Source organism: Ochotona princeps, chromosome 24, assembly GCF_030435755.1.
Source record: "Ochotona princeps isolate mOchPri1 chromosome 24, mOchPri1.hap1, whole genome shotgun sequence".
Classification (NCBI taxonomy): domain Eukaryota; kingdom Metazoa; phylum Chordata; class Mammalia; order Lagomorpha; family Ochotonidae; genus Ochotona; species Ochotona princeps.
In genome coordinates this window covers 35,033,675-35,105,763 of record NC_080855.1, presented here as the reverse complement: position 1 = coordinate 35,105,763, position 72,089 = coordinate 35,033,675, and the positions used below count along the sequence as shown (strand labels likewise).

The 72,089-nt window shown below is 43.6% G+C and overlaps 1 pseudogene; it reads right to left on the bottom strand.

Annotated features, from left to right (window-relative positions):
- Nucleotides 1-35,310: 35,310 nt before the first annotated feature.
- On the bottom strand, nucleotides 35,311-70,653 carry LOC131483169 (S-adenosyl-L-methionine-dependent tRNA 4-demethylwyosine synthase TYW1-like; annotated as a pseudogene).
- Between the last annotated feature and the right edge of the window lie 1,436 nt (nucleotides 70,654-72,089).

Sequence of the window (72,089 nt, the reverse complement as noted above, 5' to 3'; positions counted from 1 at the left end):
CTGAATGGAGAAAAACTAGAACCCTTCCCACTGAAATCTGGAACAAGACAGGGATGTCCGCTTTCTCCACTGCTATTCAACATAGTTCTAGAGGTACTCGCTGAGGCCATAAGACAAGACAAAGAAATCAAAGTAACTCAAATGGGAAATGAAGAAGTCAAGCTTTCACTATCTGCAGATGACATGATTCTTTACATAGAAGAGATAAGAGGCTCAACACAGAGACTACTAGAACTTATACGAGAGTTTCGTAGAGTGGCAGGGTACAAAATTAATGAACAAAAATAAACAGCCATAGTGTATGCTAATAGCCCAAAGTTGCAAAAAGATCTAACCAGCAAGATACCATTCAAAATAACAGGGAAAAGTATGAAGTATCTGGGAATAAACCTAACCAAAAATGTAGGAGACCTATTTGAGGAAAACTACAAACTACTGAAAAAAGAAATTGAACAAGATCTCGAAAGATGGAGTAACATCCCATGCTCCTGGATAGGTAAAATCAATATCATTAAAATGTCTATATTGCCAAAAGCAATATATACATGCAACGCAATTCCATTCAAATTGACAAAAACATTCTTCACGGAACTGGAAACAATGATTCAAAGGTTCATCTGGAAACACAAAAAACCATGAATAGCTAGAACCATCCTGAAGAACAGGACGTTAGCAGGGGTAATCACAGTCCCGGACCTCTGGACATACTATAGGGCAGTGGTTATCAAAACAGCCTCGTACTGGCACAAAGATAGAGAGGAAGATCAATGGAGCAGAATAGAAACACCGGAAGGGAACCCACACATATACAGCCAAATAATCTTTGATAAAAAGCAAGTGATAATCCAGGCAAATGGGAAGGTCTGTTCAATAAATGCTGTTGGGACAACTGGTTGATAGCCTGTAGAAAGAAAAAGATAGACCCACATCTCTCACCATATACTAAGATCAAATCTAAATGGATAAAAGATCTAAACCTGCATCCAGAAACCTTCAAACTTTTGGAACAAAATGTTGGAAACACACTGCAACACTTAGGGGTAGGTCCCTACTTTCTAAGAAGGACACCAAAAGCAGTAGAAATTGACACCAAAATAAAAAATTGGGCCTCGTCAAACTAAGAAGCTTCTGCACAGCAAAGGAAACAATCAACAAAGTAAAAAAGCAACCCACAGAATGGGAGAAGATCTTCACGCACAACATAGGTGATAGAGGACTAATCTCCAGAGTATACAAAGAATTACAAAATAGCCAAAACACCAAAATAAACAAGCCACTCAAGAAATGAGCATGGGAAATGGGCAGACATTTCACAAAGGAACAATCCCAAATGGCAAATAATCATATGAAAAAATGCTCAAGCTCCCTGGCAATAAGGGAAATTCAAATTAAAACATCAATGAGATACCACCTAATGCCAGTAAAGGTGGCCCACATGAAAAACACCAACAACACTTGCTGATGAGGTTGCCGGGAAAAAGGAACCCTACTCCACTGCTGGTGGGGCTGCAGATTGGCACAGCCTCTATGAAAATCAGTATGGAGAATATTCAAACATCTCAAAATCGACATACCATATAACCCAGCTATAGCACTCCTAGGAATATATCCAGAACACTTGTTTTATGAGAAACCAACATGCACCCATATGTTCATAGCAGCACAATCAGTAATTGCAAAAACATGGAAACAGCCAAAATGCCCATCAGCAGAGGATTGGATAAGAAAGCTATGGTTCATCTACTCCATGGAATACTACTCAGCTATTAAAAAAAACACAATGCAGTTCTTTGTGGCCAAATGGGCCAAACTGGAAACCATAATGCTAAGGGAAATGAACCAATCCCAAAAGGTTAGATACCACATGTTTGCATTAATTTAAGATGATATGATGTTAAGCATATCATGTTATGTTATGGATATTATGTCATTTGTAGTATATAAACTAAAATTGAACTGTGAATGGGGGGTCACAGAAAGTGGTTAAGAAATCGCATTTATTGTTAACATGTTGACTGCTCAATATCATGTCAATTAACTCCATAATGATATCAATTGTTGCAGATGGTATATTAGTGCTTTTATTTGACCGGGAAGATACTCTGCTGACTCTGCCCTCAGACCAGAGAGGGTCTTCCCAAGAAGTAGTTGGACTTGTCTGGACTATAAGATGTTGGGCTCTATGCTTGACAAATACTTGCAAAGAGAGAATTTCAACTGAACTTGAACTATGGTTATGCAGCGGGGTGGAGGAATCCACCATGGGGGTAGGGTGGGGGCGAGAATCCCAGATTCTATGTAATTACAACACAATGTAATTAATGAATAAATTTAATTAAAAAAAGACATACTATAGAGCAATGGTTATCAAAACAGTCTGGTACTGGTACAGAAACAGAGAAGAAGATCAATGGAACAGAATAGAAACACCAGAAGGGAATTCACACATGTATAGTCAACTAATCTTTGACAAGAAAATAGAAAACAGTCCAGGTAAAGAACCTGGTCTATTCAATAAAAGCTGTTGGGACAACTGGATAGCAGCTTGCAGAATAAAGAAGCAGGACCCGTACCTGTCGCACTATACAAAAATCAGCTCTAATTGGCTCAAGGATTTAAACCTACACCCAGAAACCATTAAGCTACTAAAGGAAAACATAGGAAGCACACTCCAAGATATAGGAACAGGGAATGACTTTTTTGAAAAGACGCCTAAAGTAACGGCGATCAAATCCAAAATGAACAATTGGGACTATATCAAACTAAAAAGTTTCTGTACAGCAATGGAAACAATTTAAAAAGTGGAGAAAAAACCAACAGAATGGAAAAAATTTTTGCATTCTACACAAGTGACAGGGGACTAATATCAAAGTTTCATTTTGATTCAGCTTCTTCACTGCTCACGTCAGGTGTTCAGGTACCCACACTGGTCCATCCAAATCCTGCAGAAAAACACAAATTGCACCTCACGTCCGCCGAAGAACTGAATGCGGGCCCAGCCACTGCTTTGTTATTACATCTTTCCACATAACCTAATCTTTATAGGGGCCTGTGCTGGTAGCATGACATTCAGCAGTAGAATGGCCATCCAAATCCAAAATCAAAAAATTAAAAATATATAGGACAAGAGCCAATTGATACTTAGGACTATTGGGATATAGGGAGGCCCCTGTTCCCCCCCTTTTTTTAATAACAAGGCTTTAAGAGTCGCATGCATGCGCTCTACAATAGCCTGGCCCATAGGATTATATAGAATACCTGTGGAATGAATAATGCCAAATTCTGAACAGAACTTGGAGAAGGCCTTAGCTGTGTAGGCAGGCCCATTGTCTGTTTTACAGCAGCAGGGAACACCCCAGGCTGCAAAGGCTTGCAGACAATGAGAGATCACGTCCTGGACATTTTCTCCTGTATGAGCTGAGGCAAAAATTACACCTGAATAGGTCAACTGAAACATGTACATACAAAAAGCGACCCAAAGCTGGAAACATGGGTGACATCCATTTGCCAAATGTTATTAGGGGAAAGACCTCTGGGGTTAACTCCTAGGGAAGGTTGGGATAAAAAGGGAACACACGGCTACCCTTCGAGAAATGGAGAAACACTTTAACAAGGTCTGTGCGCCAACATGCCACCAAGCATGGAAGCGTTGTGCTTCTTCCTCAGCTGTACAGGCCAAGAGAAACCTAGATGCGGAATCTGCTGGAGCATTGCCACTGGCCAGAAGTCCAGGCAGATTGGAGTGTGCCCGGATATGGCTGATATAGAGGGGATGATTCGGGACAATATTAGCTGTCAAACCTGAGACAGGGCATGATGTACGGTGGAATGGGTAGGATATACTTAAACGCCTTATAGCATTCACTACATACAGGCTATCAGAAAGAATATTTAAAGGTCCAGATTCTAGCCGAAGGGCAAGAGTGACAGTTGCCAATTCTGCGGCTTGAGGGGAGGATGAGGCAGTGATAACTGGAAAGACAGCTGTATCAAGAGCTACCACGCCAGTGCCTCCTTTGGCTCCATCTGTAAATGCTAACTGCGCTGAGGGAATGGGATAAGCCCTCACTATTTTAAGAAAACACAATGGGACCGCTCTGCAAAATTGTAACCATGGGTGAGCAGGATAATGGGTATCAAATTGTAAAGGAAAGCATGCTACCAGGACAGCCCAAATATCTAACGTCTGGCAGAGTGTGGCTATTATTTCTTTAGGATAAGGGGTGACACACAGGCTAGGATAAACACCAAAGGCCTCATGGGCTCGTTCTACAGCTTTGAGAATGACCTGGCCCATTAATTCAGGGAAAGAGGCAAGAACCTTGGGTGGTTGCATTGATAAGTACACCCACACCAATGGTCTGCCCTGCCACAAAACAGCAGCAGGAATACTCTCGGGGATGACAAAAATGCACATAGACTGAAAAGGGTCACAGCACTCGACTTGGGCTTCTTGAAGTCTCTGCTGCACTAGATCGAGGGTTTTCCATCCTGTTGGGGTAAGAACCCGGGAGGAATCCAGGGCAGGATTTCCCTGAAGAATTTGGAACAGCGGCTCTAGCTCCATGGTGGTAAGGCGGAGATAGGGTCGGATCCAGTTAATACTGCCCAATACCTGTTGAAAATCATTAAGTGTCTTTAAACTATCCACTCGAATATTAACCTACAAAGAAGCGACCTGCTGCACAGTCATCTGTAGGCCTAGGTATTTAACACTGGTGCCTTCCTGGATTTTATCAGGGGCGATATTTAAATCCCACTGTAGCAGTGATTCTTTCAAATAAACCAAAGCAGCCTGCACTTCCTGTCTCTCTTTTCCTGCTATGAGAATATCATCCATATAATGGTAAATGCAAAAATTTTTAAAACGTCTTCTGACTGGAAGCAAGGCTTGTGCTACATATAGCTGATACATGGTAGGATTATTCATCATGCCTTGTGGGAGCACGACCCATTGATATCTCTTATCTGGGCCTTGGTGGATAACAGAAGGCAAAACGCTCTGAATCTTGTGGATGTAAAGGTATGGAGAAGAAACAATCTTTGATATCAATCACAATGAGATACCACTCTCTTGGCACTGCTGTAACTGGTGGCACACAGGGCTGCACAGTGCCCATAGGCTGCATAATTGCATTAATGGCGTGGAGATCATGCAAAAGGCGCCATTTCCCTGATTTCCTTTTAATGACAAAAATAGGTGTATTCCATGGAGAAATAGAGAGCACTATATGTCCCAATGATAATTGTTCTGATACTAACTCTTAGGCAGCCATTAACTTTTCAGAGGTAAGGGGCCACTGCGATACCCAAACTGGGGCATCTGATTTCCAATTAATCTTTGATGGCTGTTGCTTTTTAGTGGCCCCGCCTGAAAACCCAAACCTGCTCTCCCTGGCTGTTGTTTAATGGGGATGGGTTCTAACCGGCCCTGTTCGGACTTGCCTAGGCCCTTTCCAGCATGATGCTCCAGGCTTGAGTACTGCTTTTTTGATAGGATTCATTGCTTAGACAAAGCCCCATAGTGTTTAAGACCTCACGTCCCCATAAAGTCACAGGGATAACACAAACATAGGGCTGAAAAGAACATTTACGACCCTCACTATCCACCCAGGGTATGATACTCGCACTCTGTTGTGGCTGATTGGCTGTCCCCAATCCTCGTAAGGTCTGGCATGCGTATGTCCCTCCAAGAGCAAGTCTCTTTAGGAGGGGGGGCATGCGGCTGGGCTCCTGATGCCTCCCAACCACTGGCCTCCCAAGGTGGTTCGGTTGGCGCCAAGGGAGGGTCCCGTGGGGAAGGTGCAGGTAGCCAGGAGGATTTCTTTGACTGATGCACTGACGTGGTCTCCAATTTATCCACCAATTCATCTAGATCACTTCCAGAGGCCTCTTCCTCTGAGTCTGACTCTCCTGACTTACTATCCGTTCCTTTCGAAGATGCCTCTTCCTACATCTCACACAGCACTGCTTTTAACAATTTCTGCAGCAGGTGCTGTGTACTCTCCATGGAGGACAAATTCCCCATTGCTCTAACCTTTTTCTAGTCACTTTTTCTAGTGAACCTTTTAGTCTCATTGCAAACCGCGAATGTTGATGTACGTCCCCGCTTTTGCGGATTCCTCAGCAAAAATCTCAGTTGAAGATTAATTCCCGCTGCTGAGCGGTTCCCTGAGCAAAGTGTTCAGCTGCTTACCTTTTTCCCGCTTTTGCGGCTTCCTGACTGAATTGGATCCAAGTCACGGCACCAGTTATTGGGGTCTTCCATCCTGCAGAAGAATTCACCCGATACTCCAGGCTCTGTTTCTTGAGCAACTTTATTTTTCCAACCTGTCTGTTTCCCAGCCGGTCAACTCGACTCCTACTACCTCCCATTTTTCTTCGGCTTCTCTCTGCTTCATTCCCCAGTCTCCTCATCACCCCTAGTCTTCTTCTGTCCATCCGTCCGTCCATCCCAGTCATACCCTGTCCTTTGTCTCAGTCTATCCATCCGTCCGTCTGTCTCCATCTCCGTCTTCTTCTTCCTGTCCTGTTTCTTCCTGGAACCCCCCACTGCTAAATACAATCCTAGTCCAATCAGCTTAAAGGTCACTGATGCATGCAGCAGGCATGCCAGTCATAGCTCTGATCATGCTTTGCACAAGCGCCAAGCATGCAGCTACGGGCCAGTCAGAAGGCACTTCCTGAAACTTGTGTACTGCCAAGCTCCATGGGGAGGAGAGGTCTCAGCGCCATCTTAGGGCACACGTGCAGTGCTCCCGACATTGGCCCAAACTAGGATTTATAATTGAAACAAAATCACTGATTCCTAGACTTGAATTGGAAAGTCTTTTGTGCACACCAAGATAGAAAATATTAAACACTGTGGTCTGAAGAAATTTTGGGAGATCACAGAAATAAGATGGTGCTACTAGAAGCAAGTACATCTGCCAGGGTGTTTTATAGTTCAGGTGACTGATGTGATTCAAATTTCTCGTCTCCTTCTTCCATGTCGTTCAGAATGAGCACCTCCAAAGAACCTCTACCTCTGCCTTTGGTTTCCTTCTTAATGAGCTCATTGGTTTCTCGGAAGCAGCCCGGGTCAATGTGGCACACCTGAAACATGGAGCATCATTTTCGGCACCAGAAGATGAGCAACATAACACAGCAAACTTCGCCTTCCAAAGTCTTGCTTTCCCACCACACAGCACACATTCCAGCTGACAGGGCAGCAGCTTGAGCTCTGGCACCTCAGTGAAGACTCCTCTGGGTTCCTCACTTTAAAAGGAGGAGCTGGGCTATGGTCCTGTGTATACTAGAGTGGGCCTGTGACATGACATAGTAAGTTAAGCCTCTGCGCAACCAGTATGCCATGTGGGCGCCAGTAAAATTTTGCAAAGACGTGCTAAAAATATGTCATCTAAAATTAACAATAAGCAACTTAATCTTATCATGAGTAACTAAGCAAACCCCAAAAAACAAAACCTCCAAGTGTTCCTAACTGTAAATGTTGTCTTTATTTATTTATTTTACTTTTTCAAAATTTATTCATTAGTTACATTGTGTTATGTGACACACTTTCATAGGTACTGGGATTCTCCCCACCCCTCCTTAAACCCTCCGTCCATGGTAGATTCCTCCACCTTGTTGCATAACCACAGTTGAACTTCAGTTGAGATTCCCTCTTTGAAAGCATATACCAGAGATAGAGTCCAGCATCTTATTGTCCAGTCAAGTTCAATGGCTTCTTAGGCAGACCCTCTCTGGTCTGAAGGCAGAGCCAGCAAAGTATCATCCTGATCAATTAAAAGCTCCAACATACCATCAGCAACAATTTACATCGTTATGGAATTAATTGACATAGTATTGAGTCACCAAATGTTAAAAATAAATGTGAGTTCTTAACCACATCCTGTGACCACCTCATTGACATTACAATTTTAGTTTATACACAACATATAACATACATAAAATAACATGTTATACATGACATCATATCCTCTTAAATTAACACAAACATGTGGTATCTAACCTTTTGGGATTGGCTCATTTCCCTTAGCATTATGGTTTCCAGTTTGGCCCATTTGGCCACAAAGAACTGCATTTTTAAAATTTTTTTTCCTTTTTAAATGATTTATTTGTATTTATTAGAGTATGATATACAGAGAGGAGGAGAGACAGAGAGGGAGATCTTCCGTCCGATGATTCACTCCCCAAGCAGCCCTAATGCAGGACCTGAGCCAATCCGAAGCCAGGAACCAGGAGCTAGGAGCCTCTTCTGGGTCTTCCACATGGGTGCGGGGTCCCAAGGCTGTTCTCAACTGCTTTGCCAGGCCACAAGCAGAGAGCTGGATGGAAAGCAGGGTGACTGCGACAAGAACAAGTGCCTGTATGGGATCCCGGGCATGCAAGGCGAGGACTTGAGCCACTAGGCTCGTGCTGGGCCAAGCAGTCTTTTGATGGCTGAGTAGCATTCCGTAGTGTATGTGTACTACATATTCCTTACACAGTCATTAGTTGATGGACATCTGGCTGAATTCCGTATCTTAGCTATTGTGAAATGAACACGGTGTGCAGACAATTCTCTTGCATGCTGTTTTCATCCCCTTTAGGTAAACTTGCAGGACTGGGATGGGCTGGGTCAAACAGCAGATTTTATTTTTCAGTTCTCAGAGGATTCTCCATACTGGCCTTCATAACGTTTGTACTAGTTTGCATTCCCATTCACAGTGTATTCATAAGGGTACCTTTTTTATTCAGATTCTTACCAGCATTTCTTTACACTTTTATTTTAGGTACTACCCATTCTAACTGGTGTGAGATGATACCTTATTGTGGATTCTATTAACATTTTCCAGATTTTTAGTGATTGAGCACATGTTCATGTACATGGTGGCGATTTCCATTTTGTTCTTAGAAAAATGCCTATTCATAGTTTTAAGCCATTTTTCTTTTAACTAAGTAATTTGTTTTCATTTTTTTATTCATTGATTACACTGTATTATGTGATACAGTTTCGTTGGAACTGGGAATCACCCCACCCCTCCCCCCCCGCCCTACCCCCATGTAGAATGTTCCACCTTGTCGCATATCCACTGATCAAGTACAGTTGAGAGTCCCTCTTTGCAAGCATAAACTAAACATAGACTCCATCATCTTATAGTCCAATCCAGTTCCTCAGCTTCCTGGAGAGACTCTGTCCAGTCCGAGGGCAGAACCATCAGATTATGAACCCGATCAATTAAAGGCTCCAACATACCCTCAGCAATAATTAACTTCATTATGTAACTAATAGTTATAGTATTGATTAACCAGTATATTAAAAAAACAATTGCAATTTCTTTTTTTTATTAAATTTAATCATTAATTACATTGTGTTGTAATTACATAGAATCTGGGATTCTCCCCCCCTCCTTCCCCCCATGGTGGGTTCCTCCACCCCGCTGCATAACCATAGTTCAAGTTTAGTTGAAATTCGTTCTTTGCAAGCATTTGTCAAGCATAGAGTCCAACATCTTATAGTCCAGACAAGTCCAACTACTTATTGGGAAGACCCTCTCTGGTCTGAGGGCAGAGTCAGCAGAGTATCTTCCCGGTCAAATAAAAGCACTAATATACCATCTGCAACAATTAACATCATTATGGAATTAATTGACATGATATTGAGCAGTCAACATGTTAACAATAAATGCGATTTCTTAACCACTTTCTGTGACCCCCCATTCACAGTTCAATTTTAGTTTATATACTACAAATGACATAATATCCATAACATAACATGATATGCTTAACATCATATCATCTTAAATTAATGCAAACATGTGGTATCTAACCTTTTGGGATTGGTTCATTTCCCTTAGCATTATGGTTTCCAGTTTGGCCCATTTGGCCACAAAGAACTGCATTGTGTTTTTTTTAATAGCTGAGTAGTATTCCATGGAGTAGATGAACCATAGCTTTCTTATCCAATCCTCTGCTGATGGGCATTTTGGCTGTTTCCATGTTTTTGCAATTACTGATTGTGCTGCTATGAACATAGGAGTGCATGTTGGTTTCTCATAAAACAGGTGTTTTGGACATATTCCTAGGAGTGCTATAGCTGGGTCATACGGTATGTTGATTTTGAGTTGTTTGAATATTCTCCATACTGATTTTCATAGAGGCTGTGCCAATCTGCAGCCCCACCAGCAGTGGAGTAGGGTTCCTTTTTCCCTGCAACCTCGCCAGCAAGTGTTGTTGGTGTTTTTCATGTGGGCCACCCTTACTGGCATTAGGTGGTACCACATTGATGTTTAATTTGAATTTCCCTTATTGCCAGGGAGCTTGAGCATTTTTTCATATGCTTGTTTGCCATTTGGGATTGTTCCTTTGTGAAATGCCAGCCCATTTCCCATGCCCATTTCTTGAGTGGCTTGTTTGTTTTGGTGTTTTGGCTGTTTTGTAATTCTTTGTATACTCTGGAGATTAGTCCTCTATCACCTATGTTGTGCGTGAAGATCTTCTCCCATTCTGTGGGTTGCTTTTTTACTTTGTTGATTGTTTCCTTTGCTGTGCAGAAGCTTCTTAGTTTGATGAGGTCGCATTTGTTTATTTGGGTGTCGATTTTTACTGCTTTTGGAGTCTTTTTTAGGAAGTGAGGGCCTACCCCTAAGTGTTGCAGTGTGTTTCCAACATTTTCTTCCAAAACTTTGAAGGTTTCTGGATGTAGGTTTAGATCTGTTATCCATTTAGATCTGATCTTAGTGTATGGTGCGAGATGTGGGTCTATCTTTTTGTTTCTACAGGCTACCAACCAGTTGTCCCAACAGCATTTATTGAACAGACCTTCCCATTTGCCTGGATTATCACTTGTCTTTTTATCAAAGATTATTTGGCTGTATCTGTGTGGGTTCCCTTCTGGTTTTTTTATTCTGCTCCATTGATCTTCCTCTCTATCTTTGTGCCACTACCAGGCTGTTTTGATAACCACTGCCCTATAGTATGTCCAGAGGTCCGGGACTGTGATTACCCCTGCTAACTTCCTATTCTTCAGGATGGTTCTAGCTATTCATGGTTTTTTGTGTTTCCAGATGAACCTTTGGATCATTGTTTCCAGTTCCGTGAAGAAAGTTTTTGTCAATTTGAATGGAATTGCATTGAATGTATATATTGCTTTTGGCAATATAGACATTTTAATGACATTGATTTTACCTATCCAGGAGCATGGGATGTTACTCCATCTTTCGAGATCTTGTTCAATTTCTTTTTTCAGTAGTTTGTAGTTTTCCTCAAATAGGTCTCCTACATTTTTGGTTAGGTTTATTCCCAGATACTTCATACTTTTCCCTGTTATTTTGAATGGTATCTTGCTGGTTAGATCTTTTTCCATCTTGAGGCTGTTTGTATACACCATGGCTGTTGATTTTTGTTCATTAATTTTGTACCCTGCCACTCTACCGCACTCTCGTATAAGTTCTAGGAGTCTCTGTGTTGAGCCTTTTGGCTCTTCTATATAAAGAATCATGTCATCTGCAGATAGTGAAAGCTTGACTTCTTCATTTCCCATTTGAGTTACTTTGATTTCTTTGTCTTGTCTTATGGCCTCAGCGAGTACCTCTAGGACTATGTTGAATAGCAGTGGAGAAAGCAGACATCCCTGTCTTGTTCCAGATCTCAGTGGGAAGGGTTCTAGTTTTTCTCCATTCAGTATGATGCTGGTGTTGGGTTTTTCATATATTGCTTTGATTATATTGTGAATTTTTCCATCTATGCCTACCGTGGTTAGGGTCTTTAGCAGGAAGTTGTGCTGGATTTTTTCTAAAGCTTTTTCTGTGTCTATTGATACTATCATGTGGTTCTTGTTTTTTAGTTTGTGGATGTGGTGTATCACATTTATGGATTTCCTTATGTTGAACCACCCCTGCATTCCAGGGATGAATCCTACTTGATCCGGATGAATGATCTGTCTGACGCTTTTTTGAATGCTATTGGCTAGGATTTTGTTGAGTATCTTAGCATCAATGTTCATCAGAGAGATAGGTCTGTAGTTTTCCTTCTCTGTAGGATCTCTGTCCGGTTTTGGGATTAAGGTAATGTTGGCTTCATAGAATGAGTTTGGAAGGGTTGCTTCCTTTTCTATTGTTTTGAAGAGTTTGTAGAGGATTGGGGTTAGTTCGGGTCGGAATGTTTTGTAGAATTCTGTAGTGAAACCCTCAGGGCCTGGGCTTTTCTTTGTTGGGAGGTCTTTAATCACTGATTCAATCTCTGCTTCAGTTATGGATTTGTCCAGGTCTTTTGTTGCCTCAGGGCTAAGTTTTGGCAGGTTGTGTGAGTCTAAGAACTTTTCCATTTCTTGGTGGTCTCCTGATTTGTTGGAGTACACTGCTTTGCAGTAATTTCTAATTATGTTCTTAATGGTTGCAGTGTATGTTGTTATGTTGCCTTTTTCATCTTTGATGCTGTTAATTCTTGCCTTCTCTTGTTTTTTCTTTGTCATTCGGGCCAGCGGGGTGTCTATTTTGTTTGCCTTTTCAAAAAAACAGCTTTTTGATTCATTGATTTTGTGTATGTTTTTTTTTTATTTCTATCTGATTAATTTCCTCCCTTGTTTTGATGATTTCTTGTTTCCTGTTGTATGTGGAGCTCATCTGCTGCTGCTTTTCCAAGTCCTGGAGGTGTATGGTTAGTTCCTGTATTTGGCGCCTCTCTTGGGCCTTGACATGAGCTCCAATTGCGATGAGTTTACCCCGTAGCACTGCTTTGGCAGTGTCCCACAAGTTCTGGAATGTTGTGTCAGGGTTTTCATTGGTTTCCATAAATTTTTTGATCTCATCTTTAATTTCTTCCCTGACCCATTGTTCATTCAATAGCATATTGTTCAGCCTCCAAGGGTTTCTGTATTTCCTGGGGCATTTTGAATTGCTGACTTCCAGTTTCATTCCGTGGTAGTCTGAGAGGGTACATAGTATGTTTCATATCTTTTTGAAGTTATTTAGATTTGCTCTGTGTCCTATCATGTGGTCAATCCTGGAGAAGGTACCATGCACTGCTGGAAAAAGATGTATCATCTGTGGTCTTAGGATTAAAAGTTCTACAGATGTCTACTAAGTCCAGTTTTTCTAATGTTTGTATGAGCTCTGTTGTTTCTTCGTTGAGTTTTTGTTTTGTTGATCTGTCTATAGTTGTTAGTGGAGTGTAAAGATCGTTCACAATTTTTTTGTGTATATCTATGTCTCCCCTTAAGTCTGTAAGTGATTGCTTCACGTAGCTTGGTGCATTGGAATTAGGTGCATATATGTTCACGATTGTAATTACTTACTGATGGATCAGACCCTTCACCATTATATAATGTCCTTCTCTGTCCTTTTTGATGTCTGTCAGCTTGAAGTCTAGGTCATCTGAGATTAGAACAGCTACTCCAACCTTTTTTTCTCGTCCATTGGCATGAAATGTCTTTTTCCATCCCTTCACTTTAAATTTCTTACAGGCTTTTTGTCTCTTGTAGGCAACAGATTGTTGGGTGCTGTTTGATGATATATTCCGTTAATCTATGCCTTTTGATTGGTGAGTTTAGGTCATTTGTATTTAGAGATAATATTGAGAGGGTGTGGTTTTGGGCTTCCATGAGTGTGTGTAAGTGTGCAAGTGTGTATTTGTGACTATTAGTTTCTGATTGGTTGACTTTCCTTGTATGGGTTTTAGTGGGAAGGTCTTCCCATTTGCCATCTTTGATTTTGGTTTTCATTTTTTCTTTCTGGGTTTAGCACCTTCCTGAGGAGATTTTCCAGAGCTGGTTTTGTGTTGATGTATTCTTCGAGTTTCTCTTTACTGTTGAAGTATTTGATTTCATTCTCAAATACAAATGAGAGCTTTGCTGGGTACATTATTCTTGGTTGGCAGTTGTTTTGTTTCAGGATTTGATAGGTTTTACCCTATTCTCTCCTTGCTTGGAACGTTTCTTCTGATAAGTTGGCTGTGATTCTGATTTGCATTCCTCTGAAAGTAATCTTATCCTTTTTTCTTACTTGTGTTAGAATAGTTTCCTTGTGTTCACTTGAGGGTAGCTTGAGGACCACATGTCTGGGTGACGATCTGTTTGGATCGTATCTACTGTTGGTTCTTTGTCCTTCCTGGATTTGTGCTGGATTTATATTTCCAGTGTTCTGGAAGTTCTCCTGTATTATCTCATTGAGCACCCGTTGCAAGCCTGTCTCCTTTTCCACTCCTTCGGGAAAGCCTATTATTCTAATATTTGATTTTTTGAGGTTGTCTTTCATTTGCTGTATGGACCTATTGGCTTTCTCTAGATTTGTCTCCAACTGTTTGATGAGCTGCTGCCTTTCATTCTGATTGTCTTCCAATTCTGATATTCTGTCCTCTGCTGTGTTCATTCTGTTGGTTAGGCTTTCAACTTTGTGCTCTATATCGAGGATTCCCTTTTTGACTTGATTTATTTCTGCAGTGACATGATTTTCAAATACCTTGGACTCTTTACAGCGCTTCTCACTGTCTCTGATGAATTTCATCACTAGTTTCTTAAAGTCCTTCTCTGGTAGATCCTCTATGTCTTCATCTTGCATCTCAGATATTGAGATTAGTTTTTGGTTGTATTGGGAGGGACTGCTTGATCTTTCTTCTGGGTCATTGCTTTTTCTAATACTTCTCTTCATTGTGTTTTGCCTCCTGTTGTTTTGGGATTTTACTGTCTGGTTTTTTTTGTCCACAGCCTTTGCCTCCCCACTCCTCAGTAGCTCCAAGAGAGTGCAGAGGGAACCGCAGCGGGGCCGTGGACTTGGGCTCAGAAGTCCCCACACCAGCTCTGAACAATTGAACGGCTGCTAGAGCATCCACTGGCTCTTACCTCTTGGCGTAGCCTGAGTTCCAGAGGCCGGGCAACACTCGGCACAATCCCACGACCTGGGCAGAAGAGCAAGCCAGAAGGGGCATGGCTGCTTGCTCCCCACAGCCCTGCGCCCCCCAGGACTCTGCTTCCATATTTGAGAAAGTGCAATTGAGATAGTAGCCTCTCTCAGGCAGAATCCCCTGCTGGGCCCAGCGGGAGAGGCCAAACCAGAACCCACTCAGCCGAATCGGCGAGACTCATTCTTCCAGCAGGAGCCCCGCCCAGAAGAGTCTGCTTGTGGTAGCTGGAGGCAGCGCAGCCCCTCTCAGCAGAGCAGCAACTGAGAGGGAATTCCGGAGCAGCACTCCCGAGCGGGAATTCCGGAGAGCAGACTGGTGCTGAGGCCTGCGGAACTCTCCAACACAGCCGGGGGGCCGGGGATTCCAAGGCTCGAGCAGCAGAGGCCCACACGGAGGAGGAAGTCCTCAGTGGGGCAACGCCCCTGAGACGGTAGAGAAAGCCAAGCTGCTCAAGTCTCCTGCGCTGCACCACTCGGGGCGTAGGAGAACTACGCCCCAGCTCCCACACAAGTTGGAGTGTTCAGTTCTCGCACAGCTTCAGACTGGGAGAATTCTGGGGGAGAGGTGGCACTGAGCAGGGTCAGTCTCAGTATGGTTCTCTCAGGGAGCGAAAAGCCCTAAATTTTTTTCTTTTTTGCCCCTGGCGCACTCCACCCCTCTGGGTTCCTGTGCGTCCCAGACTCACAAGTGCCCACTCCACAACAAAGCTGTTAATCCAGGTGCCTCTAGGGGCCCGTGTTGCTTAGAGCGCCAAGAAGTCTCACAGCTTTGGTTGCTGGAAGTTCAGCCAGGAGGGGAGCGGTCGCTGCTGCTGCTAGGGGCCTTCACAAAAGGCAACCCGTCCTGCTGTCTCCAGCCGCCCTGGGTCCTCTGGGAGTCCAGTTGATGCGCCCCTTTCCCGGGATGACTCACCACGTTTTAACCAGGTCTTTGTGTTTCCTGCGTTCCTTCTCTGGATTTCTTCAGAGTTATGTGTTTCTTCTTGGTTGCTTAATGTCCAGGGAGCTTCTGGCACTCCTTCCTGTGGTTCTTTGGTCCGCAGATCTCTCTCCAGCCGCACCCTGTCTTACTTTCAGCACTTCCCTTTCTATGCCTGTCCTCTCAGGTCGGCCATTTTTCCATCTACCACAATTGCAATTTCTTAACCATCTTCTGTGATCACCTCATTGTCAATTCAGTTTTAGTTTATACACAGCATATAACATCATATACATAAAATAACATGTTTTACATAACATCATATCCTCTTAAAATAACGCAAACATGTGGTATCTGACCTTTCGGGATTGGCTCATTTCCCTTAGCATTATGGTTTCCAGTTTGGCCCATTTGGCTACAAAGAACTGCATTTTGTTTTTTTAATGGCTGAGTAATATTCCATGGAGTAGATGAACCATAGCTTTCTTATCCAGTCTTCTGCTGATGGGCATTTCGGTTGCTACCCTAGGAAAAAGTCCCCCATAGCACCCCAGCCCAATGCCTAGGCTCCTGCTACATTACAGTCACAGCCATATCCCTCCACCACTAGCAGGCAGTGGGTGACAGCGCATCCACTTGATCAGGGGAGTCCTCCACAGCTATTTGGCTGCCATGGGAAGGATGGGCCCCAACATCCATATTACCAAACTGGCCTGGGCTACATGTGACATGTGGCAGGGTACTTCAAGCAGAGACATCAACAGCATTGTCAAGTTCCACAGGTTCAATGACATGAGCTCAGGACGTGCACAGTACTCCCAATAGGCTTAACCAAAAGTAAGCCTTGCCATGACACATGATAATAAAGCTCTCCAGTTTGACACAGGGAAAATATCCTTAAATGTATACGTGAAAAAATTAATTAACATATACAGGAACTTCAATCAGATTCACTGCTAACCTCTCACAGGAAACTCTACAGCCCAGAAGATAAAGAGTGACATATTCCACATTTTAAAGGGAAAAATTGTCAGCAGAGAACAGTATACCAAGCAAAGCTTTCTTTTCTGTTTGAAAATGAAATAACATTTTTCCACAGTAAAGGAAAACTCTTCCACACCTACCCTAATGATACTGAAGGATGCTCTCTTAAGAGAGAAAAGAAATAGCAACTACCAAACCAAAGGCAAATAAAAATGCAAACCATGTCAATAAAAAGAGAAAAGCCCGTAACAGTTAAGAAGCAAGACCTCCACCTGCCATCTTAGACAAAAATTTGCTAAAACCATCAAATTTATCAGAGGAAAACAAAGAAAACACTGCAAATCAAACAATGAGCAACACATTGTTACAATGACAGGACCAAATCAATACCTACTATCGATATTAACCCTGAATGTAAACTGGAAGGGAAAGGATGAAACAGAATATTACAAGTTAATGGAAAGGGAAAATGAGCTGGTGTAGTCATTCTCATATCAGATAACACGCAATTTGACTTGGAAACCTTTACAAAAATGAAAGGGGGACATCACATAATGATCAAGGGATCCATTCAGCAGAAAGAAATCACCATAATAAGTGTGCACACACCAAATACCAGAGTACCTAATAACATGAAAGAAATATTAATGGATCTAAAGGAATAAATAGGCTCCAATATAATTCAATAATGTGGGGGAACTTAATTTCCCCTAACCAACAAAGCAGAAGACCCAGAAGAAATGGATAGATTATATGTGTCCAAAACCTACTAAAATTGAATCATGAGGCAATTAAGAATCTATAGGAAGGAGAAAAAATGGCCGACCATCGAGGGTTGATGTAAAGGGGAAGGCAGAGAGAGAGGGCCAAAAAGTGCCAGAAGAAGGAGCAAGTCTAGTTAAAAATAGTATACACAGGTGTGCGAATCCCACAGGACACTGCGGAATCAACAAGATCCACGCAATTTGGAGAATCAACCAAAAACAACAACAAATAAACCAAGGCAGCGCTCAGCGACCGGCTCAGCAGCGCCGCAGCTCGAAAACGGTGAGTTGGGAACCCAGCAGGGGAAAGGCCGGTGGGAGTTTTGAATGGAAAATATACAGGCAATTTTGGGAGTTCGTTGCACAGGGTCCTTCCAGTGGCAGCTGGAGACTGCAGGAGTGCTGAAACCTCTAGCACTGGTGGTGATATTAATAACCTTGGCGGGATCCAGGCAAAGACAGGGACAGCTAAGTAACACACATTCCCCCATAAAGAATGCTGCGGTACCGGAAGGGCGCTAGGACCCTAAAGTGCAGTAGCCTACAGCTACCCCAGAATCACAACTAAACTAAATTCTGGGCCAACCCAGGCCGAAGGAAAGCTGCCCGTAGCTCAGACAAAAAACCAAAGCAAAACAACAACAACAACAAAAATCCTAGGCGCTGAAACCTAAGGCGCTGAAACCTGAAACCCAGAAGGGAAACAAAAACAACTCCCTGGGCCAGAAGGAAAACAAAAACCTAGGCTAGCAAGACCTCAGGCCATCCACTAGGTGGCAACAGAGGTCAAGGATGAGAATTCAGCAACACCTTGGGCCACAAATATGAAACGCAATAAGAGAGGTAGTGACCTAGACACAGCTTGCTCCACCCCAAAAAGCAACCATAAAGCCTGGTCAATCGCAGAGATTACAGATGAAGAAATTGAAGGCGTCTCTGATAAGGAGTTCAGAGAAAAATAATTATAAAACTCTTCAGAGACAATGAAAAACGATGGGGGGGCTCAAAGATTTTAAAAACCACATAATCACAGAAACAAAATCACTCCAAAACGAGATCCTAGACTTGAAGAATAAAGTTGAGAGCTTAGCCAACAGAATTACAGCAGCAGAAGACAGGATATCCGACTTAGAAGATTCCCAGAATGAAAGCAGGCAGATTATTAACCAACTAGAGTCACAACTACGCAAGGCGCCCAAGATGATCCAGGAGATGAATGACAACATCAAGAAGTCAAATATCAGAATCATGGGGCTCCCAGAAGGAGTGGAAAGAGAAACAGGCTTACAACCAGAACTTGAGGAAATTATGCAGGAGAACTTCCAAAATACCTGCAACATGAATCTAATCCAAATTCAGGAAGGCCAGAGGACTCCCCACAGGGTGGACCCAAAACGATCCTCCCCAAGACACGTGGTAATCAAGTTACCCTCCAATGAATACAAAGAAAGAATCCTAAGGTTAGCACAAACCAAAGAGAAGCTTACATTTAGGGGCAGGACCATCAGAATCACTGCCGACTTCTCAGAACAGACACTCCAGGCAAGAAGGAAGTGGAACAAAATCTTTCAAGTACTGAAAGAGAACAACTGTCAACCAAGAATACTCTACCTAGCAAAGATTTCATTTGTATACGAGAACGAAACTAAATACTTCCACAGCAAAGAGAAATTAGAAGAATATGCCAACACAAAACCAACTCTACAAAATCTCCTTAGAAATGCGCTACTCCCAGAGAAAAAGGAAGCAAGCCATAAACAAGGATGTCAATCAGGGAGATCTCAATAAAGTCCATCCACGGAAACGACAATCAATTACCAACAACCTCAAAAACACAGGTATATGTCACGGCATAATTATAATTTCTCAATATTAACCCTCAACACAAATGGCTTAAATTCATCACTCAAAAGGCACCGATTAGCAGACTGGGTTAAAAATCAGGACCCAACTATATGTTGCTTGCAAGAAACACATCTAACCAGAAGAAACTTCAGGAAACTAAAAGTGAAAGGGTGGAAACAAATATTCCATGCCAATGGACGAGAAAAAAGGACTGCTGTGTCAGTCCTATTCTCAGATGATACGGACTTCAAAGTAACAAACGTCAAAAAGGACAGGGAAGGGCGCTACATCTTCTTGAAAGGGAGGATCCAACAAGAACCAATCGCAATTCTCAACATATATGCTCCTAGCCTGGATGCACCCAGCTACGTGAAACAACTACTTTTTTACTTAAAGGGAGACATAGATGAGCATACGATAATTCTGGGAGATCTGAACTCCACACTAACACCACTAGCTAGATCAACGCAGCAAAAGCTCAACAGAAAAGCCACAGAACTCACACAAACAATAGAACAACTGGACCTAGTAGACATCTATAGAATATTTCATCCTAAGGCCACAGACTACACCTTCTTCTCAGCAGTGCATGGTACCTTCTCCAGGATAGACCACATAATAGGACACAAAGCAAGTTTAACTAATTACAAAAATATCAGAATCATACCATGTACCTTCTCAGACCATCATGGAGTGAAACTGGAAATCAACAACTCAAAATGTCCCAGGAAACATGTAAACTCCTGGAGGCTGAACAATATGCTACTAAACGAACAATGGGTTAGAGAAGAAATTAAAGACGAGATCAAAAAATTTATGGAAACCAACGAAAACCCAGATACAAACGTCCAAAACTTATGGGACACTGCCAAACCAGTGGTAAGTTTATTGCAATTAGCGTGCATGTCAAAGCCCAAGAAAGGCAACAAATGCAGGAATTAAGCACACACCTCCAGAAACTGGAAGAGCAACAGCAGAAGGATACCACAAACAAGAGGAAACAAGAAATTATCAAAACAAGACAAGAACTAAATCATAAAGAAATTAAAAAAAACATTCAGAAAATAAATGAATCAAAAAGCTGGTTCTTTGAGAGGATAAACAAAATAGATACCCCACTGGCCCGACTGACAAAGAAAAAACAAGACAAAGCAAGAATTAGCAGCATCAAAGATGAAAAAGGCAACATAACAACAGATACTACTACCATTAAGGAAATAATTAGAAATTATTACAAAGAAATATACGCCAACAAATCCGATAACCACTTGGAAATGGAAAGATTCCTAGACTCCCACCACTTACCAAAACTCACCCCAGAAGCAACAGAAGACCTGAATAAACCCATTACCGAATCAGAAATAGAATCAGTGATTAAAGAGCTCCCAACAAAGAAAAGCCCAGGCCCAGATGGCTTCACCACAGAATTCTACAAAACATTCCAACCAGAGCTAACCCCAATCCTCTACAAGCTCTTCAAAACAATAGAAAAGGAAGCAGCTCATCCAAACTCATTCTATGAAGCCAATATCACCTTAATCCCCAAACCGAATAGAGAATTAACAGAGAAGGAAAACTGCAAACCGATCTCCCTGATGAATGTTGATGCTAAGATTCTCAACAAAATTCTAGCCGATAGAATACAAAAAAACATCAGACAAATCATCCATCCAGACCAAGTAGGTTTCATCCAGGGAATGCAGGGATGGTTCAACATAAGGAAATCCATAAATGTGATACACCACATCCAAAAACTGAAAAACAAAAACCATATAATAGTATCAATAGATGTAGAAAAAGCCTTCGACAAAATTCAACACCAATTCATGTTAAAAACCCTAACCAGGGTGGGGATAGAAGCAACAATCCACAACATAATCAAAGCAATATATGAAAAATCCAATGCCAGCATCATACTAAATGGAGAAAAACTGGATCCCTACCCACTGAGATCTGGAACAAGACAAGGCTGCCCACTATCACCACTGCTATTCAATATAGTCCTAGAGGTACTTGCAGAAGCCATAAGACAAGACAAAGAAATCAAAGGAATCCAAATGGGAAATGAAGAAGTCAAGCTTTCACTATTCGCAGACGACATGATTCTCTACATAGAAGAACCAAAAAGCTAAATACAAAGACTCCTAGAACTCATATGAGAATTTGACAGGGTGGCAGGATACAAGATAAATGAACAAAAATCAACAGCCATGGTGTATGCAAATGGCCTCAAGATGGAAGAAGATCTAACCAACAAGTTGCCATTCAAAATAACAGAAAAAAGCATGAAATATCTGGGAATAAATTTAACCAAAAGCGTAGATGACCTTTATGAAGAAAATTACAAAACACTCAAAAAACAAATAGAACAAGACCTCGAAAGATGGAACAACATCCCATGCACATGGATAGGCAAAATTAATATCATCAAAATCTCTATACTACCAAAAGCAATATATACATTCAATGCAATCCCAATCAAATTACCCACAGCATTCTTCATCGTACTGGAAAAAACGATACACAGATTCATCTGGAAACACAAAAAACCACTTTGAAGAACCACTCTGAAGAACATGCACTTAACAGGGGGAATCACAGTACCGGATCTATGGACATACTATAGGGCAGTGGTCATCAAAACAGACTGGTACTGGCACAAAGATAGAGAGGAAGATCAGTGGAACAGAATAGAAAAAACAGATGGAAACCCACACAGATACAGTCAATTAATCTTTGACAAAAAGACAGACAACAACCCAAGCAAATGGAAAGGTCTGTTCAATAAATGCTGTTGGGACAACTGGTTGATAGCTTGCAGAAACAAAAAGATAGACCCACATCTCTCACCATACACCAAGACCCAATCTAAATGGATAAAAGACCTAAACCTGCACCCAGAAACCTTCAAAGTTTTGGAAGAAAATGTTGGAAACACACTGCAACACTTAGGAGTAGGCCCTCACTTCCTAAAAAAGACTCCAAAAGCAGTAGAAATCGAGACCAAAATAAACAACTGGGACCTCATCAAACTAAGAAGCTTCTGTACAGCTAGAGAAACAATCAGCAAAGTAAAAAAACAACCTACAGAATGGGAGAAGATCTTTGCACACTACATAGGTGATAGAGGGCTGATCTCCAGAATATACAAAGAGCTACAGAGAAACCAAAACACCAGAACAAACAAACTGCTCAAGAAATGGGCACGGGAAATGGGCAGACATTTCACAAAGGAACAAACCCAAATGGCAAATAAGCATATGAAAAAATGCTCAAGTTCCTTGGCAATAAGGGAAATCGAAATGAAGACAACAATGAGGTACCACCTAACTCCAGTAAGGATGGCACACATACATAATACCACCAACACTTGCTGGTGAGGCTATGGGGAAAAAGGAACCCTTCTCCACTGCTGGTGGGACTGCAGACTTGTACAGCCTCTATGGGAATCAGTTTGGCGAATACTCAAACAACTGAAAATGAACATGCCATATGATCCAGCAATAGCACTCCTAGGAATATATCCAAAAGATCACCTACACAAGAATCCAACATGCACGCCTATGTTCAGAGCAGCACTATCTACAATCGCAAAAACCTGGAAGCAGCCAAAATGCCCATCAGTGGAAGACTGGATAAGAAAGCTATGGTTCATCTACTCTATGGAATACTACTCAGCTTTTAAAAAAACAAAATGCAGTTCTTTGTGGACAAATGGGCCCGACTGAAATCCATCATGCTAAGAGAAATGAACCAATCCCAAAAGGTTAAATACCACATGTTTGCCTTAATCTGAGATGAAAAGATGACACTTGAAAGATAGTACCTGTATATTGTAATATTAGTGCAATCTCTAACAACCTGTATCCAATGCAATAAGATAACGTGATATAATCTATAAACCAACAATTAATGTCAGAATATTTAAGATCTACATCGTAAAACTGTAAAACCTACTATACCCTCAATACGCTATGTTAACCGGTAATGGGTAGGGAGTGCAGGGAAATGTTTCAGGACCATAAAAAGAGTGAGAGAAAAGGTACAATATAGCCTATCAAGGTCAAATCTGGTAATTCATAGACAACAGACTCAAAGCGGCACTAAACAACAATAAAACTACTATACCAATGCATGACGCGGGACTCGGGTGCGATCCTGACAACCTCTTAACAGGAGGTCATGTGCGTGGAGCAGGGGGGCACTCCAGAGTGGAGCAGGCGGTAAGGAGGAAGCTTGGATCCCAACCACGAAGACTCCCAGAGTTTCACCACAAACTATTAATACGAGCAACAAGGACTATACCCCAACTGCCAAGGAGGCCACAGGGAATTGGATGTCCTCGGAGGCCGAGTACTCTGAGGTCACCCACCCCCAACCGGAGCTTCCCCAGTGTATGGAAGAAGTCCAAACACTACCGTGCAGAAACCAACGTCATCGGGAAGACAACCAGAAGCCCTGAGCAGTCCGCAGACACAGAGGAACAATAAATGTCCTTCAGGACCAGGGAGGAGAGCTTTCTCTGGTCTTAGCCTGGCTCCACCTCTGGACCCCCACCCTCCCTCGCAGTGACCATCGGGATTGCTCTGAAAACCCCTCACAGCAAACAAACAATCATACAAACTAAAAAATAACCTAAAATAAATAGACAAACAACAGAAAGTAGAGCTTGAAATCTGACAGGAAAGAGCTGGAGTGGATTGGCTCATGCCTTGCTGGGTGGGACACAAAGATTAGTCACTCCTAACCATGGTGTTGAGGATTTTCCTGCACCCCCCCCAAAATAAATGTTCTGCACCTTAAATATTGACAAATATCTTGTTAGAGTTACAAGCCAGTCTAGATTATCCCAAAATCTGCCAAGATCAACAAAATTATACTTCAACACAACAAATGGCTAAATACTAAAATGAAACAGACACGAGACAGCTGAATGGTACCCTATAGCCTTTTCAAGGTATATAGCAGCTGGTCCGGTCCTGTATCTAAACTAAAATTGAGATGTCAATGAGCTAATCATAGGTTGTGGTTAGGACTTGTTTTTTGTTTTTGTTTTTGTTTTTTGTTTTTTTTTTCTTTTAACATACTGGTTACTCAAAACCATGTCAATTCCATAATATTGCAAATTGCTGTTGATGTTATATTGGGACTCTTAATTGTGAGGATATTATACCAGCTCTGACTTCAGACCAGCAATGGTCTCCCCCAGAAACTGTTCAACCCATCTGGACAATAAGTAGCTGGACTATATGCTAAGTATATGTTTGCAAGGAAAGAATCTTGATTGAATTTGAACTGTAATGCTGCATCAAGGTGGAAGAATGCACCAAGGGGGAGGGGCCCTGGGGAGGGGTGGGGGATTCCCAGAGCCTATGAAACTGTCACATAATGCTAAATATTAATTTAAAAAATGCGATTTCTCAACCACTTTCTGTGACCCCCCATTCACAGTTCAATTTTAGTTTATATACTACAAATGACATAATATCCATAACATAACATGATATGCTTAACATCATATCATCTTAAATGAAGGCAAACATGTGGTATCTAACCTTTTGGGATTGGCTCATTTCCCTTAGCATTATGGTTTCCAGTTTGGCCCATTTGGCCACAAAGAACTGCATTTTGTTTTTTTAAATAGCTGAGTAGTATTCCATAGAGTAGATGAACCATAGCTTTCTTATCCAGTCTTCTGCTGATGGGCATTTTGGCTGTTTCCATGTTTTTGCAATTACTGATTGTGCTGCTAGGAACATAGGAGTGCATGTTGGTTTCTCATCAAACAGGTGTTTTGGATATATTCCTAGGAGTCCTATTGCTGGATCATACGGTATGTCGATTTTGAGTTGTTTGAATGTTCTCCATACTGATTTCCATAGAGGCTGTATCCACCTGCAGCCCCACCAGCAGTGGAGTAGGGCTCCCTTTTCCCCGCAACCTCGCCAACAAGTGTTGTTGGTGCTGCTTTTCATGTGGACCACTCTTACTGGCATTAGGTGGTACCTCATTGATGTTTTATTTTGGATTTTCCTTATTGCCAGGGAACTTGAGCATTTTTTCATATGTTTATTTGCCATTTAGGTTTGTTCCTTTGTGAAATGTCTGCCCATTTCCCTTGCCCATTTCTTGAGTGGCTTGTTGATTCTGGTGTTTTGGTTGTTTTTAGTTTTTTGTATATTCTGGAAATTAGCCCTCTATCACCTATTTCGTGCGCGAAGATCTGCTCCCATCCTGTGGGTTGCCTTTTTACTTTGTTGAGTGTTTCTATCACTGTGCAGAAGCTTCTTAGTTTGATGTAGTCCCATTTGTTTATTTTGGTCTTGATTTCTATTGCTTTTTGAGTCCTTTTTAGGAAGTAGGGACCTACCCCTAAATCTTGCAGAATATTTCACACATTTTCTTCCAAAAGTTTGAAGGTTTCTGGATGCAGGTTTAGATCTTTTATCCATTTAGATTTTATCTTGGTGTTTGGTGAGAGATGTGGGTCTATCTTTTTGTTTCTACAGGCTATCAACCAGTTGTCCCAACAGCATTTATTGAACAGATCTTTCCGTTTGCTTGGATTGTTGTCTGTCTTTTTGTCAAAGATTATTTGGCTGTATCTGTGTGGGTTCCCTTCTGGTGTTTCTGTTCTGCTCCATTGATCTTCTTCTCTATCTCTGTGCCACTACCAGGCTGTTTTGATAACCACCGCCCTACAGTATGTCCAGAGGTCTGGGACTGTGATTCCCCCTGCTAACTTCCTGTTCTTCAGGATGGTTCTAGCTATTCATGGTTTTTTGTGTTTCCAGATGAACCTTTGGATCATTGTTTCCAGCTCCATGAAGAATGTTTTGGGTAATTTGATTGGGATTGCGTTGAATATATATAATGCTTTTGGCAGTATCAACATTTTAATGATATTGATTTTATTTATCCAGGAGCATGGGATGTTATGCCATCTTTTGAGGTCTTGTTCAGTTTTTTTTAAAGTAGTTTGTAGTTTACCTCAAATAGGTCTCCTACATTTTTGGTTAGGTTAATTCCCAGATACTTCATACTTTTCTCTGTTATTTTGAATGGTATCTTGGTGGTTAGATCTTTTTCCATCTTGAGGCTGTTTGTATACACTATGGCTGTTGATTTTTGTTCATTAATTTTGTACCCTGCCACTCTACCGCACTCTCGTATAAGTTCTAGTAGTCTCTGTGTTTTGAGTCTCTTGGGTCTTCTACATAAAGAATCATGTCATCTGCGAATAGTGAAAACTTGACTTATTCATTTCCCATTTGAGTTGCTTTGATTTCTTTTTCTTTTCTTATGGCCTCAGCGAGTACCTCTAGGACTATGTTGAACAGCAGTGGAGAAAGTGGACATCTCTGTCTTGTTTCAGATCTCAGTGGTAAGAGTTCCAGTTTTTCTCCATTCAGTATGATGCTGGCATTGGGTTTTTCATATATTGCTTTGATTATATTGTGAATTTTTCCATCTATGCCTACCTTGGTTAGGGTCTTTAGCAGGAAGTTGTGCTGGATTTTGTCGAAAGCTTTTTCTGCATCTATTGATACTATCATGTGATTCTTGTTTTGGATGTGGTGTATCACATTTATGGATTTCCTTATGTTGAACCACCCCTGCATTCCAGGGATGAATCCTACTTGATCCCGATGAATGATCTGTCTGATGCTTTTTTGAATGCTATTGGCTAGGATTTTGTTGAGTATCTTAGCATCAATGTTCATCACAGGATAGGTCTGTAGTTTTCCTTCTCTGTAGGTTCTCTGTCTGGTTTTGGCATTAAGGTAATGTTGGCTTCATAGAATGAGTTTGGAAGGGTTGCTTTCTTTTCTATTGTATTGAAGAGTTTGTAGAGGATTGGGGTTAGTTCTGTTCGGCATGTTTTGTAGAACTCTGTAGTGAAAGTGTCTGGGCCTGGGCTTTTCTTTGTTGGGAGATCTTTAATCACTGATTCAATCTCTGCCTCAGTTATGGGTTTTTCCAGGTCTTTTTTTGCCTCGGGGCTAAGTTTTGGCAGGTGGTATAAGTCTAAGAACTTTTCCATTTCTTGGTGATCTCCTGATTTGTTAGAGTACAGTGATTTGTAGTAATTTCTGATTACGTTCTTGATGGTTACCGTGTCTGTTTTTATGTTGCCTTTTACATCTTTGATGTTGCTAATTCTTGGTTTCTCTTGTTTTTTCTTTGTCATTCGGACCAGTAGGGTGTCTATTTTATCTTCTCAAAAACGAGCTTTTTGGTTCATTGATATTGTGTATGTTTTTTGCTTTCATTCTGATTAATTTCCTCCCTTGCTTTGATGATTTCTTGTTTCCTATTGTGTGTGGTGCTCTTCTACAGCTGCTTTTCCCATTCCTGGAGCTGTGTGTTTAGTTCCTATATTTGATGCCTCTCTTGGGCCTTGACATGAGCTTAAAATGCGATGAGTTTACTCCATAGCACTGCTTTGGAAGTGTCCCACAAGTTTTGGAATGTTGTGTCAGAGTTTTCATTGGTTTCCATAATTTTTTTTTTATTTCATCTTTAATTTCTTCTCTGATCCATTGTTCGTTTAATAGCATATTGTTCTTCTTCCAAGAGTTTCTGTATTTCCTTGGCATTTTGAATTGTTGATTTCCAGTTTCAATCCATGATGGTCTGAGAGAGTACATGGTATGATTCCTATCTTTTTGAAGTCATTTGGATTTGTTTTGTGTCCTATCATGTGGTCGATCCTGGAGAAGGTGCCATGCACTGCCAAAAAGAATGTATAACCTGTGGCCTTAGGATATAAAGTTCTATAAATGTCTACCAAGTCCAGTTGTTCTATTGTTTGTATGAACTCTGTTGTTTCTTTGTTGAGTTTTTGTTTTGTTGATCTATCTGTTGCTGTTAGCGGGGTGTTAAGCTCACACACAATTATTGTGTGCCTATCTATTTCTTCTCTTAAGTCTATAAGTAATTGCTTCACGTAGCTAGGTGCGTTGGAATTTGGTGCATATATGTTCACAATGGTAATTACTTTCTGATGGATCAATTCCTTCACCAATATATAATGTCCTTCCCTGTCATTTTTGATGTTTGTCATATTAAAGTCTATGTCATCTGAAATTTGGACAGCTACTCCAGCCTTTTTTTCTCATCCATACGCTTGAAATATCTTTTTCCATCCCTTTACTTTCAGTTTCTTATCATCTTTTCTGGTTAGATGTGTCTCTTGTAGGCAACAGATACCATGGAAGTATCTGATTTCGTTGTCAAATACAAATGAGACCTTTGCTGAGTACATTATTCTTGGTTGAGAGTTGTTCTGGTTCAGGATTTGGACGATCTTTGTCCATTCTCTTCTTGCTTGTAAGGCCTCTTCAGAGACGTCAGCAGTGATTCTGATTGGTTTTCCCCTGTATATGATCTTTTCTCTGCTTCATACTTGTCTCAGGATTCTTTCTTTGTCTTCATTGGAGTGGAACTTGAGCACCATATATCTGGGTGACGATCTGTTTGGATAGTATTTATTGGGAGTCCTCTGTACATCCTGGATTTGGGCAGGGTTCATATTCCAAGTGTTTTGGAAGTTTTCCTGTAGAATTTCTTCGAATACATTTTGCATTCCTGACTCTCTTTCTGCTCCTTCAGGAAGGCCAATAATCTTAATATTCGATTTTTTGAGGTTGTCTTTCATTTCTTGTATGGTCTTATTGGCTTGTTCAGATTTGTCTCCAGCTGTTTAATGAGCTGGGTATGTTCATTTTGCGTGTCTTCCGTTTCAGAGATCCTCTCTTCTGCTGTATTTATTCTGTTGGTTAGGCTCCAGATTTTGTGCTCTAAGTCAAGGATTTTACTTTTTATTTGTTGTATTTCTGTGACTATGTGGTTCTTGAATTCCTTGAAGTCTTCCTAATTCTTCTCATTGTCTCTGACTGATTTTAACATTATTTTTTTGAATTCCTTGTCTGGTAGAACTTCCATGTCTTCATCTCACATTTCCAAAATAGATACTGGTTTTTGGTCCTTTATTGGTGGGGTGCTGGCTCTCTCATCTGGATCATTACTTTTTCTGGTATTTCTTCTTATTTTGTTAGTGTTTATTTTTGAGAGACCCAGGCACCGGCGTGCTGAGGGGTCTCCAAGCACTATCCTGCAGAGATCGGAGCCTGCAGGGGTGGAGTAGAAGGGTGTGGGAGTTTTCAAGGCACTTTTGGTGCGTCTCCGGTGCACTGGACCTCAGGGCGCCACTTTCAAGGCCCAGCAGATTCAAGGCGCAGTCTCAGCTCGTCCCCTACACGTACACAACCACAGGGTGTCGGGGGTGAAGGTGCTGTTTGTGTGCGCCCCCTGTAGGCGGGTTCACAGGGCATGGACGATTCTAGGTGTTTTCTTGGTGTGTCCCCAGTGCCAGGGACTGCAGGACATGGAAGGTCCAGACGCTCACTCTGAGTTTCTCCTGCGTGTGGGTCCACAGCACAGTGCAGGAGTATTCAGTGCCCTCCTGGTGCGTCTCTCATGCATGGGACTGCAGGGCATGGAGGTTCCAGGTGCTCTCTGGGAATGCTTCCTACACACGGATCCACACATCCTGGAGGCAGAGGTGTGGGAGTACTAAGTTCCCTCCTGGCACGTCTCCCACTCACAGGACTGTAGGGCGTGGAGTGTTCCAGGTGCTCTCTGGAAACGCCTCCTGCGTGGGTCGGCCCATGGCAGCAGTGTGGGTCTGCCCAACCCAGAAGTACGCTCGGGTCCGCCCAGCCCAGAGGAGTGCATGGGTCTGCACAGCCCAGAAGCACACGTGGGTCAGTACAGCCCAGCTGTGTGCCGGTCTGAATGGCACAGGAGAGTATGCAGTGCGCTTTCTCTGTGTCTCCTCAGCGCACAGGACCACTGTGCATCACCTCCAAGACAGAGTTTGGCAGGTTCAAGGCACTTGACCTGTGTCCTCAGTTGCTGGAATCTCTGGGGGCGAGGGGTGGGGTGATAAGCACCCTGGAGGGTGAGCTCCGGGAGCTACTGATGCACTGCTGCCCCTACCCAGCTCCTCCAAACCTCAGGCTCTTGTAGTCTGCCTCTGTCCTCACCAGCGGCAGTGATGATCCCTCCAACCTTCCTTATCGTCTGGCTGCATCTCCTGGCAGCTGCGTCCTGGTGGCTGCGTCTCCTGACAGCTGCACTTAAACGTGACTCAGCAGGTCTGGAGTGGGACGCCGTCTTCCCTGCCTTTTGTTTTATTTTGTTTTGTTTTTCCTGGTTGCTCTTCGGAGTTGTGTGGATTTTTTTGGTTCCACACTGTCCAGAGAACTTCACGCTCCTCTTCCTGCCGCTATATGCTGCTCCACTTATGCTTCTGTCACGTTCTATCTCTCTCTTGCTGTGATCTCCCACATCCATCCTCCTATCTCGGCCATCTTGCGAGTCTCGAATATAAAAATATTAAACCCACTTTTTGGATGAGCATAAGGCAATTGCTTCAAAAGAAAAGAAGAGCCTAAAAACCAGTGCAAACTTTAGAAGAATATGGGAGAATCAAGATGGTGCAATAGGGTAAGGACGTGTTTACATGGATGGATAAACATTTAATCACGATGAAGCAGAGAGGACACATTCCAGGAAATAGGAGAGGATAGAACAACAACAGAGGGGTACCTGGAGATTGACAGACACAGGAAAGCAGAAGGCACAATGGTGTGGTGTTGCAATGACTGATACTCCAGCTGCATTCAGCTAATGGCGATCTGAACTCCACCAGCAGCCAAAACTACACCAGCAACCAGGTGAGAAGGGACTTTCATTGGAGTTTGGGAGGTGAACCCAGACAAAGAACTGTCCATCCTGCTGGCCCATTTGATTTGACCAGGAGCAGAAACAGAGCAGCAGATCCCAAAAGGGCAGTGCGAGAACAGGGTGCCATTTTGCGTAAGGAGGCAAAGGCAAGGGAAAGGACTGAGCATACGCTGAGCTGGGAGTAACCCATTTCAGACTTGGTGAACTGCAACAACGTGACATTCCACAGGTTCCACCCAAGACAGGTCTGGGTAGCCCTCAGACCTGATGGCCAGCAGATCAAGAACTCTAGTAGTGGTATATCAGGCACCAGTTTGTACACTGTGGTAAAAGCTTTAGGACTGCTGGGGACAACACTGAACTGCACATGTGCTGAGCTCACGAGAACACACTGAGTTCCGTGGATTGCACTGGTCCTGCAGGAAAATAATACCGACTGTGGTATTGTATGGGTCAAAATAGGCATGTGTGGCACCCAGACCTAACAATCAACAGCTTCCAGCAAGATGAGCACCAACAACAACCTAGGACATCTGATGTCTCCCTAATCCTGGGACGTACTCCAACTGGAAGGGGAAGAAAGGTTGTACAGACAATGGTGCAGCTTCAGCAGGGTATCACAGGAGATGGAGAGTAGTGAGCCAGGAGCTGGGACTGTGGAGGCCACGGTGGTAATCTAACATAAGAAACCAGACCTGGATCTCACTGGAGAGAGTGATATGGCTCCAAGCAAAAAGTGGTGTACCAACTGCAATAAGTAAAACTGCATTGTAGACCTGTAGGTGACACAGCTTAGAAACCTGCCCCAAGGAGAAGACTCTGCTAGCCAAAAGTGCAATGATCAAGAGCAAAAGAAGAGACAAAGGCACAATGAATATTACTGAAGACTCCCCTGCAAAACAGCAAAACCCATTGCTAACCTCAGAGTTAACTGAGGAAGACATTGAGAAAATGGGGAACACAGAATTCAGAAAACTCATTTTAAAGCTTCTGATCAACAATGAGAAGCACATACAAGAGTTCAAAGAATTTAAGGATTATGTTGCACAAGAAATATCAGCAATAAAGCAAATCAAGGCTGATATGTCAGAAATTAAGAACACAGTAGAGCAAATTAAAAGTACAATGGAGAGTCTCCAAAATACAATGAAGCAAGCAGAAAAAGAATCTCAGAACTGGAAGACATTTTCTGTCATCAGGGGGAAGCAAACAAAAAGCTGGAAGTAGAGCTGGATCAGGCTGAAAAAAGTATTCAAGAATTGAAAGACACTATTAAGAGGCCAAATATAAGAGTTATGGGAGTCCCAGAAGATGCAGAAAGAGAAACTGGTTTTACAAATATGTTTAATGAAATAATAAAGGAAAATTTCCCTAATCTAGAGAAAGAATTGGGAAACAAGATCCAGGAGGGGCACAAAACTCCTAACAGGGTTGATCAAAAGCAATCTTCACCAAGACACATGATCATCAAGGTCTCTTCAATTGAACATAAAGAAAAGATCCTGAAATGTGCACGTGAAAAAAATCAATTGACCTATAAAAAATGCAAATTAAATTCACAGGAGATCTCTCACAGGAAACTCTACAGGCAAGAAGAGAATGGAGTGACATATTCCAGATTCTAAAAGAAGAAAATTGTCGGCCTAGGATAACATATCCAGCAAAGCTTTCTTTTGTCTTTGCAAATGAAATAAAATTCTTCCACAGTAAAGAAAAGTTAAAAGAATTTGTCTCTTCCAAACCTGCCTTACAAATGATACCTCAAGATGTTCTCTTGACAGAGAAGAGGAGAAGCACCCAAAAAAACCAAAGGCAAATGGGAAGAACATCCCAGTAAAATTACAACAGAAGACTAAACCAATGAACAACTCATTCCTAAAATGACAGGACCAAAGTACCATCCATACATATTATCTCTGAATGTAAATGGCTTAAACTCAATCAAACATTTTAGATTAGTAGACTGGATTAAAAAGACAAAACCCATGTATTTATTTTCTAGAAGAAACACATTTCGCCAACAAAAATTAGCGGAAACTATATCGCATGGTTTAGATGTTTTCTCTTGGTTTCATTTGTTCAAAACACTTTCTTCTAGTTAAATTCTTCAGTAACTCATAGATCATACAGTAGCATCTTTTTCTTCAAGAAGGTTCTTGATTTTCATTTTTTCAGCTACATGTTAGTCATTTAGTATCATGTTATTTAACCTCACGGTGTTATTAATTTCTTTTTTCTTCCTGATGTTATTTTGTGATTTTACATTTAAGGGAATGTATAGTAGCTGTGTAATGGAGACTGTCATATCTAGTAGCATGTGATTTAACTTCAGGGCATTGTAAATTTCTATTTTTCTTTCTATTGTTGATTTTGTATTATGACTTTTCATTTGAGGGTACGTACAGTAGTTGTGAAAGAGAGACTAATATCCAGATGTGAAGATACAATGTAGTATGCATTTATACTTCCAGACAAAGATGGACTTACAATGAAACTGTTATATCTTGACAATTAGATGCTGGACTCTGTGCCATTGTCCATGCCCAAAGGGATGGACATATGATTATGTATGAAGAACTATACTTCAGTAATGATATAGAGGAACTAGGTGGTGGGAGAGGATTGGGGCGTGGATAAGGGAAATACCAGGAGTCTATGGAACTGTATCTTAAAATGATAATAATAATAATAAATATTTTTAATTGCTGAGAAAAACCAGAAAACAAATATGTGCACCTGCCCAAGCCCAATGGGTGACCCCACAAATGTCAGGGCTGTATTTGGAAACATTGTGGCAGCAGCCAGGATCCCATACCCCAGAGCTGTTCCCAAATGGAGACTACACTGCCTGGTTTGGTGGTAGCCAACCCAACTCCAGGATTGCTGTTGGGGAAGTAATTCCCACTTAGTCCCAGTGTCATCGCCACGGTCTGACCACCAGGATGAAAAGGTGCTCACAGTGGGTGGCTTTGGTCGAGGCAGGCATCTGCGCTGTGGGGCCTCCAGGGAGGCTGAGAAAGAAAGAGGCTGAAAGAAAGTTCCCTAGCCTACTAATTCAACAAACACTTATGAACATTTTCTCCTGGAAGAGGCTACCCACCATGAGTCCTAAGCATGCTACCAGTTCTTGCTGACTTTGCCAGACTTCAAGCCTGGCCTATCTTCTGGTATCAAACAATGTCAAGGTATCCAGAGTGCGCCTACCATGTACCTGCTTATTCCACCAGACGAATTCAGTATTGATGAGCCAACAATATATATTAAATGAAGTTGCTGTCATGACCTTGAGAAAAAAACCCTGCCAATTTGTTCTTTTTAAAAGTTAACTGTCCAACTGACCAATCATGACTGTATAATTATCTGGAATTGGCCTGAAATGTGTAAAAACCCTGTGCTGTTGAACCTCAGTCTTTCTTTTTTCCTTCTGGCCCTTCTTCTGCCCTTTTTTCTGCTGATGCTGATTCAGTTGTTACTGATCTCCAGTCCTGCTGGACGGTGGTGGCAGCTGGGAGCCAAGGTTAGCAGGAATAAACCGTCTTTATGCATTTGAAAAAAAAAAGTTCCCTAGCGTCCCCTAGCAGTGCCTGGTGCACAGTTGGAGCAGGGGGTTCTGCTGCTGTCCAGTGCCAGGGGACAAGGCCTGTGTCCTGCAGCCTGTGGCAGTCCCACTCTGGGACCAGGATCAGAAATCGGAACAAGCAGCCTGGCTCATGGAGGCATGACTGAGACACTGGATTTCAGCCGAGGCGGGACTGTCGCGACTTGCAGGAAGCCCAGAGTCCTGCTGCCATAGCCCCTGTGATCGCCTCTGGCCAGAGAGCTCTGGTGACAAATTGCGGAGAGAATAGGCAGCCGGTCCAACATGGCAAGGTGCTTCAGGATCCCCTGTGGAGCTGCCCCGTGGCCACTGCAGATATCTTGCAGCCCCAGCGGGCAGGCAGTGGCTACAGGACAGCCTGTCCAGTGGCGGCAGCACCAGGGAGGACTTGGGGTAGCAGGGAGTTAGGCAAAGGCATCTGGTGGAGGGCATGCCCCAGCTAACTCGGTGGAGAGAACTAGTGGGGGCTCGGGCTCTGAGTGTGCTTTAGCTTGTCCGAAATTCGCTTGAATGCCAGGGATACTTGGGAGGTGAGCAGCTGCCAGAGCGACTGCGACCACCTGTCTCCTACAGCTCATCCATCTCAAAGAAGAGCTTCGCGGGCACCGCCACTCTGGCTCCAAGCAGCAGCGGCTTCTCTGATTTCTTCACCACAAACCCTTCTCCAAAAAGGACTTATTAACTCAAATCAGTTGGCTATTGTGCTCCTGCTTGGAAATTATTTGGTCAAGTCCCTCTTAGAGTTTTCAGGAAACTTCCAAAATCATTCAACACAAATGTGAAGCATGGACAGACTAGACATGAGAAGAAGGCCCTAAGATCTTTGCATGTGAGCGTTTTCTACCCTGCCCTGATTCCTGCCAAATCTGTGGAAGCAGCTTTAGGTCACCAACAAGAATGAGAGGAGATGGTGAATAAGCCTAAAATAGGAAGTGTTAAAAGAAAAGGAATCATTAAAGAAGGATTTAAACAGGAAGATAAGTATGCAATTGCAAAGGTGTTTTGGAAGATTGAAACCTGCCCATTTGGGAAGTAACACATTCACACCAGAGCCTCAGAATTATAGTGGCAGAGGATGCCACCTAGTGGTTGTGGGAAAATGTGGAGTCTAGCTCTAGGAAATGAACTAAGTATCAGTCCTGAACTTCCTGAAACATTCCTTTCAATAGCAGGAGAACTGTGGAGGGCCTGGTGCAATGACTCAGTGGCCAAATCCTTGCCTTACACGCACAGCGATCCCATATGAGCGTCAGTTGGTGTCCTGGCTGCTGCACTTCCCATCTAGCTCCCTGCTTGTGGCCTGGGAAAACAGCATTGGATGGCCAAAAGCCTTGGGACACTGCCCGTGCAAGTGAGACCCAGAAGTTGTTTCCGGCTCCTCGTTTCGAATCAGATCAGCTATGGCCATTGTGGCCACTTGAGGAGTGAACCAGTGCATGGAAGATCTTTGTCTCTGCTTCTCTTTGTAAACCTGCCTTTCCAAGAAAAATAAATTAATCTTTAAAAATGTAAAAAGGATGGTGAAAAAGTTTCAGTGCGGTATGTTATTACTAATGGAGAGGCCAATCTGGAATTAATTTGTTGGATATATCGTGTACATTTCCATGTCTACATCTCTCAGAAGTGTGGTCCATATCATAATGTTATATATGGTATCTTAGGGGCATAGGCGTCATAGAGCTGACGTTGGTTATGTCCCAGGGCTGTCCTTCATTGCAGCAGCACTCATTGTTACTTTGGAAGAAGCAGATGTCTTCATTGCATTTATGAATCTTCCCAATAAGTCCTGCCAATTGGCCCTTTTCCATGGGGATCACAGCACAATGTTGAAATGTTTGGTACATTGGAAGTATTCCTTGAAAAAAATCTCTCCAAACTGTTTCTGCATTTTATCTCTTACAGCCTTACATCAGATATGTACTTGATAGACTAGATCATGACACTGAACATCAAACCCTTACCACTCAGTCTGGCCATCCAATCAGGATTTCAATGGGTAGACTAGGCCTTGATGCAGGATCAGGGACAAATACTCAGACCAGTGCAGCAGTATAACCATATTTGTTCATATATTCAGTTTCTGTCTTACTACAGACTCGTCAGCTTCCCATGTTACTTTCCTTCTCACCCGGCTTTCTTTAAATTGAAATTAAATTGGTGGTTTCTGTGTGTAGCCACAATAACATTATTTGAAATGTTATACAATTACATTCCTATTAAATGCTCTTTGTTAACTTTGAGGAGTTCTCATCTGTAATATCAGAGAACCAATTGAATAAAAAAAATTTGAAAATTGTTTGCTGATCAGAGACAATCTGCCTCAGGCACAATTAAGTCAAGACTGAACATTATATAGAATGCAAAAGGTATCATTTCCCATGTTCACTGATGAAAACAGTCTACATTGAGATTGTGTTAATAAGTGCGCAACTATTACAAATGTGCTAAAATCAACTGAAGGACACATTTCAAGTCTGTCTTAGTGAAGTTATTCACATTGTTTCTCAGGGCTGGTAATGTGGGGCAGTGAGTTAGCCACCTCTTACAATGTATGAGTATTGAGCAGTATCAGTAAAATGTATGCCTCCACCCTGTGGGAGTGCTGGCTGATAGCTGTCACTCTCACTGCCTAGGGCTCCATTGCCTTTACAATTGAAAGCACAAATTCCTTTCTGCTATTTTGAGTGCCCCGAGCCTCTGTCATCAGCACCTCTACACCATGTCCACACTAACAGATTTCAAGGAAATGAAAGACTCTACCTGCCTAATGGCAGAACCACTTAAATCAGGTAAGGTATTCTGACTTGGTGGCTGCTGCAGGATCTACAAAACTAACAGCTTAATGCAACAGAAAACAATGATCTGGAGTTTAAAAGGCTCATGTAGGGAAAGATGAGAACTTTTTATACTGATGACAAAAATGTCCTAGGTAAGCCTTCGGAGGTACAACTGAAAATCCACAAAGGTCACTTTCTCTCCTACTTTTCATTCTATTCCCCAGATTGGCACACTTTGTTCCTATAAAGCCTCACTTCACAGTGGCTCAACATAACATTCAGGTTCAGGAGGCTGGGAATTTATGCTGAAAATGTTTGGCATTTCAACGTGGGGCCAGAATGATGCAGAACACTGCTGTCCCTGTCTACCTCCTCTCCAAGGTGTGCACTGAGTTACAGAGCAGACCCCATCAGGGTCAGCATCTTTGCAGAGCGCTGTCAACCAGGTACCAGAAGGCAGCATATCTTAAGCCCCAGACCTCTTCTTACAACAGAAACTTTACTTTGCTCTCAAGAACCTGACAACAAGCCTCCTGTGAGCCTTACACATGTGAGGCCAATGATCAGAACTCTAGAGCCAGTCACACAGGTTGAAAATCCAAATACTATTACTTACAATGCAACCTCAGGCCAGTATTCTTACATGCCCTATTTGATGTGAGAACAAAACTTTGTACTGCAGGCAGAACCATGCCCCTCCAGTGACCTTCCAAACTTTCCTACTTACTATGCCGATTTCTTATTCACACATCAAATATTCTTCTAATTCCTACTTTGGAAAAATTCCTATAAGCATCCCCCAAATCTGAATATTTGCACTAATCCAATGTTCCATGATGGAGACATCTACTTTTCTGATGTCATTTCTGGCATTCATCAACTTCTCCAATCCATTGCAGACTACCTTCAGTGTAAAAGTTTTCCCAGTATAAGCCAGAGATTTCTGACCAGCATGGTGTTAGTCTCTTCAGCACCAACCTTATGCAGTTTGTGGAGATTGGCTGGAGTATCAGGAAGTAAATAACCAATATGCTGGTGATTGACATTTATTGCTAAGACTGTGCTTACCCTTGGATCCATAGGCAGAGTCTTGCAGTCGGGCATAGCTTTATCTTTTAGGAGTTTCCCCATCCCACCCCACAATGCAAACCTGCATGTCTCTTGGCTCTACTTCATCTGATGCATGCATAGAAGGATCAAAAAAAAATCTAATGTTTAATTCCCTGCCACCTGTCTTTCTGCTCCAGCCTTGGCAGAAGAGCTCTCCTTACTGCATGAGCAAAAAGCATGTTTCCCATGGTTGAGATTGTTGATAACTTCTCCTAGGTGCACCCTGTTTTGCCTCTTGCCCCCACCCTCAGACATGAACTCAAGAGGTATGGCATAGTTTCTAGTTTTCTTTCTGGGTGCTTACAGTACGAAAATCAGGATCTAGGGACAACTTTTCCTAGCTTGCCACACAAGCAGGTACCAGAGGATATGGAAGCAGCTTCTTTTTTCCCACTCACCTGCAAACTCTTTACCCTCCCTTCTTCCCCTAAGTCACTAGGAAGCACCTTCCACTGCTGCTTCTGGTCAAGTCTCAAGCTCTAGGGCAAAAACTTCTTCCTCTACATTCCCTATTTACAGTACATGATATTTGACAATCTCATCCTGTGTCAGGGAGAAACTTGCAGTTCCCTTTGTGCCTACAAAGGCGCTTCTTCTTCTTCAGGCCAGGATAATGAAGGGGAAGATTTGCCGCATTTCACTCACATTGAATACAAGACAGCACCCCACATACAGATGTCTTACAAAAATATGCCATGATCAGATCCAGAGGATTATACCTACATATACTCAGGAAAATGTTGGTCATGCTGTTGAGAGTGGCTGTCCAAGGCCTTCTAATTCTAGGGGTGGCCCTAGAATGGAGGGTCTTGCAGTGTAAATGGTTGGGAGGAAGGCTATAGGAAAGTGACTTATGGTCACTGATAGAAGGGCAATACATTAGTTAGGATAGTTTTGTTCAGCATCCAGGGTGAAGTTGAGGTTGGACTCCTGCAGTAGATTGAGCTAAAGACAATTCTGGTGTTAAACTATCTTTGGAATTTTTGGTGACTGCCTTTTCTAAGGCTACTTATTGGGAGGTAAATGGCTCAATCAATACCACAGAGAGTACTGCCTCTTGAACACGAAGCTGGAGGCTCCGAGCTCACTGGTGTTACATGTAGATACTCTGTACACAGTCCAGGAAATCAAACATAACATTTGCATCATTGCTGGTGCTACAGCTTAGGACAGTTACTGGTTTCTGAGAATTTGCTTTACACCTCCAATGCCAGCTCCAATTTCGGGTCATCCTGGAAGTGGTCACAATTGGGGGCAGCCTCTGGCAGCACAAAGTGGTAAACTCCTGACTCCTCTCCCTTCCTTTACCCTCTACCTCCCTCCTCACCTCTATCCTCACCTCCTGTCCCAGACCTTCTCCCTTCCCTTGCTGCTCACTGGACATTGCTAGGAGGTCCCAGAAACCCCATCGAGTATGCACTCCACTGAGCCAGAGAAAGGCAATAAGCTGTCTACTCCCCACAAGCTGCTCAAAGGCTGCTCAATGAGAGATAAACCTGGAAAACAGTCACAGCTCGTGTTCTCATGGGAAAGGCTGAGACTGTGATCATAGGAGTTAGGTTTGTCCTTCAGGAAAGATTGCACCAAGGTAAAGTACCTTTTCACTCTGAAGTGTAAATACCCTCTTATCAGAATGTGGTCTTAGGTACATATCTCCTCTCAGCATAGACACTTTCATTTAGTAATGAATGCCATAGACTCCCATATACTTAACTTCCCAATCTATCTGCTGCTCCAACTCACACATCCAACAGCCCCATTTCCACCTGAATGTCCCACAAATAACACTCAGTTGAGAGATCTAGTGCCATCCACTCTCTGCTTGCTTTTTTTCTTTTTTTTTATTTACTTCCCTTTTCTCTTTGTGATACCATTGTCTTTCCAATAACCAAACTAGAAATCTGGAGTGGGGATATCATCTTTCTCTTCTCTTTTTCATTCATTCCACACTTAAAAATCACTCACCAACCATCCATGCTTTCAACAAACAGTAATTTATTGGTGGTTCTTTCAGTCCTATTGCCAATGATCAACTCTAGAGTTTTGGTAAGACTCACTAAATTCAGTGGTGCCTCAACCATTGACCTAATCCTAACTTGATTAACACAACCAACACAGTGACATGCCCTGCCTCTTTCTTGCTTTTAACTCAGTCCTATCTAATTTGTGTTTGGGAGAACAAGGTTGACCCCTCTGAAAATTTTGTGTGTATCCCCAGTGACTCAGAGGTTTATCATATATATGCACAGAAAAAAAAACCTTTTTTTTACTTTTACAAATTCTCTGTATATTTTAATGTGTGTTAGAAAAATATGTAAACCAATGACCAGAAACCCACGGTTTTGTATGTATTTTTAACTATGACAGGGTTAAATACTTTCAAAGTGAAAATTTTCTGAATAAAATGATTAAATGATAAAACAAGAGTTATAAAAGTTTGGATACTGAGACATCAGTGCATAACATTTGGGAAGCACAAGTTTCTAGGGAAAAGCACATGTTATTTAGCTCAACTTTAAGATCACCCATAATTGAGCTCTACCCACTTCTTCTGCCATATCTACTATTATTTCTCACTTTCAAGTTGATAAATTCTTCCATCTTAAATGACTAGGGAGTCTACAGATTCAATAGGTCCATGTTTTCTTAATTTTGCTTTCCATGAATTACTTCCTTCTCTGTCCTCCCCCAATACTCCATAAAATTGCATACCTTTGTTAGATTTTTACTGACTCACCACATCCCTCCATACAAAATTAATTAAAGAAAATCATCTGTACTGATTTGGTACACATGACATAATTCTATTATTGCCAGGATTGTCATTTTTGTATTTGTTACTGAGTACATATCTCTGCTAATAAAACAGGAATGTTAAAAAGATTATAACTTCATCACCTAACAATGGAGAAAGAGCCATTTAGCAAGACTCAGACAGTTTTCAGCTTTGACTGTTCTTGGTCACACATTTGCAGCGAGATCTTGGGCAAGTCATTCAGCTCAGAAAATTTAAACTCTGGCTAAAGAGAGCTAAGGATTCTGACAGGCTGTCCTTGGCACACAAATGGCCTTACCTGGAAGTATCCCACACAAGCAGCGAAAGTGTAACAACGCAGGGAAGAGCCAGAAGTCCTGGTCCCGGACTCCCTGGACAGCTCTGCCCAAGGCTCTGAGCAGCACCAGGGCTCCAAGGCCCACAGCAGGAGGTAGCTGGGGCTGTGGCTGGTCGGGTCTATCAGTGACCACGCATGTGCCACGTCACTGAGGGCATCTCCAAGGAGAAAGAGGCAAGCTACGCCCCGGTTGCCAGGCAATTAGGTAAGCCACTTCCAAGCCCTGTTGTATGAAACTGCTTTCTGGTCCACACGTTGGTCCCCTTCTGGATGTCTGTGTGTGAGTCAGGGATGTGGAGGTGTGGTGTGTGGGGGAGGGGCGAGGATAGCGTGATTACTGTTCTACTTGAGGGGGCACAAATTTGTGTCCCTGATGGAGGAGTTGTACTTGTGGCTGTGACCTCCAACAGGGTTCTGGCACTTACAGGTGCAGTGTTTTGTATAGGCACTAGGGAGACACAGTGGACAGTGGGAAACTTTGCCCAAAGTTTTCTTCCCTCACTGCACATCGCATGGATTCCCTCAAGCTCTTCCAATAGCTCTGCAAGCTGGTGTCTTCTTATCTTGTTTTTTCTTTCTTTTTCCTCTTGTTCTTTTTTCTTCATGAAGCATTTCCTTATTTTTTTGAAGCAAAGATGGACAGAAAGAAGGAGATTCAGAGAGGATGTTCTGCCTGCTGGTCCAGTACCCGAGTCCAGAGTTGAGTTAATCTGATGCCAGGAACCAGGGGCTTCATCTCAGTGTCCTGAGGCTTCAGGGTACCAACAAGCCTGGGACATGTTTGGACTGCTTTCCGAGGCCACAAGCAGAGAGCTGAATGACATGTGGAGCAGCCAGGGCTCCACCCAGAGCTCCGGCTCTGTTGGATCTCAGGATGCCTGGGGTGAGGGGGGTGCAGGTAAGGTGAGAATTGAGCCACCAGGATAATGTGCTGGGCCCCACCTCTATCATCTTTGTCCTTAGAAGACCAGGGTGAGACTTGCAAATAACATAGCCCCACCTCTTTAGGGTCATCTTTATGGAGGTTCTAACCAGTGAGGAAAGCATCCTGTGAAGGTGTGGACTTTCACTTATCTAGTTCCTTGGCCTAGTGTGTGTCAAAATTTCAGGGGGACTGTTTATTCATGAGTTGTGTGAATCAGGCCTTTTGAAACATGTGGGAATTGAATTTTGAACATGTTTCTTGAAGTTTGGTCCTGGAAGTAAAATGCTCTATTGCAGTAGACCTGGAAATTTTAGTAGTGGCCTTTCCAAAAAGATGTATTAAAGATCGAGGAGCTCCCATTTGCTGGTTCATTTCACAAGGAGCTGTAATGGCTGGGTCTGGGCTGGGACAAGCTCCGTAAGCAAGGGACACAATCAAGGTCTTGCCCAAGAGTAGCAGGAAGCCAATTTGCTGAGCCTCCCAGGGTCTGTTGGTGGGAAGCCAGGTGGCCTCAGGAGCCAGAAGTGGGAATTTTAGCCAGGAACACTGATGGAGGGATGCAGTTGTCTCAAGCAGCAGCCTCAGGGCCTGCTCCAGAGTGGAAGGAGGTCTTTTTCTGTAAGATATCTCATGCAGAACTGACAAACAAAGTTAGAGAGTGGAGAGACATGAAACAAGAGAGAGATCTAGCTACTGGCTGGTTCTCACCCCATAGGGCCACAACAGCCAGAGCTAATACCATCTGAAGCCAGGAAGTTCTTCCAGGTTTCTCCCATGGGTGCAGGGTCCCTAGGGTTCGGGCCAATCTCCACTGTCTTTGCAGGAAATCAACAGGCAACCAGATCAGAAGTGGAGTAACCGGGACACAAAGTGGCACCCATACTGGTTGCCAGTGGGTTCCATTGGACTCTTAAGCTAATTACACACTGCACCAAGCCTTCTCTCCCTGTCTGAACTCCCAATGCAACCCTAGGGCCAGCTCTTAGGTCAGCCCCAGAGGGGCAAGCCTGTGGAACAACAGTCAGCTTGTGGCTTGGGACACCCTGAACCCAACCTCTGCTTCCTCTCCTGGCTGCCCTTTTGAGAGGCAACCTCTCTGACCAAGCACACCATGGTAGGGCAGCAGGTGATGACTCAAGGATCGGGCATCCCCGATGACTCAAGCGAACCCAGGGCAAACCTACATGAACATTTGGGCTCCTGGATCCCATGCGTGTCAGCCTCAGCTAGGCAGCTCTTCATGGGTGAACCACTGGATAGAAGATGGTTGTGTCTTTCTGTGTCTGCCTTGCAAAGCAAATTACGTATGACCATTCAATGTTTTTTGTGTTTTGTTTTCAATACAAGTGAAGGGCCTGGCATGATGACTCCATCGACTAATCCTTCCCTTGCAAGTTCTGGGTTCCCATATAGGAGTCAGTTTGTGTCCTGGGTGCTTCACTTTCTTTCCAACTCCCTGCCTGTAGCCTAGGAAAGCAACAGAGGATGGTCTAAATTCTTGGCATCCTTTTCCCGTGTGGGAGACCCAAAAAAATCTCTTGGACATTGGCTTTTGATTGACTCAGATCTGACCAACGTGACCAATTTGGGAGTAAACTGACAGATAGAAGATTTCTGTACTTCTCTTGCTCTCTGTGAACCTGCCTTTGCAGTAAATGTCAATAAATCCTAAGTGAAATAAATAAATAAATATGAATCAAATAAAACATAATATTCTTGTTAATACATCAATAACCAAAGTTGAGCTGACCCTGTGCCTGGCACCCCAATTGTGTACAGTTGGTTTCCTAGTGCTGTACTTCCCATCGAGCTCCCCACTCAGGTCCTGGGAAAACCAGAAAATGATTCAAGTCCTTGGGCTCCTGCATCCATGTGGGAGACACTGAGGAAGCATTTGTATTCTGTGTGTCTCAGCTCTTACCATGCAGTCATCTGGTAAATGAAACAGCAAATGGAGGACCTATCCATGCTCTTGATTTCCAATCACAGGGTTAAAAAAAAAAAAAAGGAAGAGCAAAAGCAAGACTTTATTAGTAGGTTGACATCCTAATGAATCTCATGTTTGATCACTGGGAGAATGCTGTAGCCCCTATGAAATCTTACCCTGAAATACATCGAAGAATGCATCACAACAAATAAAAAGCACATGATCTAAAGAAACACAAAACCAACAATTACAAATAAGAAAATTAATACACATTAGTATTATCTAATAAAAAGTCCACTTCAAATTTCCCTAAATGTCTAGACAATGCCCAACTGTGGGAAAGAAAAGGTGCTGGACTGCATTACAGCTTCACAGGAGAGCAAAGGTGGATATTCAGTCATATCACTTGACACCTTTATTCAGCACAAGCATGGTGAGAAAAGAGAACAGTATAGGATGCAAGAATAGTATAGGATGACAGTCAAGTTCAAGAGTCAGACTAAGCCTACGTCCTACAAAGCAATGTGGCCTTTATGAGGCAGCAATGGGAAATCATTGAAGTCTTTTAAACAAGAGAAAAGATTATCTTCCTTGTGTTTTTACAATTATTCTGCATGTTGGGTGGAGAACAGATGGGAGAAGTTCAAATGAGAGGGCTAGAAAGAGGCTCTTCTACTAGTCAAAATATATGACTTGAACCTAGAGGATGACAGAAGAGATGGGAAAAATGGTAGGTTAGAGATATTTCAGGCAAGAGGTCCAATTATGAGCTGCTGACCAAATCCAGCCATCCTCAGGTCCAGTCTCAATATGACCGCTCATCAGGTATTAGTAGGACTGTTTCCCAGATATAACGGCAGAGCCGATAGTTGTAGCAGAAACCACACAGCCTGAAAGCTGAAATCTACACAGAGAAAGCTTACTGATGCCTGTTTCAGACAATGTGCCAAGCAGATTTACGAAGAAATAAATATTACAAATCAGGAAAAGGAAGGAACTGAGTACAGCTCTTACGTTCCCTCTTAACCCAAGCTACACAGTGGTATTATGTTCAAAGTCAGAAAAAAGCAAAGAGGAACAGGCTGAGAAATAGCAAATAAAGAGTTCCATTTTTGGATTTATGAAGCATAAGAGGTCTTAGACATGTAAGTACCAATGCTGAAGATACAGGCGTGTGTGTGTGTGTGTGTGTGTGTGTGTGTGTGTGTGTGTTTGTGTGTGTGAACACACCTCTGAGCTGGAAATACAGCTCTGGAACTAACTGGCATACAATCCATGTTCTGAGCTATGAAACTGGGAATTCAGGAAGAAATTTGGCAATTCAGGAAGAAAGAAATAACACAGCAACAAACCTTGAGTCACTTCAACCTCTAGAGAATGCATAAACACACCCCACCAAAAAGAGCAGAAAATCACAAGAATGATGTCATGTGAAGTAAGTTAGGGTTATAGCAGGACTCAGTTCTGTCAAATGCCCTTGAGAAGTGAAATAAACACAGAGCAACAGCCAGAGGGCTTCACAACATCCAGTCATGGGAGCCTGCACATGGGCACCCTCACTAAGCTAGAGAACCAAACTGGCATAAGTGAATGAAGCACCCACAGGTCACACCTAACTTAGTCCATAACCACCCAAATTTTAGGTTTACCAGTGGGGCTAAACTTTCTACAGGGTGTGGCCCACACATCCGGCACAGAATCCACCCCAGGATAAGGTTTTAGAGTGCTACTTGATATTATGGCCCTGCCTTATGTGACCAGTCTCCTGAACCATCATCATGTCAGGCAAAAAAAAATATCCTGCTACACAAGCCAGAGCTTATCTTTTGCATGATGGGTGTTCAAAGCTCAGCATTATTAAGTGATTAAAAGTTCTTCAGAAAAAGAGTTACTGGCATTGGGAATCTTTAGGAATGACTCAGATCCCAGAAACAGTGGGGTCAGCCTAGAGCTATAAAAGCAGCAATTTGGACATCCATTACCCTAGAGCTCCTCACCCGGGCCCAGCTCAGCATGAGCACATGTTGGCTAGGATCGGGATCCGAGCAAGACGCTCTCTCCTGCAGCCCCCAACAGCCTCCTGGCTGCTGAAGTTTTAACCCGCAGGCACAAGGTTGTGCCTCACCCCAATCCTGTCTACCGCCCAATGAGGGCAAACCAGGGTAGGGGGCGGGCCTAGTGGGGGTTATTGTGGGTTGCCCCGACTAGGCTGCAGCTCCCGCTGGTTGATGTAAGGGCCGAACCAGATTGGACTGCAACACCCATTGGTTCCAGTGCAACTCGGGACGGAATACAGAACCAACCCAGCAGTTGAAACCACCAGCTGATCGGGGTGATGGACTGTGCCAGGCCCTGTGCTTGCTAGAACATACAAGAATCTGGTCTGGGAATACCTCAAGGTTTCTTTGGAGATCTCCCCAATCGAACTGCTGGACTCAGAACTCTAACCAAGAAAGGACAGAAGACAGAACAGGTCAAACATTCATCTCAGCTATATGTTGGCAGCAAAATATGGGGCAAACGGAGACCTTATGATGGACCATATCAATCAGTGGACGACCTCATCGAGCGAAACTGGCAGCGATTCATAACTGGAGAACTATTAAAACCACTTGAGCAAATATCTCAGAGCATGCCCCATATCTGGGACTTGGGGTGGATGGGAAACTGGGTGGGGCTTCTCCCTCAATATCCCCCTTTACCTCAGATACACGATGGAAACAATATGGACATAATAGTATTACCCACTTCCCTATATCCCCTGAACATTTTTTTTTCTCTTTTTTTTCCTTTAACCGTAATTAACTATGTAGATTGTCAACAACAATACAATAAAATAGATTAAAAAAAAAACTGTATGTAACCAATAAACATAATGAACTTCAAGAAAGAGATCCAAACAGCACATCAAAGAATTCAACTGAGGTCAGTTTTGTGGAGTAGCAGCTACAGGAAAAGATGTGAAGATCACAGAAAACATAGGAAGAAGACAAAGTGATTCTTTGTCAGGAATTAATTTAAATGCAAGCTAATAATTAAACTTACCAATTAAAAGGGAGAGACAAGCCAAATGATGTTTATAACAGACAAAACAAAGCAAAAATTCTATTTATAAGAGACTGACTTTACTCTAAGAATACAGACAAGAGAGAAAGAATGTGAAACATACACTATATGGATGTAGTAAACGAAGATAGCTTGGGTAACTATCATACAAAATAAGGTGCTACTCAAAAATTAGTACAAGAGACAATGACTATTACGTTGTGATACAAGAGTTATTCCATCAAAAAGATGTACACACTAAAATTGAAATGTCATTGAGGTGGTCACAGAAGGTGTTTAAGAACTCGCATTTATTTTTAACATATTGGTTACTCATTACTATGTCAATTAATTCCATAATGATGTAAATTTTTGCTGATGGTATGTTGGAGCTTTTAATTGATCGGGATGATACTCTGCTGGCTCTGCCTTCAGACCAGAGAGGGTATACCTAAGAAGCCATTGAACTTGACTGGACAATAAGATGCTGGACTCTATGTTTGGTATGCTTGCAACAGGGGAATCTCAACTGAACTTGAACTGTGGTTATGCAACAAGGTGGAGGAATCCACCATGGTGGGAGGGTTTGGGGAGGGGTGGGGAGAATCCAAGTATCTATGAAACTGTGTCACATAATACAATGTAATTAATGAATAAAAAATATATATTAAAAAAGATGTACACATACATGTAACAATAAGACTCAAAAACTATGAAACAAAAACTGACAGAATTAATGGAACAGGCTGTTGTCTACTAACAATAGTTAGAAAATTCAATAACTCACTTTGAATAGTCAAACTTGGCAGATCACTAAAGACACGACTAGAGCAATATAACCTAATTAGATCCTTCTGTTTAAGAAATACAACACTGAAACAGCATAAGCAAGTAGATCTGTTAGATATACATAAAACATTCCATTCAAAACCAGAATACAGACGTTTCTGAGAATCACAATAAATATGTCCCAGAGTAGATGATGTTAGACCAGAAAATAACCTCAACAAATGATAGAAGATTAAAAGCATTCAAAATCTAGTCACTGACCATTTTGAATTCAATAGAATATAAAGAACTAAAATACCAAGGGGGGTGGGGAGAATCAACCAAGCAGATTAAAGACTTGTACATTGGAAATCCAGATTTTCCCAAAATACATTATGGATCAACTAAGCATATACAAGACATCTCATGGATTAAAAGAATTAATAATATTAAGATAATATCTTCCTTCCAACATCTTCCTTTCCATCAGCCAGCAATCATTAGGTGAGCCATGGTGGCTGTCTACCAGTACCTCCAGGAACTGTGGAGGAGGAAGCAGTTAGACGTGATGCACTCGATGCTGCACTTGTGCCCAATTCCACCCAGCCCGGCAAGGTACAGTCAAGCAAGGTTATGTCATATATAGAATTCTCGTGTGCAGTGGTGACCCCGTGCCACAGGGTGTGACTTAAGGTTAGCCCATCCATCACAATGTTAACCAGCTCAAATTTGCACAAAACCTGCAGTCTGTTGCCAAATAATGAACTGGGCATCACTGTAGGGCTCTGCATGTCCTGCATTCTTACTGGATTGGTGAAGATTTCACACACAAATTTCCTGAAGTTATCTTAATTGATCCATTCCATAAAGCTGTCAGAGCAAACCCTGACATTCAGTGGATCAACAAGCCAGTTCACAAGCACAGGGAGATGTGTGGGCTGACATCTGCAGGCCACAAGAGTGGTAGCCTTGGAAAAAGCCACAAGTTATGCCACACCATTGGTGATTCTCACTATGCAGCCTGTAGCTGTAACACCCTCGCAGCTACACCACTATTGCTAACACCAGTCATGTTTGTAAACCTCACACCTAATAAAACATTTAGGAAAGTAATAAAAGTTACCTAAAATATTCTACAGACACATTGCAATTTCTTCTAAAACCACAACATTGTGGGGCTGCTGTTCTGGCATACAGTGTTGAGCTGCCACCGCAGTGTTGGCAATCCATCTAAACATCAATGATTGTTCCATTTTTAATGCAGTTTCTTGCATTGCACCTGGGAAAGTAATGGAAGACGACCCAAGTACCTGGGCCCCTGCCACCAATGTGGGAGATCCAGATGGAGCTCCTTGCTCCTGTATTCAGCCTAACCCAGCCCAAGCCAACCCAAGGCACTACAGCTACATGGGAGGTGAACCAGGGGATGGAAGGGCTCTCTCCCACTCTAGTTATAATTCCACCTTTCAAATAAAAAAAATACATAAATAAACCTTTATAAAAATATCAAAAAAACATCTTCTGCATAAATGAAAAAAGGTAATGCTTTAATTCATATGAATTACAAGGGGTACCAAACACCCCCAAATTTACAAATATACATTTTGGGGGCCAGCTCATGCACACAACAAAATAACAGATAAATAAAACTTTGTAGAAAGTTGAAACTTTAGTCCTTGATCAAAGGGACCTGATTAAGAAAGTGAAAAGTAAATTCGCAAAATGGAAAAAAAAATTGCAAATTATAGATCTGATAAAGTAATTATCAAAAACATATGAGGAACCCTTACAACACATTATTAAAGACAGCCCAGTTGGGGCTTCAGGCCTTGGGGTTGGGGGCAACTGCAGCTCCCTGCAGTGAGACGGCTGTGGGGGGTGCCCCTGGTGGGTCAGACCCAATGCTGGGGACTCAAGCCAAAGACACTGCCGGAAGGCAGTGAAGGAGTCCTCGGCTTCCCCTAGGACCCAAGAGAGCTCTTCCCTCAGGGTAAGTCTGCCATGAGGGAACTTGGGAAATGGATTGAAATCCTAGCTCCTCCCTGCCGCTAACATCTTATGGCTGGGCGAGTGTGGGAGGGGTTCTGGCTTTGGGGTTGGGGCAACTGCAGCTCCCTGCAGTGAGACGACTGTGGGGGATGCCCCTGCGAGCTCAGACCCAATGCTGGGGACTCATGCCAAAGACACTGCTGGAATGCAGTGAAGGAGTCCTTGACCTTGGGTGGCCAGTGCACCAAGTTGTGCACAGCTTTGCCTGCTGGCCATCCGGCAACAAACTCTGGGATTTTTAATTTATGTAGTTGCTGCCTGGGGACACCTGTGAATAATGCCAGTTTCATTGTAGGTGAGAGGTAAATTTTGGATGATTCCCAGTTCAGGGTCATGAAAGTTTCAGTCATGCATCGGGACTGAGACCAGATGGTTTGGAGGGAAATATCCATAGGATAATTTGGGTTAGACTGATTCACCATTCCAATTAGGAATCCAGAGATGGGCTGTTAGCATGCAGCATCACTGATGGCCACTCACCAGTCCACACCAAAGCTATGGATAGGGGCCTGTTTGGTAGTGTTAGATACCATTACCCAACTGGGTGGTGGAGTGGTGGAGTGGTCACATTTGACAGGGTCAAGACATTATCCAGCACGCGAGAGAACTTGGTCTGGGGGTAGACTCTGTGGGGTTGTGTGGGCCCAACCCTGTGGAAATACAAGTCCCCCTGGTTAGCTCGCAAGCTGGGGTTGTGATGGACTAAGCTAGGTGTGACCATGCCACCTGCCATCACTCACGGGTAAAGGAGCCCACAACAGTCTGGGCAGGTCAAGGCAGCACCCAAATGTGCATCCTACAACAGGATGTGGGGGTGGGCCAGGCTGCAACTGGAAGGGGGCAGAAAGAGCAGGGTCGACCAAACCTTAACTCACAATAAAGAACAGGTGTCACACTGGAGCACAGGTGATGCAGAGTAGGCCCACGCACCTACTGATCTACGTGAGCCAGGGACGCTAAGCCACAGCATCTATGTCACGGCCCAAAACAGGTGAGGGGCTCTGCCAAGCTGAGTCAGAGCAACCACTGGCCTGCGGGTGATCTAAGGCTGGGAATAGGCCCAGTTGGGGAGCTAAGGGGACACCCTAGCTGGGTTGAGTTTCCCACCAAGGAGCGCATGGGCTGGAATGGGGGCTGCATTCTGGTCAGGATATGGTTATAATCTCACCTTGCACTAGTGTGTACTGGGACTGAAAGCACCAAACCAGCCTAGACTCCAGCACCATCTTGTGCTCTGGAGGACCATGGTAGATGTGTGACAGACTAGGCTAGATCTCAGCCACTACTGAACCATATGTGAGCTGTATGGGGGTATGAAAGAGCCATGGCTGGGTTGAAACATCCAACAGTAAGAACCAGATTGAGTTGAAGGCCAGTAAGGAAAAGCCACTGTTCATGCTAGGACAGGAGGTGAGCTGAGCAGGGCTGGCTCTTGGACCCACTGGTATGCACAAAATCTGGCACTGGGAGAGGTTCTGATGGAGGAACCTGGACAACATCTCTAGCAGGACACAGTCCCTGCAGGTAAGCACAAGAAGCATGATAGGAAACAGCCCATAACAGGCTATGGAAATTACCCCACTGGCATATATTTGGCATAGGTTGTGGGCAGACCAGGCTGAACCTGTTCACATCACCCCCTGGCAAATCCAAGCACCAGATCAGAGTGTGGGTCGGGCCAGGTTTGGTTGCGACACATACAAGTACACATTAAGGAATGCCAAGGTGAGATGAGCCGTACCAGATGTGGTTGCAGGGACCAAACAGCACATGTGAAAACCGGGGGGAGGAGGCAGAGCCGACAGGGGAATGTGGGCTCCCCTGCTGGACTACTTCCATTGGAAAACGTGAGTCGGGACGGGGGCAGATCAGACTAGGCAGGGCTATAACACCTGTGGGCCTCATGTGAGCTAGACAAGAGAAGGGCCAGGTTGGGCTTACTGTTCTGACTAGTGCAAGCAAAAATTAGAGTGGATGAGGGTTGGTTGGGCTTAGCTGCAGCATCAGATGGCAGAGGCTGGCATTGGGAGCTAATTCTGTCAAGTCAAATGCCAGAACCACCTGAAGAGTGCATAATCTGGGAGTGGGTGTGGCCTAGTAGAGAGATAGTGGGCACCTCCCTCGGGGTTACCACTCTCACTGGACAGCACAAAAATCAGGACCAGGGCAGGGGTTCCTAGACAGAAAGGCAACTGCCAGTATGTGTGTGGGATGGATAGTAGGTTGGTTGGGTTGAAGTAGGCTTCAATGCCCATTGACATGTACGAGAGCTAAATGGGATGTGGGACAGACTGGACAAGCCTGCAGTACATACTGGCAAGCATGGGAACCATGGTAGGGGGCAGAACTCGTGGGGGTTATGGGGAGTTGCCCCAACTAGGCTGCAGCTCCCACTGGTTTGCATAAGGACCATGTATGAAGTGGGCAGGATCGAGCTGGACTACAACACCTGTTGGTTCAGTAGGAAGACAGGGCAGGAAATAGAACGAACCTAGCAATAGCAACGACCAGTATGTGAAAAAGCTGATTGGTGCTATGGACAGTGTTGGACCCTGTACTAGCAAACTCACGCAAGAATCGGGTCTGGGATCATCTCATATGAAGTTTCTTTGGAGATCCTTCCAACTGAACTGCTGATTTCAGAACCCCAACCATGAAGAGACTATGTCAGCCAGTGGATTCTGAATAGGTTTCATCGCGATTGAAATGGCGAGATTGGCAGCAATTCAGAACTGTTAAACTATCAAAACTGCTTGAGCAGGACCCTCAGAGCATGCCTCACATTGGGGATCTGGGATGGGTGGGAGACTGGGTGGGACTTTTCCTTTTGTTTCTCCCCTGACCCCAGATACAGGAAAAAAAATGATAATATTAGTGTGGAAACAATGGTATTACCCACTTTCACCCTGTAGCCCTTGACCTTTCGTGCCCTAATCAACTAAGTAAGATTATTAAAAAATAATAAAAATATTTTTTTTAAATTTAAGAAAACAAAAAAAATTCCTTTGAAAAAGTTCATATTTCAAGTAAATATTCTGGCCTATCATACACTCATTATTCCTATATGTTCATTTTTATGTTTCTGTTTGTTAAAATGGGATCAAACTGAATTATGGCATTTTAAAATCTTTTCAGATGCACTTTCAAATTATTTCTTCACATTCATGTTCTGGATTATTCTATGTATATACACCTATTAATCCATGCAACATCAACATGTTGGGATGCTGATACTTTGATCAGATGTAATCATAATAAATGTCCATAGAGTAGTACTAATTGTGGTCAAGAATGCAAAATCATTGTGATAATCTTATATAATGCATTTGACGAAGCAATACGGTTACCAAAAAAAGAAGAAAGCTTCAAGATCCTGACACATTGCCCACTTTACAAAAGATACTTATTTCACATCTTCATTCAAAGCTAGAAAAATAAATTATAGCACAATACGTGAGCAGGTAGTAGGTTACCTAAATAAAGAATAATGGGAAGGTTTAAAACAAACAAACAAAAAGACAGCCCAGTTAAAGAATGTGCAAAGGGTTGCAATTAACATTTCTCAAGGGAAGGCAGTCAAATGCACATGTAAAGATGCTCTGTCCTAATCTTTAGGAAAGTCAAACCCACAATTGGACAGCACTTTCCACTCACCAGCACAGCTACCAGTTCAAGGAGAAACAAAGTAAGCATGGGTGGGAATATGGGAAAAATTAGAACCCTAATGCATTGACACTGGGAACATAAAATGGTACATCCCTGTAGTAAATAATTTAGCAGTTACTTAAACAAAATTTTAAATATAGAACTACCATATGCAGCAACTCAAATCCTCAAGGAAAACCCAAGAACTGAGAAGAGCATGCAAATACATCCTTGTACATGAATGTTCATAGTAGCATTATTTGTCACAACTAAAAGGTAGAAACAATAAAAATGCCTCCAATAGATGGATGGATCAATCAGATTTGGTACTTACAAACACTAGACTATTACAGCAAATAAACAGAAGGCTGTGGTGTGGTGCAGCTGCATAAGGCACAACCTCTGACGTCATCATTCCATACTGATGCTGGTTAGTCCTGACTGCTCTGCCTTTGGTCCAGCTCCCTACTAATTCTTTCCAGAAGGCAGTGGAAAATGGCCCTAACTGCTTGGACCCTGCCATCCACAGGAAAGACCAGAAGGGAGTTCAATCCTCTTGGCTTCACCCTGCCCCAACTCTTGCCAGTGTAATCACCTGTGGATCTCTCTGTCTGCTCTCTATATAACTGTGCCTTTCAAACTATTGAATAATTTTTAAAAAAGAATCAAGAGGTACACATGGTAAGCTTCACAAATTTTATTATGCTAAGTGAAAAAAAACAACACAAGGTCATATATCACATGCATTCAAAACCTTCTGAACACAGAAATCCATCAAAACAAAGCAATTGGAGGGGAGAGAATTGGGTACACTGCATGACCTTATGATATAATAAAAAGGACATAAAAATCATACATGAGGCAGATGCAAGCAAACTGTGCATACAAGAATGTCACCTGACTTCTAGAGTAAAATGGTTAATAGTAGGGGTTGACATAGCAGTCTTTGTGTCAGGAGTACCAGTTTGAGTCCTGGATATTCCACCTGCAATCCAGCTCCCTGTTGATGCAATGAAGGAGAATATGATCCAAGTGCTTGGATTCCTGAACCCATGCTGGAACCCACATGGAGCTCCTGGCTGCTGGCTTCAGTCTGGCCCAGTTCTGGTTACTGTGGCCATTTTGAGAGTGAATCAGTGGATGGGAGATTTAGGTCTCTAACTGCCTGCTTCTCTCCCTCTCCCTCTGACTTGCTGCCTTTAAGATAGCTTGTGACCTGGAAAGCAGCAGTGGCTGGCTCAAGTCCTGGGGCACATGTACCCAGCAGTTCCTTGCTCAGAGCTTCAAGTCAGTTCAGGTGCAGCAGCTGTGGCCATTTGAGGAGTGAACCAATGGATAGCAGGTATCTCTCTCTAACTCTCCATCTCTATAAATTTGCCTTTCAAATAAAGTCAAATTGATAAACACATAAATAAACATAGGTGGCTGTGCATATGTCTATGCATCCATGGCAATAAGCTAATAAACACGAAGAGGTTAAGGACATAGCAGAGAAAGAGAAATGTGGTCAATAAAGGACCCAAGTCCTTAATTATACGGCATGGATGGCCATCAGTCTTGAATTGGAACCTGATGCTTGGTCTTCTGAGATAGGATAGATGATGAAGAGTAGAGATGGGGCATGGGACTCAGAGTTTTATTCTGACAGCTTCAGATGAATGCTAATAGAAGGGTGGGGAAAAAAGATATGAAATAGTCATGTTGAAGAGTGTGAAAGGGAATGCCATGAGATGTGTAAGCAGCTCTGAGACACCTGAGCAGTCATGAACTCATAGTCAGACAGTAAGCAGAACTGGGGGAAAAGCAGACCACAGATGCTGCTCTGCTTGGAGTTTGGTCACTAGGATTAGAAAAGTGAGCAACAATGTTTGGTGCCATGGTGTAGTGATCTAAGCCTTGACTGCAGCACTGGTATCCCTTACAGGTTGAGGTTTAAGTCCCAGCTGTTCCACTTCTGATCTAACTTCCTGCTAATGTGCCTGGGAATGCTGCAGAGGAGGGTCCAAGTCCTTGGGCCTCTCCACCCACATGGGAAACACAGAAGAGGCTCTTGACTTTGGGTCAGCTCAGCTCCAGGTACTACATACTTTTGAGGAGTGAACCAGCAGATGTAAGCGCTCTCTTTCTCTCTCTCTCGCTCTCTGTCTCTCTAACTCTCCTTTTCTCAGTAACCCTATCTTTCAATTCATTTAAAAATACATAAATAGGGCTCGGCAGCGTGGCCTAGTGGCTAAGGTCCTTGCCTTGATCCCATGTGTCCCCTGGTTCTAATCCCGGAAGCTCCACTTCCTCTCTATCTCTCCTCCTCTCAGTACATCTGACTTTGTAATAAAAATAAAATAAATCTAAAAAAAATACATAAATAAAAATGAGCAATTCACCATGAGGGGAGGGCTCTGGGAGGGGTTGTGGGAACATCAGAACCTATGAGACGATGTTATAAAATGAAATGCAATGAAAAAAGAATAATCCAAAAAAAAAATGAAAGAGAGAAAGCAAAGTAACAGACAAGGCAATTGAAGATAGCTATAAAGAGTTGAGCATAAAAAACATCTAACCTGGAAGCTCTATGAGCAGTTTCCACTACCTAATGAAAAACATGGGTGATCAAATGGGATCAGAAGACTGTTAAAGCAGGGTCCTTGGAGTGGATCACAGTAAACAACACAGGGACTTGACTTTCAGAGGTCATCATGGAAGGGAGAGACCAAGGTCAACAAAGAAAATGACAGAGATGTGAAGACTTGGAAGCTGTGCAGCCACAGTGCTGGACAGTCCATCTACATGGACGTCTCAGCCACCACGAATAATGGGAGGAAACACCACAGGTCAGAATTGGAACTTGCTCCAAAATGACATAGTGACAGTCAAGTGGTCAAAAGACAACAGCTATGAGGACAGTGCAGCAGTAACAGAGTGTCTGAAGCCATGACCTGCCACAGAACTGAACTGCTGTATGTGTAAGAGAAAAAGGGTGCAATGTCAGCTCCAGGGAAGAAAGAAAGGACTTGCAGCCTGAGGTTGGAGTGCCATTGGTGGCCATTTGGGTTAAGAGGGAGTTTGATCTGGAGATAAGCGCTCAGCCTCGGACACAAATAGCTTCTCTGAGCCTTGGCGTCTAATCAATAACACATGGTACAACAACCAGATATTATGCAGAACATCAGAATGTACCATATACAGACCTTTGGTTGAGACTGGGGTGTGAGGGTTTGAAGCCTTTTTGTCTAATTCCTGCTGGAGGGGCAGCAGCTCCTTCCCAGGGTGCAGGACAGCTTTGGTTTCTGTAGAACTGTCTGACAACCCAATGGGGGATCACGTATTGAGCTCTTGTTCCTCTTTCCTTGCAGGGAAGAAACGAAGAACACTGTGGAAGAAACATCCAGCACACTGTGGCTTAATTCCTAAGGCCGACCAGCCTCCCTGAACCTCACCCCAGGAAGGTCGGGCCTTACTCCTAACCAGTAGCCAGTGAAACACCTTCTTGGAGCAGAGGTCAAGTTCAGCTCTGCAGGCTAAACACCTCAGTGTCTCTGTGACACATGTCATCCTGAGTGCTGAAGCTCGGATCCACTTCCAGAGCCATGCTCTCTGGATTCATATTTACCTTTCTTGGAGTTGTCACCACAGTACTTCTTGTCTCCCTTACAGAGTGCACTCAGCTGGGAGATGAGCTTGGGACTTCGATGCTTGGAAGACGGCTTCAATGCTGCCATGTTTGCTTTGAGCCACATTGTAGTCACCCTGCCCTCAAGACAGCACACGATGAGCACTGAGTATCCAGAGCTGAGTATCCAATCAACATTTTTGATGACCTGCAAGGAAAGAGGAACAAGAGCTCAAAACCTGATCCCTCCATCAGGTTGTCAGACAGTTCTGCAGAAGCCAAAGCTGTCCTGTGCCTTGGGAAGGAGCTGCTGCCCCTCCAGCAGGAATTAGCCAAAAAGGTTTCAAACCCTCACACCCCAGTCTCAACCAAAGATCTGTATATGATACATCCTGATATTCTGCATAAGATTTCTTTAAACATGGGCACAAGCCAACACTTTCATTAAAACAAAGATTAACAATGCTAGTTCCAGGACAGGTGTGATGAGCATTAGTATGAAAATACATGCTCTCCATGTTCCGGGATCCCATATAGGCACCGGCTCATGTCCCAGCTGCTCCACTTCCCATCCAGTTTCCTGCCTGTGGCCTGGGAAAGCAGTCGAGGACGGCCCAAAGCCTTGGGACCCTGCACCTGCATGGGAGACCCAAAGAAAGTTCTGTTTCCTGGCTTCAAATAGGCTCAACTCCTGCCATTGTGGCCATGTGGGGAGTAAACCAGTGGATAGAAAAATCTTTCTCTCTCTATGTCTTCTCTGTAAATCTGCCTTTCCAAAGTAAATAAATAAATAAATCTTTTAAAAACGCTAATTACTTTTTTCCATGAATCAACAACTGAATGAAAAGTGAGTTTATTTATTTGATTCAAAAGGCAGAGAGAAAGGCACTCAGCAAGCTAATCCTCCTTGCTGTGCTCAAGGCATCCCATGTAGGTGACAGTTCCTGTCATGGTTGTTCCACTTCAGATCCAGCTTACAGCCCAGGAAAGCTGTGGAGGATGGCCCAAGACCTTTGGACCTTGCACCCACATGGAAGCCTGTTAGGCTTAGAGGCAATTGTGACAAAAAGAGAGTGTCTTAGTTTAGACAAAGTGTTTTCTTAGAGGAGAGTGTGATGGACTGCTTCCTGGCGGAGACAGCCCAGAACACTTCCACGTAGCAGAGTAACTGTGTGAGGAAAATGGTGGGCCAGAGTATAAAGCAGTGGGCATTTATATATCTTAGGAACAGAGGATGGTAGAAGGTAGCAGCTTCTGGTTGCACATGCTTGTGTTGTTTACCAAGTCACCTTTAGAGCAGGTTACTCCTTGTGGTGGGCTGGCACAAGGCTTGAATGGTTCCTGTAGGGCATTCTCAACATTCCAGACAAGGCTGGATGATCCACTATGGACTCTGATCTTGCTCTACCAAACCTAACAGAGCACAGAAGCTCCTCCCTCCTGACACCTAATTGGCTCAGCAGCGACCCAGGAAATGGAAGAATGTTCTTTCTCTGCCTCTCCTCTGCAAATCTGACTTTCCAACAGATGGAGCATCATCCTCTGTCTCTCCTTGCCTCTCTATGAAACATGCCTTTAAAATATAAATAGGGCCCAGCACAGTAGTCTAGTGGCTAAATCCCTCACCTTGCATGAACCAGGATCCAATATGGGCACCAGTTCTAATCCCGGTAGTCCCGCTTCCCATCCAGCTCCCTGGGCTGTAGCCTGGGACGTCAGTGGAGAATAGCCCAAAGACATAATCCATGTGGGAGACTTGGAGATGGCTCCTGGCTTCAGATCGGCTCAGCTCTGCCCATTGTGGCCACTTGGAGAATGAAACAATGGATGGAGAGTCTTCCTCTCTGTCTCTCTTTCTCTTTCTCTCTCTCTCAAGATACATATATATATACACACACCAGTGTGGCAGCCTACTGGCTAAAGTCCTCAGCTTGTGTTTTCTGGGATCCAATGTGGGCACCGGTTTGTACCCCTGCAACTCCACTTCCCTTCCACTTCCCTGGCTATGGCCTGTGAAAGCAGCAGAGGATGGCCCAGAGTCTTGTGATCCTGCACCCACATGGGAGACCCAGAGAAGCTCCTGGCTCCTGGCTTTGAATTGGCTCTGTTCCGGTCATTGCAGCCACTTGGGGAGTGACCCAGGAAATGGAAGAATGTTCTCTCTCTGCCTCTCCTCTGCAAGTCTGACTTTCCAATAAAAATAGATTTTAAAAAATAAAATAAATATAAATAAATAAGTTTTAAATAGAGAGAGAATAGATTTCCCTTCTACCAGTTCACTCAGGAAATGCTTGCAACAATTTCCCATGAGGCAGACATGACCCAAACTTCTAGCCTTCTTCTGCTGTCCTCCCAGCACACTAGCAGAGAGCAACAAGGATACAAACTAATGCTTCAAACTGGTGTTTGAAAATGTTGTAAGCAGAGGCCTAACTTGCTCCAGCACACCTATGGTCCCAAGAACTTTTTCTGATGCAAAAAAATATGTTGAATTTCATATACAGCATTTTCATTATATGCATTATCTTTGAAGACCCAAGTATGCATTAGGTTCAGACGTTTGTATCATTTTAACTTATCTTTATATTCTACTTTGCAGAAATTTTCTCTTTTAAAAGTTTGCTTTCTTATTTTCATTTCATATCAGGGGCAGAGTGAATGAGGGATAAATTCCACTCACTGATTCATCCTCTAAATGGTCCCACCACCCAGGGCAGGCCAGACCTGGAACCAAGGCCATAGCTCAGGGACAGGAACCCAAGTCCTTGAGCTGTATCCCTGGCTGCATGTGAACCAAAAAAGCTAGATAACAAGTGGAGGAGCAAGAAATCAAATCTCACATTCACATAGGAGTTGTGGGTCACCCCCAAGGGGTATCTGAAAGCCACTGCACCAAAAACCTGCCACCATTTTCCACAAACTTCCTCAAGTGTTCTAATGTGCATGGCAACTTGCAATTATAAAGAAAGAGTAACACCAGACATTTATCATTTAGTGCCAGTTTGTAGATGACTTAACTTAGGTGTGTGTATGAGGTTTGTGTTTATTTATTGAAAAGAGAATGTATCCCTATAATTCAACACACACATACCTTGTTGAAGTGGTTCAAATCGGAAGAATTCCCCAGGCTGAACACTGCATATCTCATACCCTTTAGGTAAGTTTCGTCAAATCGGAAGTCACTGGCTGCTTCCTCTAACAACTTGCAGAAACACTCTGCACTCTCAGGTGGGCGGCTATCCATGCACGTAGCAAGCAGGAAGGCACAGTCTTACTAGTGCCCCAGGCAAGAAGGGAACTGTTAGAACAGTCAAGCTACACATGATCTCACTGAGGAAAATTCTTTCCCAAACTGCCAGCATTCATGTCATACTCATCTCTAAGAACAAAGGGCCTATTCCAAACATCACTCATTCCAGCAGTGAAAGAAAACACAACAAGGACACCTTAACTGAAGAAAACTCGTTTGTTATTATAGACCTCCAAATTTCAGACCTCATTCTGCACGCTGGGAACCAAAATTCCCAATCAGCTAAGAAAACAAAACAGAAAAACAGAAAGATCTTCTAGAAATTGCCTAAAACAATCAAACTTTTCAAAGTAAAGTAAGTTAACACTTCACATTATCAGAAAGAGATCTTCAAGCCCAATGCAGCAGCCTAGTGGCTAAAGTACTCACTTTGCATGCACCAGGATCCCATATAGGCACTGGTACTAATCCCAGCAACCCTGTTTCCCATCTAGCTCCCAGCTTGTGGTCTGGGAAAGCAGTCGAGGATGGCCCTAACCCTTAAGATCCTGTACCTGTGTTGGAGACCTGGAGGAAGTCCCTGCCTCTTGCCTTTGGATCGGAGCAGCATCAGCCATTGTGGCCATTTGGGTAGGGAGTCAGCAGACAGAAGATCTTTCTCTCTGTCTTTCTTCCTCTCTGTGTGTCTGACTTTGCAATATGAATAAATGAAAGTCTTCAAAAAATGAAGAAGAAGAAGAAATAAAGAGATCTTCAGTCCCACTGGAGGACTGCCTCTGCCTGAAGGTATCTTAAGAATTCCAGGTTAGGAGGTTGGTGAGAGCCAACTCACTTGTAATTAAGGATCACAGTTTGCTAACATTGTCTCAGAATTAATTCAGAGTGAATTCAAAGTCACTCATTTACACTGCAGTGTTTTCTTGGGGGAACAAATCAATGGACAGTTACACCTGGACATTTACCCAGTAAAGAGGTCTGCAGACTACCGCTTTGTAGCTTACGCTTGCCTGGATTTAAGTTTCAGTGGACACAGCCATGTTTCTTTACAAACTGTGACTGCTTTGGGCCTTGACGGCTGAACTGAGTAACATCGAGGCAAAGTAGCCAAAGGCACTTCCTACCCGGCCCTTCATGCCCAAGTCTGTAGAACCCCTGCTCTGCTCCTCTGTATTCAGCTGCATCAGAATCACCTGGAACACTTGTGAAAACCAAGCCCCACGTCACAGAGCCTGTATTCTAACCAGGGCAGAGCACATGCTGACATCGCTGCTCTAGGGCCCACACTTTGAGCACTACCACTTTAAGGCAAAAATATCAACTGTGCTTGACAGGGGGCAGTGAAGGGGCATTTTCTAGGGTAAGGAATTAGACTCTCAAAGACACTAAGTAATGTATTGAGGTCACACAAGTAGTAAGAGATTTCTCAAACTCCAAACCCATGCTTCCTGCCTTTGACCTGCAGTCAGCTTATCCACGGCCATGTATACAACACACGGCCATCACTGATAATCCCCTCTCTTGACACTGTGAGTCCAAGGGGGGGCAGGGACTTCACACCACCCAAGCTTTCTCAGTCCTACCGCTGCCCTAGGACACTCTAATGCATCAGAAGAATTGGCCTCACACACCACACAGCGCACAATCAACACTACAAACTCACATGCAAAGATCAACCCACTACAATCACTCAGCATGAAATGGACTGTGAGGAATCTATGTAGCCAAGGAGACAGGAGGTCAATTACACGTGAGAATCTTGAATGAAGAATCAACAGGACCATTACCAACCTCTCCTATCAGATATTTATCTGGATCGTATTCTTTCAATCGATAACGTCCATGGGCAAGTCTAGGGAGGTAACTGCTTCAGCAAAATTTGCTGCAAATCCCTAAGAGGAAAATAAAAATAAAGTCATGGCCAAGACAAATAAGCAAAATATAGCCTTTGTTATTTATCCCATTACCACAGACTGTGGCTATCCTCATGAAGAACTCTCCCTGTGACTGATATTTATCAAAGGAGCACAAAGCCTGTTCTCACTTCAGCTGTTCCCTCCAGTGTCATGAGGGACCCCATCATCCTGTCTGACCATGCTCACTCCATAGGGACTTTGTAGCACTAAGGCTGTGTACGCTTTTCCATATTCCAGCTGCTTCACCCTGCTAGCATCAGCCCACAGGAGCAGCAAAAGAAACAGTGATGAGTCCAAAGAATGGGAAAAATACACAGGCACAGGTTGACAGATATGAGGAAGCCCTAGGAGAGAACTCCTATTCATAGAGCAGACAGAAGCTAGAGAATGACCGGGCTTGGAGTCAGCCAGCACAACACAAGGGAAGGAAACAAGGGATCAACAAGAACCCATTAGCTGACAGTATGGGTCTGAGCCAAAGACACACAGAAGGCTGCAGAGCCCATGCAACGTTCATAGTTGACTCCCAAGCAAAATACTCACCAACTCCTCCCTATTAAATGAAGAAATAAACAAACGTGGAGGAAAAGATAAGACTTTTGGCCAGAGGTTAGAATCCAGGAAAACACTGAGCTCTTTTATGTTTGGTGGCCCAACACCAGACTTGCTACCTGCCAGCACATTGAGTCAAAACAAATTTATTCACTGGGCAGTAACATTCCAGTCTCATTACTGGGCTGTATGGCACAACAATGAGCAAGACGAAGTCCCTGTTCCAAGAAGTTTAAGTTCTAATGTATCACGATTATAAGGTATACCAGATGGTGATGAGTGCATTGGAGGCAAATTCCAATTCTGACAATGGAGTGCAGCTTTGGGCTATTATTTTACACAGTAGAACCAGGACAAGTGCATGTACTAAAAAATAAATGTTTGGTCTCTGCCCCAAGCCCAAAGTTCTGGAAGTTCCTCGGGTTTATTATATTTTACATGACAGCAAGATGACTTTCTGGTGAAGAAATTTCTGTAAATCAAGGCTGGGGCACAGCTGCCAGAAAAGCAAACCACACGTAGAGGCTTAATTCTGCTCCCTCCATCCCCACCTCTGGCGAGGGGAAGTGGATGGAGACCGAGCTTAATCATGGATACCAGTGATTCAACCAAGCGTGGCAACAGTATAACGCCTCCAGGGAAAAACTGGCTATACACTGATGCACTTAGAAAAAGGCACAGAGTTTCTACACATCTGTCTATTCTAGTCTTCCATTTGTTCTTGAGTTGTATGCTTTATAATCAACTGGTAAATAAAAATTTCCCCAAGTCTGTGAGATGTTCCATCAAGTCATTGAACCTAAGGAAAAGATGGGAAACCCCAAGCTGTGCTTCAGCAATTTTCAACAACTGTGGTGAGTGTGGACAGCCTGGTGCACTAAGCCCTTTAGCCCGTGCAGTCTGCCAGTGTCTCCCGGTAGTCAGCAGCAGAGGGGAAATGGGGAGGTCAGGAAAGGGTAAGCATTGGGGTCAGAAACTGCAGTAGGGCTCAAAAAGGAAGTAAGATTTTGGCCAAATCTGAAGGAAACAAGGGAGCAAGGCAGGAGGCAGAGGGAACATTTGAGTGCACAGGCACAAAGGATGGGAAACACTCAGCCAGGGGATATAACAACATGAGAAGGAGGATCCAGGAAGTGGGCGATGCGGAGAGCTAGCAGGGAGCCACAGTTGCAGGGTCTCTTGGCCATCATGAGGACCTGGGCATTTCCTGAGTGCAGAGGTTCATCGTAAGCTTGCAGGTGGCCGGGAACATGAGTTTACCTAAGCTAATGTGCTGAGGATGATGAGCTGAGAGTATACAGGACTCTGGGGAGGACTGGGCAGCACTCACTCAAGGCAACTGCTGGGAGCTGACTGCAGTAACCCAGACAAAACACAACATTGGCTCGGTGGTGAACATGTTGAGCAGGGGTTCGAATCTGGCTCTTTTCTGCAAGCAGAACAGGACCTGCTGACAGATTAGATGTACATTGTGAGTAATAGAGAAGTCAGGGATGGCAGCTGGGGTGCAGCAAGCCAACATACTGCTCCCCACATGAGTTTCCCATATCAGATGGCCGGACTGAACACTGCCTGCCCTGCTTCTCATCAAGCTCCCTGCTAATGTTCCCAGGAAGCAGCAGTTCATGGCTCTGGTAGTTCAGCTCCTGCCACCCCCTACCCACACACACATACACACAGGAGACTCAGCCGCAGCTTCTGGTTCCTGCCTTCATCCTACCCCAACCCCAGTCCCAGTGTTATGGCCACTTGGTCAGTGTACAGCCAAGGAAGATCTCTGCCAATCTCTGTCTCTTTCTCCTTATTTCTCCCATATTCTCTTCCTTCTTTTCCTAATTTCCCTTTTCTCTTGTGCTTCATTTTGCCTTTCACATAAATAAAACTTTATTTTAAAAAAGGAAAACAAGTAGACAAATGGGAGAATAAAGTTAAAATACATTGAAATGGTAAAGGCTGTTTAAGTAGCACAGGTTTGAACACACTGATTTTAAGATGCTTACTACACATTCTTATGAAAAGTAAGACAGGCAGCCAAAAATGAAAATTCACGTGAGTTTAAACTAGAAACATAAAACCATGAATCAGCAAGAACACGGTGAGAACATATGGACAGGAGAATAACAGAAAGCAACGGGATCAGAGACTGAAGGAGAAATTCAAAAGGACATTTCTTAATTATGAATAATCTTAAAACACTCCAAAAAAGAAGGTTTGAGATGGAAATCTAAGACTTCAGGATGAATAGCATTAAAGGAAAAAGCATCTCAATCACAGAAAATAATCCATAGCAGCCACTACTCAACTTAACATGGGTCTCAGAAAAAAGAAAAAAAAAATCAAGAAACAAACAGGAAAGGAAGACAGACAGACAGAGAAGGAAAAAATGTATTCAAGAAATAGTATCAGAACTGATGCATAGAAACCTTCAAAACAAAACGATCCAAGTGTCCAGATCATGGATGGGAAGAGCTAACCCAGTCATCTCACAACTTTCAGATATCAGTGATTGCCTAAGCCTCTTATTAGAGCCACAGAACACCCAAAGGACGTTGACCTTCGAACCCACTTTGTGGCTCAGCAGGCAGGTAAATCTGCCACTCACAACACTAGTGTCCCATTTCCAAGTGCTGGTTTGTGTCCCAGTTGCTGTTTCTGATCTAGCTCCCTGCTAATGCATCTGGCAGGGCAGCAGAAGATGGCCAAGTACTTCAAAGAACCTCAAAAACTGTGAGTCAAAATCAACCTTTCCTGTTTATAAAAAGAGCTTCTATCTTTTTTTAAGATTTATTTATTTAAAAGGCAGAACATTAGCGAGAGAGGAGTGGCAGAGACCTTCTATTCACTGGTTTACATTCCAATGCATACCAACACCTGGGGCTCGACCAGGCTAAAGCCAGGGCCCCAGAACTCCACCATGTCTCTCACATGAGCAGTACACACTCAGCCATCATCTGCTGCCTCCAAGGAGCAGGAAGGTGAATCAGAAACACAATAACTGGCACTCTAACTGGCATTCTGATAATGGATGCCATATCCCAACCAGCAGCCTAACCAGCTGCACAGCAACACTCAGACCAGCCTTGGAGAAGTAGCAGGGAAAGAACACTGGTTTGATGCTTAGAGTTCTCTTTGCCTTTCATTGGGTTTCCCATCTTTGCTGCTAAGGGTAACCCTGAGCAAGAGAACTGAAAATCTAAGAAGTATTATGCTGACAACCACATGAGGGCAGTAGAAGCCTCCACAGTAATACACAATGAATGGTCCCTGATTTTCTTCATGCCAGCCTTACCAAGAATCCTTTCCTAGAAATCACTGAATAGCTGTGACCTTACAACTAAGAACCTGGGTGTTCCTAGATGCCAGTACAGCATGAAAAGCATCTTTAAGCTAGGTGTCTGCAATGTGTGTCTACTTGAACACTCTACTAACACTAACACAAGTCAAAACTAAACAGGTCAAGTTGTGAAAGCCAGGGACACTGGGACACTGCTGCTGCCAGGCTTTGCTTGCTATCCTCGACTCCTACTCCCACAGGAACTACTAAGGGCACTGCCTCTTTTCTGCTGAAGCAAAAGAAAGAACAGAACAAAGAGGCTCACGCCATTGACCCCCTGGCACCAACAATCAGCAGTCAATGGACACAGAGAGGAAATCTGAGGCTGGCAGTGTGGCACAGCAGGTTAACTCTTCCCTGTGACAAAATCCCAGAGTGAAATGCTCAGAGTCCCAGAGGCTGTGCTTCCAATCAAGTGCTGAGGCTCTGCCATGCATGTGGGACCCAGATGGAGATCCAAGATCGCAGATTTGATGTGACCCATCCCTGGCCACTGTGGCCATCTGGGGAGCAAACTAACCGATGAGAGTCCAGTCACTCCTCCTTTCAAGTAAATAGGTAAACCAATATTAAGGAAAGAAAGAAAAAACTCACTCACCAGAAGGAAAAACAGTGTGTGTAATGCAAGAGGGTGAAGACTAAAGATTACAAGACTAATTCAGTTCACTGAATATGCCTAGCATTTTCTGAAAATGTCATGACATCCAAGCACAAGCACCATCTACTGGTCTTACTTACCGTGGCAGTACCAGTCTGGGAACCATAAGAAATCTTCACTCCAGACAGAAAGCTCTCCTTCCTGGGAGGGGAAACATAACCATTGGTCAACATTTCCTGGCTCTTTTTTGAAATGGGTTTCACCTGTGAGTTCTGGGCCGTAAGAATAAAGAGTTACACACACTCAGAGTCTGAACATTTGTCTCACATTTCATAAAAGATGAAAGTTAGCAGATGCCAATCCACTTTTTAGTCCTCTCCACCTTTCTGCTTGCACTTCTCAGGTATTAATCCTTTGGTGTTTCTACAAGCACATTTTAAAGTCAGGGCCCAAGTTTCTGAAACCCTACCATCACTACCATTCACTCTAGGGTCTGATGACTCTATCATCCCTCAGTGTGGACAGAGGAGTAGTTCTGGACACACTGAGGATACCAAAACCACAGATGCTCAAGCCCTTTACGGAAAATGGTCTGGTGTTTGAATAACCCACACACACACCTGCCTATCGGCTTTAGACAACCTCTAGACTTGTTAACAACATACAATGCAAACGACACATAAATAGCTGCTATGTCTTGCTGGTTAGGTGTTGGGGTGGGGAACCTTTGATCTTGCAAGTATCACCCGGGTACTCACAATATCTTTTGCAGGCCAAACAAAATGATCAACTTAAAAATAACACTGGGCCCGGCATGGTAGCCTAGTGGCTACTATCCTCACCTTGTACTGGCTAGGACCCATATAGGCACCAATATTTGTCCTGGCAGCCCCTCTTCCTATCTAACTCCCTGCTTATGGCCTGGGAAAGCAATGGAGCATGGCCCAAGTCTTTGAGAACCCGAACCAGCTTAGGAAACTTGGAAAACGTTCATGGCTTCTGGCCTCTGATTGGCTCAGCTCCGGCCATGGCAGCCACTTGGGGAGTTAATCAGGTAACAGAAGACCTTCCTCTCTGTTTCTACTCCTCCCTGTATATCTGACTTTCCAATAAAAATAAATACATAAATATTTTTTAAAATAGCATTATGATAGATTTACTGAATTTAGATTCCCACTAGCAGTTGCCTTGGCAGGACTAGACAAAATTATTCTGCTGGCCTCTTTTTTAAAAATATTATTTTTATTTTTTATGATTGTTACACAGTTGATTAGGGTGATAAGGACCTAGAGCTACAGGAAGGTGGGTGAGATCACCATTTCCACATTCTCTTTGTTTCCTTCCTGTTTTGCCAGGGTCTTATGGCTGCCAGACCAGACATGCCCACCTCTGGAATACGGGCAGGAAAAAGTCCACACATGATCAGTTCAGCTGCCACTTCTTTTTCTCATAGTTTTGATCCACAGTCAGTGGAGCCCATGGAGGTATAACATCCTGCTGTCCTTTCCCGTACAGTGTGTTTTACAACAGCAGTCTCTTACTGAACTGTACGTAGTAGAATAAAGTGTACTGCATTTAAAAGCTGTAACAGATTTGTTTTTCTAATAAAAGGTTCATTCCTTATAGCAAAAATCTTCCTCGATATGAAGGATCTTAAGGCAAGGAAAGGGACCTACACACTCGCTGCATGGGGGCAGTGGACAGCTCAGGCAAGGAGTATGGGATGTGTGGGAGGGAAGAATGCTGAAGGAGAACATTACAGGTGAGGAATGCTCTCTGGGGAACTTCCACTGACCAGAACACTGCTCTTGCAGGTACACCAGAAGGCTGTGACAGCGTAGTTTGGAGGAAGGGAAACTGGAAGACCTAAGCTGTATTAGCTAATATTGACCATTGCATACAAATGCTAGGGCTTGTCAAATACTGAGGTGAAATGTCCCATACCATACTGTGCTGCATATCCATCAACACATGTGAGCCACTAGAGGAGGCTGAGAGACTGGTGGGGGAGTTTGGGGGATTACCATGCTGGACCACTGCTCCTGCTGGTGAGCATGAGGGCTGGGACTGGGGTCAGATCAGGCTGGCAGAGTTACAGCCACTGTCAGCCTACATGTGAAGTGGGTTAGGGGGAGAGCCAGGTTGGGCTGGCCAGCAGTATCCACTGGTTCAGGCATGATCCAGATAAGGGCAGGCTGTTCGGGCTTTGCCACAACATCGGCTGGCTAGTGCTAGGAATAGAGGCCAGTGTTATTGAGCTGGATTGCAGAACCACATGGAGAATGCAAGATCTGCGGTAGGAAGTGGGCCCAGGATGGAAACTGTGGTTACTCCTGAGATGGTTGCAGTTTCCACTGGTGAGCATGAGAACCAGTATTAATAGCAGGCCTGGCTGGAAAATCAGTGGCACCTGCTGAATTGAGTGTGGCCTGAAGGGTGGAATCAGTTGTGTTGACTTAGGCCTCAATGCCCAATTATGTATAGGAGAGCTGAATGGGATGTGGAAAAGACCAAACCAGTCAACTGCATGCTAGCAGGCACAGAAATTAGAGCTGGAGTATGATCCACTGGGGATCTCTCAACATGGACTACTGGACTCAGAACTCCAACCATGAGGAGAGTGGCATGACCTGTGATCTGAAAATGGAGTGGATGTGTCAGAACTGGGCCTCCTTGGTGCTTGGACGTAGCAGTGGATGTCATATCCAGATGCACATGGAAGATGTGGCAGTCCATTGGAATCTGCAGTGGACATGTGATACCACAGTAGAGCAAGGATGACAGAATAAGTTGGTCATCCATTTCTCTGAAGCTTGACACTGATTATCTGTGTGAATGGAGATTATGCCTGAAAATGGACTTTGGAAGGATTTCATCATCCTTGGATCTGTGACATCGACAGCATGTCAGAACTATCAAAACCACTAGAGCAGAACCCTTAGACCATGCTCCATATCAGGGAACCTGAGATGACATTGAGTGTCCATTTCCCATCGCTGGGGCAGTTGGGAGGCTGGATGTGGTTTCTCCCTTTGTCTCACACTTTTCCCAGATACAAGAAGAAGAAGAAGAAAGTGTGGAAACAATGGTCTTACCACCCTCCCCTAATCCTCGACCCTTTCCTGATCAACAATGTAAGTATCATCAAAAATAAAATTAAATTTAAAAAGCAAGGGCTGGGGAGCCTGCCTGGCAGGATACAGTTCACATTACCTGTTGGGGCAGTGGGTGGGTCATGATAGGCTGGGTCATGACACTAACTGGCAAACAAGAGATCAGGGTCTTTGGGTAGCTCATGCGGGGAATTTGTATGCCCACCCCTATGGGTCAGCTACCTACTGGTTTTCTCAAAGGCTGGGGTAGTGACTGGCCAAGCTAGGCATGACCACAGAACTAATCAACCCTTAAGGGCTGGGAATAGGCTGGGGTATTCCAGGCTGCAGCACCCACAGATGACCCAAGAACAGAGTGTGGGATGGCAGGAACACAACATTCACCAGCACACAAAGGCCGAGACGAAGGGGGGCAGACTATTCTGAGTAGGGGCTTAGTATCCAATTACACGCATGAGGTCTGGGAAAGGACCTGGTGGGGGAGCTTGAGGTGCTCTTCTCCTGGATTGAAACACATACTGATGAGCACATACCTGCAGTTGTTGGCAAGTAGTGGCCTGACATAGGTGGTGGACTGAGCAGGACCATGCTAAGCCGTAGCACATTGGCAGGTACAGAGGCCAGGATGTGGTGTGGGCCAAGTTGTGCTAGGCTACCACACCCTGCAGTCTGAATGGGAGCCAGGGATGAGGGCAGGCTAGACAGACTTATGCTGCAGCACCCACTACCAGGAGTTGAGGATGGGAGTGGGCTAGGCAGGCCAGGCTTCAGAATCCAATCACAATGGTGAGAGCAAATCTTGGTATGCATAAGATTTGTGCCTGGGAACAGGTCTAGCAGAGGAGATGAGGGGTCCCCCCGCTAGGCTGCAGTTCCCAGTGGTCATTGCAAGAGCTAGGAATACGGCTAAACTAGGTTGAACCACAGCTACAAAATCCCTTGTCATGTGTGTGGCCTGGGTCTGGGATGTGCCAGACTAAAACTAGCTCCAACACCTTCTGGGCTTCATTAGAGCCAGCATATGGGATGGGCTGAGCTAGTTGTTGACACCCCTGATCCACATAAGAGCCAGGTCTGTGGTTGGGCCAGGCAGGGCTGGGCTGTATTCACATGAGAGCCAGAACAAGTGTGTGTGGCAAGGCTGCAGTGAATGTTGGGACTAGAAGTGGGCCAAGTCTGGCTAATCCTTACAACAATTGCTCGAGATCCAGCACTGGGAGCTGGTCTGACAGAGGAGCTTAGGGAACTCCCCTGTTTTGACACAGTGCCTGCTGGTAAGTGGGAGAACCAAAGCTATGGGCAGTGCAGACGAGGCTGAGTTAGTGTCCACTGTCATAAAAGTGAGTCAGGTTTAGAGCAAGTCCAGGATGGGGGTCTGCAACACCCACTGGGTTGCGTGAGTATCAGGATGAGGTGCTTGCCAGGCTGAATGGCAATGCAACAAATAAGTGCTAGGACTGGGAGCTGGGCTGGGCAGTACCAGTCTGCTGCACCACCCAGCATGGACTAGGGGCATGTGGACAAAGCCAGGCTGCAACACCTGCCAATGAATGCCCAGATGAGATGGGCCATGCCAGTTTGTTTTGCAGTACTCATCAACACAAACAAGACCCTGGCCTA